Source organism: Helianthus annuus, chromosome 17 (assembly GCF_002127325.2).
Source record: "Helianthus annuus cultivar XRQ/B chromosome 17, HanXRQr2.0-SUNRISE, whole genome shotgun sequence".
NCBI lineage: Eukaryota > Viridiplantae > Streptophyta > Magnoliopsida > Asterales > Asteraceae > Helianthus > Helianthus annuus.
The window spans coordinates 17,332,973-17,405,061 of record NC_035449.2 but is presented as its reverse complement, the minus strand read 5'-3'; the positions used below and the strand labels follow the sequence as shown (position 1 = coordinate 17,405,061).

General features: G+C 35.4%; 3 protein-coding genes and 1 pseudogene across 4 annotated transcripts; 1 reads left to right on the top strand and 3 right to left on the bottom strand.

Annotated features, from left to right (window-relative positions):
* Window positions 1–11,553: 11,553 nt before the first annotated feature.
* LOC110939520 lies at window positions 11,554–38,804 on the bottom strand (annotated as a pseudogene).
* A 320-nt stretch (window positions 38,805–39,124) lies between these two features.
* On the bottom strand, window positions 39,125–43,535 carry LOC110938386. The gene is made up of 7 exons (XM_035986151.1): window positions 43,368–43,535; window positions 43,209–43,266; window positions 41,178–41,383; window positions 40,986–41,085; window positions 40,358–40,534; window positions 40,148–40,236; window positions 39,125–39,381 (listed from the first exon to the last, which is right to left on the bottom strand). The coding sequence occupies exons 1-6, from the start codon at window positions 43,533–43,535 to the stop codon at window positions 40,223–40,225; spliced, it is 723 nt and encodes a 240-aa protein (XP_035842044.1). The 3' UTR covers window positions 39,125–39,381; window positions 40,148–40,222.
* A 4,544-nt stretch (window positions 43,536–48,079) lies between these two features.
* Window positions 48,080–49,745, top strand: LOC110939567 (11-beta-hydroxysteroid dehydrogenase-like 4A). Its single transcript, XM_022181123.2, has 6 exons — window positions 48,080–48,330; window positions 48,409–48,607; window positions 48,706–48,785; window positions 48,863–48,994; window positions 49,163–49,315; window positions 49,393–49,745. The coding sequence occupies exons 1-6, from the start codon at window positions 48,136–48,138 to the stop codon at window positions 49,591–49,593; spliced, it is 960 nt and encodes a 319-aa protein (XP_022036815.1). The 5' UTR covers window positions 48,080–48,135; the 3' UTR covers window positions 49,594–49,745.
* A 6,567-nt stretch (window positions 49,746–56,312) lies between these two features.
* Window positions 56,313–64,222, bottom strand: LOC110939566 (subtilisin-like protease). 2 transcript variants are annotated; one of them, XM_035986732.1, is made up of 2 exons: window positions 62,863–64,222; window positions 56,313–57,216 (listed from the first exon to the last, which is right to left on the bottom strand). In XM_035986732.1, the coding sequence occupies exons 1-2, from the start codon at window positions 64,204–64,206 to the stop codon at window positions 56,530–56,532; spliced, it is 2,031 nt and encodes a 676-aa protein (XP_035842625.1). In that variant the 5' UTR covers window positions 64,207–64,222; the 3' UTR covers window positions 56,313–56,529. The 2 variants fall into 2 exon arrangements, with proteins under 2 accessions (XP_035842625.1, XP_022036814.1); XM_022181122.2 differs by lacking the exon at window positions 56,313–57,216 and having other exon boundaries at window positions 61,958–64,222.
* Window positions 64,223–72,089: the final 7,867 nt, after the last annotated feature.

Genomic DNA, 72,089 nt, shown 5'->3' with positions numbered 1-72,089 from the left:
TTCAACACTCTATCTCGATTGGTGCCATACCTGGTAACCCCAGAGCCGAGAAGGATCGCCCGTTTTATTGGGGGTTTGGCACCAGAGATCAAGGCGAGCGTTAAGGCATCGAGGCCTACGACGTTCAGATCAGTAGCTGATCTATCTCTCTCACTCACCCAGGATGTAGTCCGGTTGAGAGCTCTTAAGAGCTCGGAGGAAAACAAGAGGAAACGTGAGGACGACACCTCACGGAGATCGGAGAAAAGACACCGAGGGAACAACGACCACAGGAAAGGGTCGGGATTCAAGAAGGGAGATCATCAGTCGGGGGAGAAACCCAGGTGCAAGGTTTGTAGGAAGCATCATTTTGGGAGATGCAGGCAGGAGTCTAGATCTCAATCTCAGCAGAAATTATGTGGGATTTGTAAGTCCCCGGATCATAAGGCATTAGATTGTAAGAAACTTAAGGATGCAACTTGTTATGGTTGCAATGAGAAAGGGCACATCCGACCTAATTGCCCAAAGAATGTTAAGAAGGCCGATGATGGAAAGAAGATCAATGCGAGAGTCTTCAAGATGGACGCTAAGGAAGCAGTTCAGGATGACAACGTCATTACAGGTACTTTTCTTGTAAATGATGTTTTTGCTAGAGTTCTATTTGATTCAGGAGCAGATAAGTCATTTGTAGATGATAAGTTCTGTAAGTTGTTAAACCTACCTGTTAAAACCTTAAGTGTGAAGTATGAGGTGGAATTAGCCGATGGAACCATAGAAACCGCCTCGACTGTCCTAGATGGGTGTGTTATATCCATTAGGAATCATTCTTTCCCGTTATCCTTGCTTCCCTTTAAGCTAGCCGGTTTTGATGTAGTGATAGGTATGGATTGGTTGTCACACAACCAAGCCCAGATTCTGTGCAACAGAAAGCAAGTGGTAGTTAGACTTTCGTCTGGTGAGTCACTCACTATCCAAGGAGATACCCAGCATGGATTGCCTGAGCAAGTGTCCATGCTCAAAGCATCCAGATGCCTGCAGAAGGGTTGTGTCATTTATATGGCACAAGTTACTATTGATGAGTCAAAGCCAAAGATCGAAGACATCCCTGTCATCTCAGAATACCCTGAAGTATTTCCTGAAGAACTCTCCGGTTTGCCACCGGATAGGCAAGTGGAATTTCGAATAGACATCATTCCGGGTGCAGCGCCAGTAGCAAGAGCACCATATAGGTTGGCACCAACGGAAATGAAGGAGTTAAGAACGCAGTTAGATGATCTGTTAGCTAAGGGTTTTATTAGACCTAGCTCGTCTCCTTGGGGAGCGCCAATCTTGTTCGTTAAAAAGAAGGATGGATCGATGCGTCTGTGCATCGATTACCGAGAGCTTAATAAAGTCACTATCAAGAATAGGTATCCTTTACCTAGGATCGACGATTTGTTCGATCAGTTGCAAGGAGCAAGCTACTTTTCAAAGATCTATTTGAGGTCAGGCTATCATCAGTTGAAGGTCAAGGATGAAGATGTACACAAGACAGCGTTTAGGACTCGTTATGGACATTACGAGTTCCTAGTGATGCCTTTTGGGCTCACTAACGCACCAGCCGCATTCTTGGATCTCATGAATCGTGTCTGCAAGCCTTATCTGGATAAATTCGTCATCGTTTTTATTGACGACATCCTTATCTACTCGAAGAACCAAGCTGACCATGAGAAACACCTTCGTTGTATTCTCAAACTTCTACACCGTGAGAAACTTTATGCCAAATTTTCGAAGTGTGAATTTTGGCTTCGAGAAGTCCAGTTCCTTGGACATGTGGTAAGTGAGCGTGGTATCCAAGTAGATCCCGCTAAGGTAGAAGCAGTTATGAACTGGCAGGAGCCGAAGACTCCTACTGAGATTCGCAGTTTCCTAGGACTAGCAGGATACTATAGGCGATTCATCGAGAACTTTTCAAGGATTGCTGCGCCCCTAACTTCGTTGACTCGTAAGAAGATTAAGTTTGATTGGGGCCGTAAGCAGCAGGAATCCTTTGACATTTTGAAGAAGAAGTTGAGCAATGCACCAGTGTTAACATTGCCTGATGGTATAGAAGAATTCGTGGTGTATTGCGATGCGTCACACACTGGTATGGGTTGTGTACTCATGCAGAGAGGCAAGGTCATTGCCTACGCTTCACGACAGTTAAAGGTGCACGAGAAGAACTACACCACCCACGACTTGGAACTGGGTGCCGTTGTATTTGCATTGAAGCTATGGAGACATTACTTGTATGGAACCAAGTGTATAATTTATTCGGATCACAAGAGTCTTCAACATTTGTTCAATCAGAAGGAATTGAACATGCGACAAAGGCGATGGATGGAAACTTTAAATGATTACGACTGTGAGATAAGATACCATCCAGGCAAAGCAAATGTGGTTGCCGACGCCTTAAGCAGAAAAGAAAGGGTGAAACCAATCAGAATCAATGCCAAGCGCATTGAAATAAGGAATAATTTGAATGAAAGGGTGTTAGCTGCACAGAAGGAAGCTGTGTTGGAAGCTAACTATCCTGAAGAGAAGTTAGGAGTAACTGAGGAGTAGTTATCCTACGACAAAGATGGAATGCTAAGACTATACGGACGAATATGGGTTCCAGTTTATGGAGGACTTCGGGATGTTATCCTCCAGGAAGCCCACAGCTCTAAATATTCCGTTCATCCTGGAGCTGATAAGATGTACCAGGATTTAAAGGCAAACTACTGGTGGATTGGTTTGAAGAAGTCCGTAGCAGAGCATGTAGCTAAATGTTTGACTTGTGCGCAAGTCAAAGCTGAGCATCAGAAGCCGTCAGGTTTGCTTCAACAACCTGAAATTCCCAAGTGGAAATGGGAAATGGTGACAATGGATTTCATCACCAAGTTACCAAAGACGAGAAAAGGAAATGATACCATATGGGTCATAGTAGATAGACTGACGAAGTCAGCTCATTTTCTACCCATCAAGGAGACGTATAGCTCCGATATGTTAGCTCAATTATACGTTGATAAGATTGTAGCGCTACATGGTATACCTATATCTATTATCTCCGATAGAGATACTAGATATACGTCGCATTTTTGGAAAAGTTTCCAACAATCATTGGGCACTCGTTTGAATTTTAGTACGGTTTATCATCCCCAGACTGATGGTCAGAGCGAGCGTACTATTCAAACCTTGGAAGACATGCTTCGTGCATGTGCGATCGACTTGGGTGGTAGTTGGGATAAGAACCTACCACTAATTGAATTCTCTTACAACAATAGCTACCACTCCAGCATAAAAGCTGCGCCTTTTGAGGCCTTATATGGTAGGAAGTGTAGATCGCCCATCTGTTGGGCAGAAGTTGGAGATGTCCAACTATCAGGACCAGAAATTGTTTTTGAGATGACGGACAAGATCGTTCAGATTCGCGATCGTTTGAAAGCTGCCAGGGATAGGCAGAAGAGTTATGCGGATCCTAAGCGCAAAGATTTTCACTTCGATGTAGGTGATAAGGTGTTGCTTAAAGTATCGCCCTGGAAGGGGGTGATGCGATTTGGTAAGAAAGGCAAGCTAAGCCCGAGATACATAGGACCTTTCGAGATTGTCGAACGTGTCGGGTCAGTTGCTTATAAGTTAAACTTGCCTGAAGAACTTAGCGCTATTCATAATGTGTTCCACATCTGTAATTTGAAGAAGTGTTTCGCTGATGAATCACTGGTTATACCACATACAGATATACTCATAGATGAGAGTTTGAAGTTCGTGGAAAAACCATTGTCGATCGAGGATCGACAGGTGAAGAAGCTTCGAAGGAAGTATATACCTATTGTCAAGGTCAAATGGGATGCCCGTAGAGGTCCCGAATATACGTGGGAAGTGGAAGCCACGATGAAGGAAAAATATCCTCATTTGTTCCAGTAAATCTCGAGGTCGAGATTTCTTTTAAGGGGGTGAGGATGTAACACCTCGAAAATTTCGTCCAATAATGCATTGACACGTGTCATGGGCATTGGATATGTGAAAACATACTTTAGAGGGACTAAAGTTGACAAACAATGAAAACTATGGAACGTAAGGGTCCAAAGTGTCAACAATGGATAAATAGACTCTATAATAACCCTACATGGTGTTTATAACCCTAAACGGATAGATCATGGATCATACGAAGCGGAAATTGCACGAAAGTGAGGAATTACAAACAATAGGGACTAAAAGTGTCAACATGTTGAAATTATACCTCTGAGTGAACTTTTGGCAGCCCCGAAGCTTTGTAATGCTAGAATATACTCACTAGAATATGTGGTAAAAATTTCATGAAATTTCGTTATCGTATGAGAAAGTTATGGCCAAAACCGTACTTGAGGGGTTAAAAGCGTCAACGTCGAATTTCATGGCTTTTCGGGTGAGCACAAAGTTAACCTAGGACTTTACCATGTTGGTAAATGTCCCAAGGTTCCTAAAAACCAATATTTAGGGTTTACGAGTCAAGATAAGCAGCAAAAACATCGTATACGAAGAACAGGGACCAAAACTGCAACTTTTAAGCAAAGTTTGGAAGCTGCAGACCCCAGGCGCCCGCCTGAGGCCTTACGCGGGCCGCGACCCAGCGCCCGGATGCAGAACTCGCGACCAGCTGCTGTTGGGTCCGAATTTTGAGTGCTTGACAGCTTTCAGCACCTCCCTTTTGCACCAATCGAATGCCATGCATGTTGGGACACCTGGGGGCTTCTTACAACACCTGAAACCTCCATAAATCAGATCAAATTCATCATTCTTGAGGCACTTGTGTAGTAACCAAGAACACCACAACTTGCAAAAATTCACAAGACATTTCCAGGAGCATTCTGATCGACAAGGCAGCCTCATAGTGATTCCTAAGCTTCATTAGGACTATTGTAAGCATCCATAACTTCCTCTAATTCGTTCTATCATAGATTATTAGCCAAAAGTCAATCCGTAGTAAATATAGTTTGACTTTTCGATTAAACGAATTTGGCTCTGTCATTTCTCAAATTGAAACCACTTATAAGTTGGTATTTATGTGGGAAACAAACCCTCAAAAGGGTATTCTCTGATTCCCACTCTAAGCATGCTATTTGTCGAGTCAAAGTTGTTCTTAAAAAGTCAACAGGAAGTGTTTTTGCAAAATATGGCATAAATGGTAATGTAGATGACATGCAATCAGTTTGATCATCAAAAATAACTTTATAATGAATATAAGAATATGTTTTATCATGATCAACTCGACAATCTTTAGTATAAACTCGGATCGGAACCGAAAGTCTTATAAAACGACTTTTTCGTTGACTCTCGATTCGGATCCATGCATGCATGTTTGAGATCTGTATTAGAGTTTATTTTTGACCATTTTTATGTATGTGTAACTCTCTGGAATTTTTACAACTTGAGTCTATGCTTAACCGATTCATATGCATGTTTCCGATTATGCTTAAAGTTGACTATTTTGCCCTTTTTGATATAAAACATGATTTTTGGAAAAGTGAAAGAGTAGAAATCTTTATTTCTAATTTATAAACTTGCACCGAAAATTTGAGATCAGTTGGAGGTCCAGATTTTGAGTTATGGCCGATATCGTAAAACTATAGCTTTATGTTAAATAAACGGCGCATTTAGCGTATAACCTATTTAAGGCCACTTTTTGATATAAAACTTTTTACCCACTGATGTTATATAATATTTTGGGATTTTTGAAGATTTTTATTTAATTTTTGGCTGATCGTATCATAGGTCGCTAAGTTGATTCGGTTAATACCGGTTTTGACCGTTTAAGCCATAAAATGAGTTTTATAAATCCTTTTGACCCCAAACCTTTTTCTACTGATTTTATTTGTTAAATAAATTATTTTGAGCATTCTGGGAATATAAAAATCTCAGCTTTCTTTTGAAAACCCGGAAACGGCTCTAAATCGCCTTTCTAAGCGTTTTTAACGCATAGTATGTACTATAACCATATTAAACATATAAGATTCATACCTACTGATGTATTTAGCATATTTTTATAAAATAACAGTAAGTGTAAGTTTTTGAACTCAGATTTCCAGTTTTGACATTTTTAGCCCTTGTGAAATTACCAAAATACCCCTAAGGTGCATAGTTTGATATTAAATGATAAGTTTTGTATATGGGTCATACCCTACTGTTATAACATGTCAAATTAAGTATATTTACTGTATAAAATAGACCTGTAACTCAGATTTCCAGTTTAACCCTTTTATAATCTTTTAAATGACCAAAATGCCCTTATAAGGCATAAATTGAGTTTAAATCTATTCGGGGCATAATAGAACATAACTTGCTGATATCATATCATATTTAAAGCATATTTTCTCAGGGAACTTGCATATGACTCTTTTGGCTACCCGTAACGCTCTTTTAGCGCTCGGTTCGGTTTATGTAACTAGTTTGCATAAATTGACCGAAACGGGTCAAACGTTATCATTTTTGTATCAAAATCCAGAATGTATTTAGTATACCCATATTATGCAAGTATTCAAACTTGTCGGGTCTAAATCACATTCTATCCGGTCTTCGCTTAATCGTGCGCTTGAACCGTATCGTCCTTAAAACTAACCGGTCAAGCTTAGGCTTAAATAAAAGACCCGTTAGGAATCTAATAGGTTATTATAAACCTTTGTTCCAGAATAGGAGGCCCAGTAAAAGCTACCCTCACTTGCCAATTGTGATTCATACTTACTCAGGTAAATACTTTTAACTTATTTTCCCTATACGGGCTTGGGTTACGGTATATAGAATACCGCTTGATCGAGCGTACAAAATCTTGCACCCTTGGGTGTTCAATTGAATAATTTTGATTGGCTCGTTTAAACAGTCTTGTTTTACTTAAAGCCTTTGGGGGGTTAATGACCATGTCCCGGATATCCTTGGCATTATCTTACGAGATGACCACGACCAGAGCACGGGGTGTAGGCGTACACCCGTCGTGTATAACTCTTTAATGTGGTGTGTCTATTAATCTTTAACCCGGACAAGATCCCGGGCTACTGAACGCACGAGTAATATGTAATTCGTTCACAAGATCATATTGCATAATTATCCCAAGTTATAAAAATATATTTATGCCATGTGCATTTAAATCAATTTTCAATCATTTTCAAAATGAGTCAGTTAATTTGTATTTACCAGTGTAAACTGACGTATTTTCCCAAAAGGTTAAGTGCAGGTACTACACGTACTAGGCTGGCTGTCTCCTAGAGCGTCCACAATAGTCTCGCAAGCTCGGACGACAATAAAACTGTTGAACAATTATCTTATTTTATTTGATCCGCCTGTGGATCCGTTTCAACTACTCGTGATATTTAATATTACATTTTATTTAAAGTTGAAATGAATCTATTTCTGCTTCCGCTGTGCATTATTATATTGTGTTGTTTGTCTATGATGATGCCAACTACGTCACCATACCCTCCACCGGGCCCACCGGTGACACGTGGAAATTGGGGGTGTGACAATATGCACATGTGCATACATTGTAATAATAAGTCAATATGCACATGTGCATAGTTTGCAATAACATATGAATAATGTATTTTAGTTTTATTTTGATGTAATGTATGGTTATGCACATGTGCATTTCATGTTAAATTATGTTAATAAGATGTTGTTGTGTGATATATACATATATGCACATGTGCATAGATTTACAAAATATGTTATTACGCACACGCGCATAATTTGTCATATTATGTTATTGATATATTTAACAGTTATTAAGGTATTTAACGTTTTTTGAACATGTTAATTGTAGACCAGTAACTGAAATAAAAAATCGGAAAAAAATTGAAGAAAGTCACATTTGTATTAAAATCAAGAGATGAAGGATCGTCAAAAATGCGAGACGCAGACACAGACGCAGGCGCAACGAAAGAGAATATGAATAATAAACAAAAAGGTTATATTTTGTTGATTATTTATAATTCTTATTTTGATTGATCAGTAATTAAATATGTTTTTATGCACATGTGCTTCATTGTATTAATGTTTTTTTGTTGATAGTATACTTTGTATAAACATGTTAGTTTATAAATGAAGATGTGAAAAATGCGAGGAAGGATGTGCACAAGGACATTAATAGGAGGATTAGCAAGCGGAAACAAGAGGAAACAACAAATGAAGGTTTTGTTGAAGTTCGCACAACAAAGAATAGAAGGTTATCAACATTAAAAGCCAATAGTGACAAGGATGTCAATAAGGCAGATAACAATGTTGTTGATGGTATGTGTTATTTAAATCTTTTTAAATAAACTTTAAGATGCACATGTGCATTAGTATGTAAGAACATCTCATAACATGTGTTATTGTGTTTGCATATGTGCATATAATGTGTGGATAAACAGGTTCAATGAAAGAAGGGATATCATCAAAAAGAGTTAAGAAACTAGCAAAAAAATCAACATCACAAATAGTTAAAACAATCGCAGAAAAGACAGAGAGTAAAGAAATTGTTAAAGAGACAGAATGTAAAAAAATTGTTAGAGCTGTCAACTGGAGATCTATACGGACACGTTTGTTGCCACATCAAATGTTGATGGGGTTGGACGAGGATGTAATTAGTGGGTTGTTGGGGTTAAAGAACAGTGGGGTTGTTTTGAACTGTCAACAGAAAGAGAAAACAAAAGGAAAAAAAGGACGAAACAAAGAAAGACGAAAATGTGCATAGTTATGTACATCTGCAAACTATGACAGAATGGGTTATTAAAGTAATTCATGCTGATGTACATGTGCATAATTATGCACTATGCACATGTGCATAATTTGCCAGAATATGTTAATAAGGTCGTTTATGTTGATGCACATGTGCATAATGTATATAGTGATAATAAAGTTAAAGTTAATGCACATATTCATTGATAAGTTATGTTTATTGATCCTACTTTTTATTTTATTTTATTTTGTTTATTATTGTAGATCAACAATGGAAAAAAATTGAAGAAAGCATCTTTTTTTGAAACCAAGGGATGAAAGGTCGATTAAAATGCCGGATGGAATGGAATATGATTACACGACGGTTAAACAAAAAGGTAAAAAAGGTTGATTAATGTTTGATGATCCAGATGGGAGTTAATGCACATGTGCATCCCTTTATTAAATTCATGTTAAATGATATCACTTATGTAAACATATTAAATATATCGTGCAGGTGCGCAAGAAGAAACAAACACAAAAAAGGCGGGCAATTAAGCGAACCCGTGATGAAACCTCAAAAAAAGGAGGTTACGTGATGAAACATAAAAAAAGGAGGTGACGGAGTGCGTGCGGTAAAGAACAAGAAGTTGACAAGATCAACGGTAACGGCGACGGTTGATACTGATGACCATATGGTTGTATTCAGATTCAACATAGGGTATCCAGTATAGCGTGCCATTAGGTGTAGAATGTACAATATTTGTAATTGTTCCTGTAGTGTAGAATGTACAACACTTGTAATTGTTCATGTATACATAAAAAGTAAAACATATAACATTCTAATTAATAAGGTATATGGCGTGTGTACGCACGTGTTCAACATTTATTCGGTGATGATTACGGGGCGTTGGTAATGTGATGCACATGTGCATAACATTATGTACTGATGGTTAACAGTTTATTTGTGATGATCATGGATTGTTATCAATATAATGCACATGTGCATGATTATGTAATATATGAAAATAAAAGTAATGAATGTAAGAAATAACAGTTATTTGTTTAATGTTTATTAGTGATGATTATTGGGTGTTAATAATGTGATGCACATGTGCATAATTATGTACTGTTGGTTAACAGTTTATTTTTTTGATGATTACACATGGTTGTCAACATAATGCACATGTGCAGGATTACATGATGTATGAAAAAATAAGTACCTTATGTAATAAACCAATTGTTTGTTTAATGTTTAATGATAAAAAAGATAAGGGTTGATAATTAAACATGGATTATGGTGTACTGGCAAAATAATGCACATGTGCATTATTAAGGTATGATTGTAAATAAATGTGATTTACTTGACGAGAGAATAATGAAGCATGTAAAAGTAAACTATGAAAAACACTTTAAGGAGATAATAATGGATCATGTGAGTGTAACCTTCGAAACACATATAAGTGTATAATGCCTTTAATCTCAAAACATATGAATTGCAACTCCTGTTGATCTAAATTTGTAGATGTTGTTGCGGTTGATGTTGAGGTGGTATCACAGGAGATTGAGTGTTCAGAAATGATGGCATTGTCTGCTTATACACAAGGGTCAACAACTCGAACCAACCACCGATGACTGAGACCACCCACAGGGTGAAAATGACCAGCATATCCGCAAGTTTTTTTTTGAACGGCCAATATAAAATTATTCATAACATTTAGCAAGGTGCTACACCACAATTACATCCACCAACAGAAGGAAAACTCATACAGCAAAAAACAAACAGAATACTATATTGGAAATACATCAAAATTGTTCCAAGCCCCCAAGTTAAACTCACCTCCTTTGATCTATTTTTTACCCAACTAACTCATGTTCTTGATCTCCTCGACTACCTTCTGCACCGACAATTGACTTTGATTAAAAATCATCTCATTCCTCATTCGCCAAACGCTCAAGAGGTAGATAAGGGACACCGCATAAATCGCCTTTTTTCCTTTTTGCAGACCCTTGGACAAGATTATGATATTCCAGCAAATCTTTGAGACTGAAAATAAATGCAGCCGGGCCTTTGCACCATTGAGTAATTACGGACCAAACTGTTTGAGCGAACTGACATGAAACGAAAATATGTTCACATGTTTCTGGGGAATCGCTGCAGAAAACATAGCAGTTTGACTGTGTTTGGATGCCTCTTGCGTTAAGTGCCACCTTCGTTGGGAGTCTCTCGACTAGGGCTATCCACCCAACCAAACCAACTTTTTTAGGTGTCCAATTATTCCACACAAATACCTGCTTGGGAACCTCCTTATTATATGTTTGTAGCCTAGACTTCAAACCCCGAACAGAAAAGTCTCCCGACGTGCTCAAACCCCAAACTCATAAATCTTTTCAAGTCTCTCTCAGTAGTCATTTCCATAAATTATAAGCAGGCCTAATTGATCTGGTCCATCACAAAGAGATCAATAGCATCACAAATTTATTGGGACAATGTAATGTCAAGAAACTTCGGAGGAGACCTATCAAAATTAAAGGTAAATCAAACAAGAATATTGAAATTTTAACTTGTCAGGAAACAACTGGTCAGTCTGGATATGGAGTTATAGATACCAAGGTAATCAACTCACCTGTTAACAAAATAAGACAAATTGGACCACAAGAACAATATGGCCAGAGTAAGTATTAGAAAGTGGCACAAAAATGGAAGAAGATGGTAGCTTATCCTCTAAAAACAGAAGCCATACGACAGTTGCAGAAACAAAAAATGGAAGAACATGCAATAGCTGTATCAACTGAGTATGTCGCCTATGGATTTACCGTCAAAGCTGATGGGTTCATCGTCGGAGGAGGAGGAGTATTCGATGTGGTTATCTTCGGATGAGAAGTTTTCGTTGTGGTCGTTGGGTGATGTTAATGTCGATTATGTAGGCGTGAATGCACCATGAACGCCGCCATGAATGCTGCCGGTGAACGCCACTGGTGAATGCCGCCGGTGAATGTCGTGAACGTCGCCGGTGAACGCCTGCGGTGAGTGCCGCCGGTGAATGTCTTCATGAACGTCGTGAATACCGGCACAACTGTGATATGTTGACGCTGATCGACGGCGGATGTGCCGGCAGCGGCGGTTGTGTCAGGTTGTGCCGGGCAGCGGCGGAGGTTATCATGGGGGTTGTAGGTTAACGATTGAGATGCAGAACCAGATCTAAGATATATATATCTGTTAGATGGAATTTCACTTTAATTACAAAAATGCCATGTGTTCACACTGGTTTTCGCGGTTTTCGCAATAAAGATAAATCATGAGAAAACTAGTTTAAATGAGAAAAAAAACTAACTAAAAAGCCTAAAAAACATACAATTTTTTTTTTACAATTTTATTATTTTTTCACAGGATTTTATATATAAAAAAAATTTCAATTTTTTTTTTGTATCGCACATATGTACTAATACGGAAAGCCTAAACCACTTAACCCATCCACCACCGACACCCCCCCCCTAAAAAAAACCTAAACCACTTAACCCACCCCCCACCGACACCCCCCAAAAACCTAAACCCCCTACCCCCACCCCCCAAAACCTAATCCCCCCCTCCCGAAAACCTAAAACTAAACTCTAAACATAAACCCGAAAAAAACCTAAACCCCCACCCCCCAAAAACCTAAACCCCCTTCCCCACACCTAAAAACCTAATCCTAATCCTAAACCTCCAAAAAACCTAAACTGAAAAGCTAAACTAAACTCAAAAGCTAATTTTAAGCATGTAATGTATATGTGTAGTATACATATAATGCACATGCAGTACAAGTTTTTTTTTTTTTGAATTTTTTTTATATATATAAAATCACGATTTTTTTATAAAAAATTATAAAAAATTGGTATGTTTTTTTAGGGTTTTTTAGTTAGTTTTCTAGTTTTCTCATTTATATATAGTTTTCTCATAATTCTCTCTCTTGGGTGGGTTTTGGCTATAAAGTCCATTTTTTCTATAAAGTGTACAAAGTCACAAAACATCACAATTTCAGCTATAAAACACACTCAAAACCCACAAATAACATAGTGAAGATCACTAAAACACAATATTGAAACCCTAACAGTCCTTAAAAACTTCAAGCACGTCATCGTATAGCTATGAATATAAAACACAACATGATAATCAACATAAAACAAACTAATGTTACCCATTCGATAATTAAAACCTTATCATACAAAACACAATACAAAACCCACAAATATGGTGTTTTAGTAATCTTCACTATTTTATTTGTGGGTTTTGAGTGTGACAACCGATACTTTTCCATATATTCTGTACACTGTTAAATAGTAATTTGCGCATTAATGACTGTGCCTGATTTAATTAATGGCATGAATGATTTTCTGAATGCTGTCATATGCATACAAGTGCATTACATGTTGCAAGATTATTTATCATTATTGTATGCAACACAATATGGTTCAATTAGTGCACGAAACAAAGTTAGCACAGTTATAAGACAAATTAGAAGTACTGACGGGAGTTCAGTACTCAGGCAGACATGATGTTAAGACACAGAATGAGCCTGAAACCAAGAGTTACACTAGAATAGTGTGTAGGGAAGTAAGGATCATAAAACTGCCTTCCTAGTGATAGTTTAAGTGCCGGAAAGTGCCTAAAACTCACAAAAACTGCAGAATTCTGCATATTTCAGCAAAATTTCAGTTTTTTAATAACAAAATATAATGCAGAATTTTGGTTTAATAGTCCAGAATGCTTTCCTAAGTGTCGGGATCAAAACTGTCATAAAAGACTACATAAAGCACACTAAACTGCGTAATTTAGCACCTTAACTGTCACGACCCCCGACCCACCCTGGACGAAATCGGGAGCCGCGAACAGCCAAGTGGTACCGGTGATTATTTTGAAAAATATTGCAGCGGAAATTTCATCAGGACCGTGAGTTAGGAAAAATATCAGAGTTTAGAAAACACCGGATTTTATTTATTAAATAGATGGGATAAATCCATGTTTTACAAAGGTAGCTTTAATAAGGGATAACCCAATTACATAAAACAATATTTCTTAATTTGATTTAATTAATAAAATAAGCCACTTCTTGAAGCCTTTCAGTGCCGTATCCAACTCTTACTCCAATCTACTGTAATTACCTGAAACGCGTTTTAAAAAGGATTTGTCAGCAGGAAATACTGAGTGAATCATTCTTTTTATCTAAAACGATGCATTGTTATAATTTACAGTATTAAGAGCGATTACAGTGTTTCTGTTTATCAACCATATACCCACGGTATTTGTCACTCGACCACCTATTGGCTATCTCGTTGTCCAATTGGTGTCTGTGACTATGGTCATATCACCCCTTGGCTAACCCGTTGTCCAATGGTGACGGTTATCAAGTAATGTATAACCCCACATACCGGCTGTAACTTGGTGATTACAAAGATTTAATCCCTGTAATTATAACTTTGAAATAAATAGAGTTTTGGAAATAATTTGATAAAAAGAGAATGACTCACATTATAAGCATGCAGATTTTTACGGGCAGAGCTTAGCCTACTAATTAGCCTTGTACCCTAATTAAATAATAATGCATACGAACTAGGTCAGTAACTAATACAGCATTTACGATAACTCACGAGATTAATACCCTCATAACGAATGACAAAGTGCAATACTTAAACATCCATCGGACTCGCAGCGAATGACAGAGTACACCCCGAGTTCGGGTGGCACTCAAACATCCTGTCGGAATCACGATTAATGACAAAGTATAGCATTTAAACATCCTGTCGGATAGTTTCAATCGATCGGATATTGAATCGTAGCAGCGATTGAGTTAATACCCGGTATCGTAGCAGCACCCCACTAATGAAAATTATGATTTTATGCAGTAATTCTTCATTTTGAGAGAATTGGTCGAACACAGACGAACTGCTCATGTCCAAACTATTTATAGCTGATTTCTGAGGTTGTCGCGGCCCGCATGAGCCACAGGACAAACCTTATGCGGCCCGCGTGGAAGTGTGGATCAAATCGGAGGTTGCTGAGTTACCGGTGGTCGCGACACGTGTCATGCCACGCGTCCCTTAGGCTTATCCGGTAATTGCCTTGCTGTCGCGGCCCGCGTGGACTCCCAATTTCTTGATTTCTTGTTTTTTCAGGGTTTTAGGGGTCCGGGTTTCCACTTATGGAGCGTTTTTAAGACATTTTTGTGTGAGTCGTTACATCCTCCCCACCTTGTTTTAAATCTCGTCCTCGAGATTTGGACTACGATATCTCTTTTAGAGTTATGGCACGTTCTAGTCAATGAGAACAATTTTAAGATAAAGACGTGTTTTACAATAAATAGGGCCCAATGGTTCAACTGAATTAGTTCAAGAAATCAATGTCAAATGAGTGGGTGAAATGATATAATTTCCAAGGTGACTAGGTTCAAGTCAAAAGAGATATATGCTCAATGGATGTGAATATTTACAAGTTGTAAATGACTTTAGAAACAATAGAAGTCATTGTCAAAGGAAACTTACTTTGATTGTCAACTGAGGGCGACTCGGAATCAACAAGCTCGAATAAAATAGAAATACGAAAATAATTTGTCAACTATCGAATTATGATATAAGAAAAATCAATGGGTTGACATTTATTGGATTATAAGGATACACCGATATACAATAGAGTTTAGTGTATCATTGTCTTAACACATAGTTGTATTAAGACCACTTTCAAGGATGAGTCAAGCGAAAGATATATATATATATATATATATATATATATATATATATATATAGATTAGCTCAAGCTACAAGTCTATACCGATACCGCAAGGTGTCGTAATGATTGAAATAGTTCAATAATTATGGTGATCGAACAAATTCACCGTGTAATCAACTGAAAGCTTTAATGAAGTAAAATTTTAGATATTCATTTTGAATAGGATTTTCAATTGATGATGATAAGATCAAATGAATATCATAGAATTTTTTTGATCGATGATGAAAGAAACTTTAGAGGTACACCGGAATATATTATGAATTTGTGTACTCTTATCTTAACATGTATTAAGATTGTTTAAGATAATGAACCAACAGGAAATAAATAATTAAATCCGTACATCAGGTGTGAAAATGAGATTAACTCAAGCCACAAATTTATTGCGACGCCACAAGGTGTCGTAGTAATCGAAATAATAGTAGTGGTGACTGAATGAGTTCACCATGCTTGAAACCAATTGAAAGTTCAACGAAGTAAGTTCGAATGTTTGTTTCAAACAATCTAGTAAGATTTCCGATTGAAAATGAAACAATTGAAAAAAAATGTTTTTCGATCGAAAAAGATCAAGAAATACTCGATCGATGTTGTAGGAACTGTTAAGAGATACACTGAGATATGACATGAATTTGTGTATCATTATCTTAGCACACGATTGTGTTAAGATTGCTTTTATAGGATAAACCTATAAAGCGGATTCAATATAAATAAATAAATAATTAAATCCGTATATGATGTGTGCAAACGAGATTAGCGCAAGCTTCAAATTTGGGAAAACGTCATCACAAGGTGATCGTGATCAAAGAAACAAATTTGTAATGAAGTCGAAGACTAAACAAGCCTGTTATGGTTCAAAACAAATGAAGTGCTTGTTGGGACTATTTTGAATATGATAGCTGCAATCCATCATATGTGACCTTGAATTGAATACGTAACGCGAGCAAGTTCAAACAATTGAACTTGGTGTAAACAAAACGAGTTCATGTATCAATAAGAAAGTTCTGACATGGTCACAACAAAACCATGTATACCATTCAAAAGAAAATCGAGTTTTTCAAGAAATTCATCGATTCGATATCAAAGAGTCATCGTCTTGAGAAAATGCGGTTTACAAATGCAAAGATCAAGTATAGCAGAACGATATGTGAGTTTTAATAAAACAACAAATTGAAATGAAGCCCTCCAATGGTCTTCATAACTCAAACGAACTACATGCGTAACAAACAGTGCATGTGTAACATGTGGATTTACCAAGAAATGAAATAGATCAATATTTGCTACTATGAAAGAAATCCTCATGGTATGATGACCATTAGGGGAAGTAGAAACGCGAAGGTAAACTCATTATATGCAGAAGTCAGGATTTCAACGAAAGAAATATAAGAACTTTATCTAGAATTTCGTGTGATAACCATTGTTAAGTGACGTTATCATGGAATGTCGAATAAAATGAAATAGAGGGAGTTGCAAAGGTATGTGACTCCTTTTTCAGTGATAATAATTATGACTCTGATTAGACTGTGCCCCGATGGGTGTAAAAATCTTGTTCCAACGTACCTCAGCGAGATTCATGTCGTTTGTAGGGTCACGTAGCTAAGTGCTGCTTTTTGATTAGTAGTTTTTCCACTGACGAGATTCACATTGGTGTCGTCATGCCCAATTATATTATCCAAAGGTCTTGCCTTAAAAGTCGTGTGTGATATACTTCAATGTCTGTGGACGTATAATTTAAGTTTCATGTGCACTAGCACAACTTTACATGCTTCTTACTTGCGTTAATAGTATATGGTAATGCTTTGAAAATTCTTATACTTTTGATGGTGTCTCAACTTAAAGGGTTCCCGTCGTTTATTTTGTCGCATGAGTTACGAGACAAATGATCAAACGAAATAATGTTTGATATCGGAATTAAAGATATATGCAAGAGATTCCTGATAAAGAAATCTAGATTTATTATTGACACATATGCTTGTGCTTTATTCTTAATTGACTTTTGGAATTCCTTATAGATATACATATCTATATAATCATATATTTCACATGCTGTAATATACATACCCTTCATAAGGTTAATGTATTTAACAGATTCGTATTTCTAAAAACAAGTCAGATATCAAATCATGATACTATTTAGGGAAATTTTGTCACTTTGTTTGACATATTATAAACCCCGTCTTATCCGGTTCTCGTCGGAGAGGTAACCTTATTATATCCGGACAAACTAGAGAGTCTGCTACACCATACCCAGTCTTGCCAGAGAAAATTTTGTATTTCCCATAAATAGTATTTTTCTTAAATCATGATTTGGAAAGTCCATTATGACTTTCAGCAAAGAAACAAGAAATTAGTATTTACTTGACGGATCATATTCTAGAACAAAGTAGTATCAATAAATAAGAAATAACAGTGGTCAAGTGTTATTGCTTATTATACTTGCAACGTTCTAGTTATCATTCTCATGGCATACAAAGAAACCTTCACACTTTATTTACACAAGTATTTAGCTTATCTCAAAGCTTATACTAAGGCATCTTTTCTTAAGTTCAAGTCTAAACGCTATCCTAGTGTTACTAGTAAAATTAATATTCGAACCCTTTTGTTTAAGCATAGATGTTATTATGGTTATGATTTTCTTTTGTTTGAAAATGAAGTTTTAACAACAATGTTATTGTCTCTATTGACTCTATCTAATGAGTATATTTTATTCATGTTTAATTAAGGGATATTTTATTGAGATAGATAGTATATTTGTAAAACATAATATGATTTATATGACTTCATGGTTTCATATGTATATCATACTTTTATATGAATTTCATAAATAGGTCAAATATTTTTATTATAGGATATTTTAATGTGACCTTAAAAGTTATAAAATATGTCAAACTTTGTAACATACTTACGTAATTATAAGAATGTTGTAAATATTATTTATATTATTAAGGTATAAATACAGGTGGTTATAAATATTAGTTCAAACATACTAATTACCAAAATCAAACCTGTATATTTTATAAAATTTCTTAAAAAGTAATTTTAGGAAACTATTGTATAATTGAAAAAAAATCAATTAATTTAAACGTATACACAATTAGTTATCATTTTATTAAAATAGTATCGGTTATACATTTAGGTTTATGTCACATGTAAAATATGTAATCATTATAAAGATAACTATTGTTCGTGATTTACTATACAGTTATATTATTAAACCAATTATTTCAATAGGCGTCTCAACTTGCTCAATTTATTTAGTAATACATATTCATTGGTTTAAGAGGTGGTATAATTATAAAATAAAATATTAAATGTTTGACCCTATGTAATTTATGAAATAAATATAGGGCTATGTTTTATAATATATAACTTACGTTAATATAAATCTACGCTATAAGACTATAGACCATAAAGTGTAATTCTAAAATAGAGAAGTGTCTGCCTAGTTCAATATAATACATCCGCCTAGGTAGCCTATGAGTAAATTTAATTATATTGGTCATTCATACTATGAACTTAAAACATAAAATATAAATATTAAAATTTATCTACACAGAACGACACATACATTATTACATTAATTTCCAAACATAAAGTTTAAGTTTAGGTATTTAAAAGAACACCTAAATGGCTTAAACAAGTGGCTCTGATACCACCTTCTGTCACAACCCCCGACCCACCCTGGACGGAATCGGGAGCCGCGAACAGCCAAGTGGTACCGGTGATTATTTTGAAAAATATTGCAGCGGAAATTTCATCAGGACCGTGAGTTAGGAAAAATATCAGAGTTTAGAAAACACCGGATTTTATTTATTAAATAGATGGGATAAATCCATGTTTTACAAAGGTAGCTTTAATAAGGGATAACCCAATTATATAAAACAATAGTTCTTAATTTTATTTAATTAATAAAATAAGCCACTTCTTGAAGCCTTTCAGTGCCGTATCCAACTCTTACTCCAATATACTGTAATTACCTGAAACGCGTTTTAAAAAGGATTTGTCAGCAGGAAATACTGAGTGAATCATTCTTTTTGTCTAAAACGATGCATTGTTATAATTTACAGTATTAAGAGCGATTAGAATGTTTCTGTTTATCAACCATATACCCACGGTATTTGTCACTCGACCACCTATTGGCTATCTCGTTGTCCAATTGGTGTCTGTGACTATGGTCATATCACCCCTTCGCTAACTCGTTGTCCAATGGTGACGGTTATCAAGTATTGTATACAAAACCCCACATACCGGCTGTAACTTGGTGATTACAAAGACTTAATCCCTGTTATTATAACTTTGAAATAAATAGAGTTTTGGAAATAATTTGATAAAAAGAGAATGACTCACATTATAAGCATGCAGATTTTTACGGGCAGAGCTTAGCCTACTGATTAGCCTTGTACCCTAATTAAATAATAATGCATACGAACTAGGTCAGTAACTAATACAGCATTTACGATAACTCACGAGATTAATACCCTCACAACGAATGACAGAGTGCAATATTTAAACATCCACCGGACTCGCAACGAATGACAGAGTACACCCCGAGTTCGGGTGGCACTCAAACATCCTGTCGGAATCACGATTAATGACAAAGTATAGCATTTAAACATCCCGTCGGATAGTTTCAATAGATCGGATATTGAATCGTAGCAGCGATTGAGTTAATACCCGGTATCATAGCAGCACCCCACTAATGAAAATTATGATTTTATGCAGTAATTCTTCATTTTGAGAGAATTGGTCGAACACAGACGAACTGCTCATGTCCAAACTATTTATAGCTGATTTCTGAGGTTGTCGCGGCCCGCGTGAGCCACAGGAAAAACCTTACGCGGCCCGCGTGGAAGTGTCGATCAAATCGGAGGTTGCTGAGTCACCGGTGGTCGCGACACGTGTCATGCCACGCGTCCCTTAGGCTTATCCGGTAATTGCCTTGCTGTCGCAGCCCGCGTAGACTAACCTTAAGTCTTACGCGGCCCGCGTGGACTCCCAATTTCTTGATTTCTTGGTTTTTCAGGGTTTCAGGGGTCCGGGTTTCCACTTATGGAGCGTTTTTAAGACATTTTTGTGTGAGTCGTTACATTAACGAACCGGTAACCAACTGAACAATCGGACACTACCTGTAACACCAAATTTTCACTAGAAGCATTGGTTTAGTGTTACAAAGCTAGTTATGGTCACCAAACATCATAACATACCCTAAAACATTATAACACCTAAAACACTAAACCTTACACTTAAAACCTAACTAGATTAACTAACTTATCATTACATCCCAACAATACCCCCCCCCCCCCGATTTACGGTTAGGAACATGGGTCCCACACCCATGATTTTATTTGAGTATTTTATTTGATTTGTTTGTATGATAATAGACATAAGGACCATTAGACATTTTCATGTTGGGAAGACATTATTTAAATCCACAAGGTTATCATACTTATTCATTCCAGCAAATGAACAACTTGATCACCCTTCATTCTCCTCTTCTTGCTTATGGCCCAAACACAACATCCACACTCCTCCATTTTTCAAACCATTCAATGCATTCTAAGGTGAACATGAGGTGTAAGAAGCATAGTTAGGAAGCTTGGAAGCTTTAGATGTTGAAGGACCTCATCAAGGAGCTATTAACCACTTAAACCATCATCATCTTCATCTTGTTTCTTCCCTAGCCATTAGAGCTAGTAGTAAGCTCCTCATAACTTGATTTTACTTCTCATTTTGGTGGTTAAAAGATTATGTAAGTTACTAATCATAAGAATCATGAGGAAACAAGAAGATGAACCTTCACATGAAGCTTAAAAACATAAGAATCTATGTTGATTTAGTGTATGTATGATACTTGATTGTTGATTTCTTGTGATCATGATGTTGATCTTCATAAGAAGCTTGCTAGATTGTGATTAAATACATGATCTAGCAAGTAAGAGGATGAATCTTGTAAAAATCAAAATGATCATCCTTTATGTTCAACATGAACTTGAAAGTAAAGTTGTTTTTGAGTATGATGATGATAGATACATGTTATAAGTCTTGTAAATGGAAGATTTTAAAACTAATTTTCTCAAGAAACCAAAGTTATTTACAAGATTTACATAATCATGATTTTTAAAGAAACCAATCATGTTTCTAGTGTTAAATCAAGGCTAGAAACATGTTGTTAACAAGAAAAATACAAGAAGAAATATTTTTAGAAAACCTTCATACAGGTTGTAAAGGATTAAATTTCACAAGAAAACATGTTAAGTTACTACAAACTTTTACAAAATTTCAAGTTCATGATGTAGTGTAAATTGCATGATTTTGGCTCATGGTAAGTCTTGAATGACTTGTTGATGATTTTAAAAGAAAATGATATGCTTTTAAAGCATGGAAATGTAACGCCCCAAAAACTCGGGTCTAAATATTTTATTTGGACATTTTATTAGGTTGGCATAAGTAAGTAGGATTTATTGGTTAAGTGGGATATTTCACTAATAACCAAGCTATCTAACTTGGTTAGGTGGTGTTGGCTATCAATTGAGAGTGGAAAACAATGGGGGTTAAATAAATAAGAAAGAACATGAGGGACCAAGATTGCCAAATTGGAACATGAATTTAATTAAAACAAAATCTCACACACACTAGGTGGTGTGTGCGTGAGATCGATCAGGAGGAAGAAGGGAAGGGTGAAAACCCTAGTTCCCAAGAAAGCCTCAAATTGACAAGGAAATTAGGCTCAAATCCGATGCATGAACTCGTTTTCTTGATGATCTAGCCCTAGCAAACATATGGTAAGCTGAAATTTATGATTTGGTGATCTTATGTGAAGTGGGTTTTGATTAATCCGTGAAGTTGTGTTAAATTAAGCATGAGAATATGATAGAATCACTATATGAAACACAAATTATGCGAGTTCTAGATGTCATTTGATGATTTAGAACGAAACCCATGTGTAGGAGTATAAGAATGATTATGATGAACATGCAATTGTTGATATTATGATTATGTTGTTGCACAAGATGCTATATGGTAGGTTTTGATAGTAAACATGATGTAGATTTGATGATAAAGTGATCTTGCTTGAAGATGGAAAGGATATGCTTGAATTACTTGTACATTATGCATAAATGTTAGTACGCACGATGAAATGTCTAGGTGAAGCTAGCGAGTAAAATTATTGCAAGAATTTGGTAATTTGGTGCAGAATGTGATAATGTTATGTTTGATAGTTAAGTTAGCATGAGATACGTGTTTTGGATGAAATACATGTGAGTAGTTAGTTGATGAGATGGTTCCGTGAAAGTATGCATTAGGAATTAGTACCCGATGCTTGAATGGTAGTGCACACCATGAGTCGGATTAGTGACTTAATGGTAATTTAGAAATGAGTATGTACTAAGTGTATAGGTTGAAGACAACTAGTAAAGCTTGATGTTACGATTACATTAAATTGGCTAACTTGGCATGTAGTTGTCGAATGTAGGATCATGAAAGTGTTACTATGTGTAAATTGATTTGGTGAATATCGAGTAAGAAATCAAGTGATCATGTAGTCGTATGTACTACATGACATGATTAGGAAATGTGTATGGCGTTACTAAAATAGTTTATCATATCAAGATAAAGGTGTGTGTTCATAAGTGGGGAATAAGTAGGTATGGTCGTTGACTTTCTGAAAAGTCAATGAATATGCGAGTGACATGATTAGACTTATGAATATGTCTATGAGAATTTAAAGAATCATGATTAAGTGTTAGGACGATTAAGTGTACGTACGTATGATAATAAATTGACTAAATGAATGTTGAACAATGTGGATTGTCGGTTCATGTCATATGCATGATAAGTTTGACTAATGAAAGTCTATGTAGCTAAGAGTTTGAAATGGATGTGATATGAATGAACATGCATACTAACTTTGATGTGGACATAATGATTTGAAAGGATAGGAACCCCAATTGACATAGACTCAAGTATGGAAAGCTAACGGATCATGAGGAAAGGGGAAGCTTTGCACAAACTTGGACGCACGAGGTAAGTGAATCCCAAACTTACCCTTTTGACTTAATATGTTTTGTTGTTTGGTAATTTATTTAGAGTTATGTAAGAAAGTATGAATTAAAGGTAGTGATAAGGCAAGTTTAATGGAAAATAATCGAATGTGGTTAGGTAAGTTGGGAAGTGTATGATAAAGATCGAACGGGTCGAACATGTATGCATGAATCATGTAATGGTAATGTAATTTATAAATTTTAAGGACCTCAAGGTATGAAATTTTAGTTAATTAGGTAGGGAAATGTTTCATGAACAATTAGAAACAAGTTTCAAGTGAAACGGATGCAAAACGAGCAAGTTATGCGAATTTTAGTGTAAAAATGGAATGCTGATCTGGGTACCACCGTAGCTTACGGTGCCACCGTAAGTTACGGTGGGAGCTGGGTTTCCTTTTTCTGCCGTAAGGCAGTCTAGAGCTACCGTAAAGCTTTGGGGGCCACCGTAAGCTACGGTAGCCACCGTAGCTTACGGTGGAGGTCTGATGTAATTGTAAAGTTTGAGGATTTCTTTGTTTTTCCTTCGAATTCGGACCCCGTGGACACATTCTAAGCCTCGCTAAGTCCTTATAAGGTTCCTCAACCCTATTGAAAGGCTTGGTAAGTTACGGGTGAGTTCGGAACTCATTCTTAAGATCCGAAAGATATTTTAAAAGCGTTTATGACATGTGATTAAGTTCGGGTTGTGTTAGCGAATACGCGGGGTAATGAATTAAGTATGTGAGTAGGTATATTTGTATCTATTAATGTATTAATGTATGTAAGCATGTAAGTAGGTATGTTTGTACGCCGTAACCTATGCATGTATGTAAGTATGTGAGCAGGTATGTTTGTATGTGGTAGTGTATGTATGTATGTTAGTAAGCATGTAAGTAGGTATGTTTGTACGCCGTAATGTATGTATGTATATAAGTATGTGAGTAGGTATGTTTGTAAGTAGTAATGCATGTATGAACGTGTGTAGGCTTGTATGTACTTAGTTATGTATGTAATGCATACGTGGTTTCAATACACTTAAGTATTGACGTTATTAATAGTGTGCCTCGAGAATGAAATGTAGTGCAGGTACTCCATCGAGGTTTCGCTAAGGATTAGACACCCGGATGGAATGATTAAATCTAGGAAGATAACGGGATTGAAAGAATATGTGGATAGAACATATCGAGATTACACGATTAAGAATCTTGTTTGTGTATAATGTATGCTAATGTTTCGATTGTATGTGGTGGGTGCAGGTTGTATGAATGAAAGATTATCATCATGAGGTGTAGCGATCAAAGACCGAGTCATAAGATAGATTGTACGGGGATCCTGGAGTATATAAATTGATAGACATAAGTTAGACTTTCATTTTGTAAATGAGTACGAAGGATGCGTATATTGTAAAAAAGGTTATTTTATAATGAACTTTCAAGTAGGATAAAACGTTTTAATGAAAGAAATTTTATGGTACGTAATTCCGCTGCGTCTTTTCAGTTAAAGCGTGTTAGGGTGTTACAGGAAACCTCCATTTTTAAGGGGAAACTATGGCAAAATTTTTGTGGAATCTAAACACTTAGAAATATATTTTTAAACAAGTGTTTACAAGTAAATTTTAATCATGGTTTTTCATATAAAATTTGCCATAATTTTTGTTACAAAAATTACAAATATTGGAGGTTGGTTTTTGATAAATAAAAATGACTAAGTATATATTTAGGAAAATATATTTAGATATCACAATTTGTGTATTACTTGTATATTATGTGTATTAGTTATATTATTTTAGGATTTGAAAATAATATAACTTACCAAAATACCCAAAATATTAATATAAAATATTACCAAAATTCCAAGAAAACAAATATATAATTTATACCCGAATATTTGACAAACCGAACGAGGACTATGAACTATAGATATATATATATATATATATATATATTCCAGAATTAAATTCATATATTTTGTCAAGCGAGTTAAACGGCATTTTGGAAACCCAAAAGAATGGAAAGTATAATTTTTACAAGTATTACAAAAATATATCTTGTTTTTATCAAGTAGAAAATATATTATTTTGAGTGGAGAAAAATATATATATATTTTCTTGAACAATTAGAAGATATATTATTTTTGAAGAAGATATATATTTTCTTAAACAAAGTAAAAATATATCATTTCGGGTGAAAAATGGGATTATAAATATTTTCTAAGTTAATCTTGAGAATATATTATTTTTGGGGATTTATATGGAAGTATAATTATTTTTGCCAATAAGGATTTATAGATATTTTTCTATAAAAGTTTTCTTAAAATACATATATTTTAAGAATACAAATTGGTGATTTTTAGTTGATTAAGGGCATGTTTGGCTAAGCTTATTATAGTTAAAAAGGACTTTTGGAAAAGGACTTTTGGGAAAAGGACTTTTTGAAAAGGAGTTTTTAAAAAAAGTGTTTGGATAGCTTATTGATGTAAAATGACTAAAATGGACATCCTTTTAGATATAAGGGGGTAAAGAAGGGGTATATTGGTAATTTGTAGTTTGAAAAGTTAAAAGCTGGCCAAAAAGTCACAATATTGTGACTTCTTGAAACCTCCTTTTTCTTCTTTGCAAAAAGCCATTTCTAAAAGGACTTTTGGCTTAGCCAAACACAAAAACAACTTATTGGCTTTTTAATAAGTCAATAAGCCAATAAGTTGTTTTGAAAAGCTTAGCCAAACATGCCCTAAAAATAATATTCCGGAAAGTTAATACAAAATTAAGTATAAAAATACTTAATAAACACAATGAAAATACGTATTTTCGTACGTACAAATACACACAAGAATACGCCACCAATACTTGGCAAAATGCACAAATACCCAAGTATAAGAATACACAAGTGCAAGTACACCCATACTTGGGAGAATACACATGTAGAAATACATAATATACCAAGTTAAAATATATTATTTTAACAAAATTCCAAATGATTGACAAATATAATTTAAGTTAAAATATTATTATTTTAACCAATCATTATATACCTTGGAATTATATAATGAACATCAAAGATGTAACTAAAGTATAACAAGAATTCCGAAATAAGTCTTACTAAGCAACTAAGACTAAGAGTCGTTACACGACCTTAACGTCTAATAAAACTCAGCACGTGTGTAGGTTGTAGTACGGCGTAAGAATACATACTTTGGGTATACAGGAGACAGGACGTAAATCTGTGAGTTCATGTCCCCTTTTTCTTTTAACTGTTTTCAGTTTTATAACTTCGGGGGTGAAATACATGTTACAAATATTTCAATGATTTCAAATGGTATGGTTAGCTAAGGAATGAACTGTTAGATCATGTGAATGAGTAGGCGCACACTTAAGACCATTAATCCTCGTATAAGGACCGAGAGACATGAGTAATAGATCTATTTGGGTGTTGCGAGCCGCACCCCTGGGCCGGAAGTGGCCGAAGGTGGTGACTATGTCTTACAGTCGGAGGCCCGGTACAAAATCCGAAATGTTTGAGCCTTCCTATACCATTGCACACATGTTAATGTATTAGCTACACATTAATTGATCTGTTCATAGACGCTTTCATACCGGATTACAAAGGCATACATACAAATGTTTACAAGATTATTCGAACTCATATAGAAACACATGAACTCGCTCAACTTTTTGTTGATGTTTTCAAAATTACATGTATTTCAGGAAACACGATGGATCTGGGGCGCTGGTGTTGCTTTCAAGACAAATGTTTTCAAGTTTTGATGTCATCCACTTTTAATTTGTAACATAACTTGAGGATATGTTGGTCGAAACTTAATGACTCGTGTTTGTAACATTTTAAACTGATGAATGGATGAACATCATGTTTTAATCATATAGTTGTTTATTATAATTGAATGCAATGATATTGAACAAGTCACCATCATACGCTTCCGCAAAAGTCAAGGTGTGACATTGAGTGTGTTTTATGGTTGACATTATAGTGTTTTATGACTTTTTACACTTTGTAGGAAAAATAGACTTTGTAGCCAATTCCCACCCTCTCTCCATATATATATAGGTAGAGGATCTTGTACATTAATCCAGAAGTGTGAAAAGTGTGAGAAGTGCATTATAACACTATATAACACCATATAAACACCGTATAACACTATGTAACACCATATAACACCATATAACACTATGTAACACTATATAACAAATATAACACTATATTTTGTCTGATAGCATGTCTATGATAGATGTATAGTGTTATATATTGTTACATAGTGTTATATGGTGTTATATGGTGTTACATAGTGTTATACGGTGTTTATATGGTGTTATATAGTGTTATATATAGTGTTATAATGCACTTCTCACACTTCTGGATTAATGTACACTATCCCTACCCATATTATAGGGATAGTGTACATTAATTCAGAAGTGTGAGAAGTGTATTATAACACTATATATAACACTATATAACACCATATAAACACCGTATAACACTATGTAACACCATATAACACCATATAACACTATTTAACACTATACAACAATATATAACACTATACATCTATCATAGACATGCTATCAGACAAAATACAGTGTTATATTTGTTATATAATGTTATATAGTGTTACATAGTGTTATATGGTGTTACATAGTGTTATTCGGTGTTTATATGGTGTTATACAGTGTTATATATAGTGTTATAATACACTTCTCATACTTCTGGATTAATGTACATGATCCTCTACCTATATATATATATATATATATATATATATATAATAACACCATAAATTATTTGATACTGCTATTAACAAAATTAGAGTCCAAACAACAACGTAACAACCTACATAGCATATCTCATAAATACAATCTTATGGCCTCTTGAACTCTCTGGATACTCTTTCTTTTTCTTTTATTTGTTTTTGTCTGTTTATTGTATTTTTTTTTTTATTATTGACATGAATTCTCTTGTTAAGACCCTATGAATCGATTCAAATTTCAGATTCATACTATAACCAAAATTCCCTAAGTAAGAGCCATCGGATCATCACTTATTCCACGAATAAATAATCACAAAACATCCAAAGAAAGATTTGTCTTTGCCTCAAAATAAACATAAACAGACATTTGAAAGAAGAAACAATTTCGAATTATATTTCTAAATTCTAATTCTTGGAATTTTTTTTTGAAGGCTGGTTGCGAGGTTTGAATATTAAGTATGAATCATAGTTCAAATATTTCTTAATCTATGATAGCTGGGTTTGGATAGGATGAGATGTAGACAAATCTTATCTCTATCCATATGGATAAAGAGGTTATTTCTAAAAAGACCCCCGGCTCGAAACCAAACATCTTGCAAACAATACGAACTAAAGATATAACAATAGAAATCTACCATTCACAATATAAGTGGTGACAGAGTAACATAGTAGAATAGAAACAGATATAACATTCTAAAGCAACAAATGTGTGTGTGTATACACACACACACAAATATGATGATAATCACATGTAAAGTAAGAAATATTAACCCCTAACACAAAAAGCTCAAACACTTCAGTACTCTATCCTAAAATCCTTAACCTTAATCCTACGTCTCCACGAACTACTATCCTACTATCCTGGACCATGTCCTCAGAAAAGTGCAACTCTAACCAATCTCGTCTAGTCCGCTCAACCCAAGTCAGTTTGGGCATTCTTCTACTCTTCCTACCCTCACAGAAAGGGCGTCCACTACTCTAACTTGTGCCGTCGTCGGCCTCCATTTCACATGCCCAAATCATCTCAATCTCCCCCTCTTAATCTTACTTAATATACTAGCCACCCTAGCTGCCTTTCTCTAATAACTTCATTTCTCATATGATCTAACCTTGTGTGCCTACACATCCACCGCAACATCCACATCTTTGCTATCTCCATCTTGCGCGTCTGCGTCTTTTTGATAGCCTAACAATCTGTTCTATATAACATAGTCGGTCTATCTACAACCCTTAGAGTCCAAACGTAAATGATAAACATTGATGACACGTCTTCATAATGTACACAGTCACCTTATCAAGCTATAGTTACATAAGATATTTATATGTGTGTTAATTTAATTTTCTTAACCTAACTTTTTATTTATAATGTTTGTTTTAAACATGATATTTTTTCCGTTATACATGTCTTACTATATGACTTTTTACATGACGCTAAGTATAATTCATACGCCACTATATAATCTTTTAGGCTAAAAGAAGTTATGAACCACTTCCAAATTTTAGACCACTTAATGCCACGTAAGCAAGAAATACAAGTCTACAACAGTTGATTACATATAGACATCTTAATTTCTTGCAATCATTTTACATTAGAGAAATTTTAATCCGTTTTAGACCTTGAATATACCTATAATTATTAGAGATATTTTTAATCCCTTTTAGACCTTGGAATAAAACTCTTTGGCACCTCTATTATGTTATTCTTAATAATGTTAAAGTTAGGGTTAAAACTTAAGATCATATAAAGATGGTGAAGAAGCATGATAATTTCAAATGGGTGTGTATTTTTCCAAGTCTCGTATACCCGTTCCAAATAAACGCGTAAACATGTTTTCACCGTTTGTGGTTGTAGCTTCGAATTTTCAGCGATTCGATTTATCTTTACAATCTAACTTGTTTTGTATGACGAAAAACATGATCGGTGCATTTTAGACATCTTATATCGTATTTAATTATATGGTAAACGCATCGATAAGTTTACAACTATATTACTTTTATTTATTTACTAGGTTATACTCCCGTGTATACACGTGTTGAATAATAAAAATAATTTATTTGTAAATAAGACAAGTAGACGTACATGATAGTCATTCCACAAGTTTGTAATCTTTTACTCATAGTAATTAATACCCAACCCACTTGTAAAGTGCGTGTCGTGGTCATTAATTCTTTAGGAAAATTTTCAATTATTTTTACTCTGTTAGTCAAAGAGGCGATAAAAAATAATTTTCATTAAATACATTAGAGAATCTACGATATATTTGACTATACTTTATTATGTTTAATCGTATCTGTATTTTGTTATGTTTAATCGTTATCTCTATTGTTGAATAATTTTAATGGTAGTAAAATATATTTATTTGTTAATGATAGCAATGAACGAAAAATTACCATGTGGTAATTGTAGTTAAACATATTAATGATTAGACAAAATAGAATATTTTTAATTGTAGTAAAATATATTTATTTGTTAATTGTTAATGATAACAAAATTGAACAAAAAATTGTCATGTGACAATTGTAGTTAAACATAATAACGATTAGACAAAATAAAAGTTACTTGTAGTAAAATATATTAATTGTAGTTATCCATATAATATTTTTAATTAGTTATCCGTAAAGTATTTTAAATATAAAAATGGAATCTAATACTTTTTTTTTTGAACGGCAAATTTGGATCACTGACGGACCATTGGAGTATCATCGTGCCACCAACAGAACCACCCGATCATATCCATTTCCACTAGACAATAATGTCTATACACCAATTCAGGAGGAAACCCAATAAATCTGGGAAAAACCCCCTTTGTGAGAATCGAACCCATGACCTAATGGTCATAAGCCTTATCCCACCACCAAGATACCACTAGGCTATAATGCCATGGGTGGAATCTAATACTAATAAAGAAATCTTTTTAATGCCACATGTGATTCTTTTCATTTAATTAGTAAATCATAATGCCACATGGCATTTGTTTCTTCAATCTCACAATTTTTATATATATATTTTTAATTTAATATATAATGTAATATATAGTTCTACAATAATTCTAATGGGTATCTAATATTATAATTAATAACTGTAGTGCATTTTTTAAGATGTGTTATGAATTATTTTAGTTTATTAATAATATTATTTATATAATATTATATATAAATCTCTTTATGAACATTTATATTGTTGATTAGTTTTATATGTATACTTAAAATACTTTAGGTTTTCTTAATGAACGAATAACAAAATATTTTAAATTAGTATTATCGATAAAAACAGTTAATATAAATTATAATACTGCAATGGCAAATGTAACATATTTAAACATTATAAATATTAATTATATAGTTTCTTTCTTCAAATTTTTATGCGAATAGCATTCTCCTCTTTAATTTAATAATATTAGATAATATAATTAATACAATAATTAGTTCTATAATAATTCTACTGGGTATCTAATATTTAAATGCCATTTTAGTCCCTGTGGTTTGGGCCATTTTGCCAGTTTAGTCCAAAGGTTTCATTTTTAACCTGTGGGTCCAAAAAGGTTTCACAGTTGCCATTTTAGTCCACTGGGTTAACTTCATCCGTTTTTTTCTGTTAACGAGAAGGCCAATTCGGTCATTTTATATGGCTGAATTGCCCTTTTAGTTAACATAATTACATACAAAATGACCAAATTGGCCTCCTCGTTAACAGAAAAAATGGATGAAGTTAACCCAGTGGACTAAAATGGCAACTGTGAAACATTTTTGGACCCACAAGTAAAAATTGAAACCTTTGGACTAAACTCGCAAAATGACCCAAACCACAGGGACTAAAATGGCATTTAACTCTATAATTAATAACCAAAGTGCATTTTTTAAGATGTGTTATGGATTATATTAATTTATTAATACTATTATTAATATATTAATATCTAATATTATTATCATTAATATATTATATTTTATTGTAGCATTGTATAATAAACAACTTCAATATTTAAATAATGTAAAGATAATTAGGTTTTCATGTCCCTAATTTTGGTCATTCACGGGTTCGGTTAATCCAATCGGAGAACATTTCCACCTATGCATTTATGACTCTAATTTCCAGATCTATTATCAAAATGCATATCAGGATTTCAAAATTTAAAAAAATAGTTAATCTGAACTTATCCATGTACATCTAAATGGCAATCTATAAATCACCACTAATAACAATTTTAACTTTACCAAAGCATAGCGGTTTACCTTTATTATTAACATACCATAAAATACCATACCATAAAATACCATACCACCGCTATTATGCTTCAGTATTTCAAGAAATCTGAATATTTTCATAACAGAGCCATACTTGTTATGAATGAAGTTGTACATAAAGTAAATGGTCACCTACTTTCATTGCTTCCCGACAAAAAAAAAAAAAAAAAAGCTAAGTTATGTAAATTGGTGTATGTACAAAAATAACTCACTTGTGTAAATTTGTGTAGATGTGGTAAAGTTACATGATTTCAATATTTAGATCCGTGTAATACACAGGTTTATAATCTAGTATAAATTAATATTTTATTTAGGTAGCATAAGGAATTACCATGTGGCATTTATTGGAATGGTTTATTAGATTTTAGAAGATAGAAGATTAAAAGATTCAGATTAGATAATATTAAAATTAAAATTGAGAGAATTTATAATAAATAATAATAAGGATAAAAAATTATTTTTAAATAAAATAAAAGTAAAATTATTAGATTGAAGGAGAGATTGTCATGTTAAATTAATTAGAGTCTTTTATTAATATTTTAGATTAGATTTAGAAGATTAGATTAGATTTATTTTTTTAATCTTGGTTTCAAGATAAAACGAAAATATTGAAAATTGAAAGTTAGCTGCCGGGCTTCAAAATTATTCCAAATGGGCTAAAAGCCTAAAAGTAATAAAATGGGAAGTAAGTGGGCTGGTCTTGGGCTTGTTGAAACACAGAGAATAAAACAGTTCTCTCACAAAACCATTTTCAATATTTGAACAAATCACTTGAAGATGAATATTGAATAATGACAAGGCTGTGGCTTCTTGATCACAACGGAGACTTTGGTAGTTTGGTATGATTCCATCTTTTGTTATAAGATATTTGAACTTTGTATTTATGTTTCTTGTTTAACCGGTTAATGTATATATTATTGTGCTTTTCTATCAAAGGTGATTTGTGGTTAACTCACCGGGGTGATGCCGTGTACTTTCTTCAATGGCCATTTTTCTAATGTATATAACTGTTCTTAGGTGATTGAATTGTTAAAAATCGCTATAGATTGTCGAATGAATAACCGAAAAGCGAATTTATTATGGAGATACTCCATGGTTGTACTATGGGCAATGTGGCAATGTGTTTGATTGATTTTGATCTATTTGGTTAATATAAAAGGCGTAAAAGTTATGTCTAGGTAGTTTATCAAATGCTTAAGTGAAATTACAAGTTTATTTTTGATTGATTAAACCTGAATACGGAAGTAATTGCGTGTTTCTTCTCTTGTGCTCTTGTGTTTTATGCGTTCTTGTTTCCTGGTTTAATTGTAATTTAATTTAGCCATAGCTTAATTCAACTTCATTCCGCATCTTTGATTTTTTAAGTTTTTAGAATCATATAAACTGTATAATACTGTACTTACCCTAGCTATCTAGGTTAATTAAGTTTTTATATGGAAACATTCACATTGCATTTATATTTCTTCCAATCATATTAGTATATTACTTATATATAGAAGCATTGATGTTTAATGCTACACAAGACGAAGGAATAATATCTGGATCTTCATTCAAACTTGAATGAAAACGGGGTTCTCACGGTATACTTACCGGATTGAGATACCCACGTCATATGCCCTTGCCCATATGGACCTTTCTTTGTGTCCTTAATATCCCGAGTAAACGTAACCTCATATGTTTGCTTTTGCTGCACCGCTGTGAAGCTCATGACATCCTGTCGATTATGAATGTTAACCTCAACACTTACACCCTTTGGTACATAAATGTCTCTGATGCTGTAACTCGAGTTTGCTAAACCAACATTAGTCACTGTCCTTGAGTATATTTTGCGATCGCCTCTTGTTAGAGACACAACAAAAGAAGGATAATTCAGCTGGGCCTCCGGTATGGTCTTTAAGCAACTAGCTTTCTTTTTAACGATCATTTCAATTTGTTCGGGCGTATAGCCTAACCCACAAAGATAAGGAATGTAGTCGTCGGGTTGGATGTCAAAAACAAGCCCTGGCTCATGGGCTTTTTGTGGGTTTACGTGACCAGAGCCAAGGGCGAATACGTCAGCTGGAAGCCCTCTTTCGTCTACAATGGCGTCTCCATTTCGGTTTACTTGACTAGCCGTGGTCATCATTGCAGACTTTATAGCAGCAGGAGACCATTCTGGATGCACGCTTTTGAGCAACGCTGTTATACCTGCGAGATGAGGACAAGACATTGATGTGCCTTCATCGATATAAAATGTTGCTTTGGTTCCTATTTGGTTGCCGATCGACTGAGGCCATGCTGCAAGAATTTTTACACCGGGTCCGGTAATGTCTGGCTTTAGGATTCCAGGACTTGCAATGTTAGGCCCTCGCGACGAGAAAGAAGCCATCTCCGGATCTAATTTCAGGCCCACCACAGTTCCATGGCAAAGGATGGTTGCGGTCGGTGAAGAAGTTGAATTCAAATACTTCTTTATCTCAACCCCTTCTTTGTAACCACATGTGATGCGAGAAGAACATGAGGTTCTGCTTCTGTACGCTCTCCAGAAACAATGTCATTAGCGATAATCATGGCAGCTCCTCCTGCATTCTTAACTTCCATTCCCTTTGCAATATTATCAGTCCGCCCATCCACATCACACAACACCACCTTCCCCTTCACATCAACGTGTTCCAGTGATCCCTTATCACACAGTGTGGGGTAAACAAGAGGCCGAAGCTTATGGTCGAAATCCTTTGGTTGGTACAATGATTCACCATGAAGTAACTTGTTGTTTCCAAGACGAACTGTTGTCCGGAACCTTCTATCAATTGTACTAGCCCCAACTGTAAGGACCCATGGGGCCTCATTTAATAATGATGCACTGCTCGGCCCATAATTACCTCCTGAACAACTCACGGAGATCCCTTCCTGCATGGCATTGAAGGCGGCTACTGCTACATTATCTTTATAAAAGGGCATGGAACTTGCACCAAGCGCTATAGACATCACATTTATGCCGTCTTCAATAGCTGCATCCATTCCTGCTAAGATAGAACTACCCATACAAATATAGGTACATACTTTATAAATGGTTAAGTGTGCTAGTGGTGCCATCCCACTCGCAGTGCCATTCGCCAATCCAGATACATTTGCTGTTGGAAAATTAGAATAATGTGAATGGAAATTAATTTAGTGATAATTTATGGGACTCTTCATGGTGACAAACTCTTGAGTAGAGTTTTTATGTCACTTGATTAGCATTTATTAGAGTTTTTATTTCTCTAATTAAATACCTAATTAAGTGAAACTTTACTAGAGTTTTATGTCTCTAATAAATCACCATTTAAGAGAAACTTTTCATAACCCACATCTCTTGTAAAAATAGTAGGCTTTGTGGCTCATTTTGAGATAGAGAAAAATGCTAGAAAAATACAAGAGAAGGGATACAAGAAATATACATGAATATATGGAGAGTTCTTGGAAAGAAGAAATACTTGGAGACCCATGTGATGGGTACTTAGAGAAATATGTTTTCTCTATACGATTTCATCACCTTTGTATCATAATTCAACTCATTATTTTGTCTTAACAAGGGATGAATGTTGCAAAGTGATATTATGATATCCTTAGGGCTGTGAAGAATCAGAATGATGCATCTTCTGTTCACATGCTAAAGTATTGTAGTCTAAAGCATGCTAGACTAGTACTTGGTTAATTATGGGTCTTGACGGAGACTAATTAACTCTAAACATTCAAATGTGTATGAACACAAAAAGAATTTGTGTATGGACAAAGTTGAGAGAGAATTTTCATTCATTATAAGGAAATGACATGTAACTTTTAAAAGTTTGTTCGAAAAGCTAATGAGGAGAACTCATTGTCTAAGCTTATTCTAGATGTTAAATTAGAATTATTCTAAGTTGGTGACAAACTTATGACAATGGCATGTGTTGCTTTGGTCAGCTCGGAAGCTTGTGTAAGCTAATGCAATATGAGTTGAATTCACTGATACAATAAGGTTGGTCTTGTTCAATCATATGTGTATAAATGTCGCCATAAGTGGTGTTACGGAAATGTTTATCAAATGGCAAGAAATGTGGGGGAGGAACCATTTAAGAAACAACCCTATAAGGGTATGTAGAAATGGTTCTCATTAACACATCTAAATGTTATCCAATAACACTTAAATGTGGGGGGTGTCTTGCATTTGTTTTTAGCAATAAGGATTTTGTAATCCAATCTATCATTGCAAATAGACGACTAAGTGGAGGACACAAAGGTCGTAGTGTATAATGGAGATGTGTTTGCCTTAAATGATACACGTATCTTACGAAGACATATGTTATAACCAGATTCAGATGGCCACTGAGGTTATAGTCTTAGAAGTTGACAATAGGCAAAATTAACTTATGAGTTAAGAACACATCATGACAACTAATCTCAAATACGCAAAGTTATTTGCTAATGTTATGGATCCAACAACCTGAGGGTTTATTAGAGATCAAGTTGTGGAATGGGACTGAAGCCCTTAAAAAATGAAGTTCATATGATGGAAACCTAACTCAGTAGACTGGAGATCCCAAGAATTGAGTTCAATAGGAAAACCTAATTGTATGAATAAGCGAGGTCACTGTGGGGGAATAACCCTACGCATTTAATAAGGTAGTTTATTATAAAGATTAATAAACTTCCTAGTCCATTCCTAAAAGTGACAAGTGTGAGGCTAAGCATAATATGTGGTAAATGATTTGGATAGATCACGGTAACCACAATGCTTTTAATGATCTAAGGAGAATCACCTATGTTAGAGAGAAGTGGGGTCGCTTCGAATGGAATTGAGGGCACAATTCCTAGAGCTCTCGCAGAACCAGGAAAGTGTTCCACGACCATTATTGGACACGACTATGAGGAGATGACCCGGCTAGGGAGAGTCTTGTGTGAAATGTATTGTCGTCTACACAAACGGCAGACGAGTTCAAAGACATCAAGATCTACTCAAAGCTAGTGGGCTAAGTGCATTTCATGAGCGAAGGTTCAAAGGGTAACACCTACCTATCGTATGCAAAACTCAACTGTCGAGGTTCCATTGGATTTTTGTATGTTTTGATTAATCTCCATTCATGTGGGGGATTGTTGGAAAATTAGAATAATGTGAATGGAAATTAATTTAGTGATAATTTATGGGACTCTTCATGGTGACAAACTCTTGAGTAGAGTTTTTATGTCACTTGATTAGCTTTTATTAGAGTTTTTATTTCTCTAATTAAATACCTAATTAAGTGAAACTTTACTAGAGTTTTATGTCTCTAATAAATCACCATTTAAGAGAAATTTTTCATAACCCACATCTCTTGTAAAAATAGTAGGCTTTGTGCCTCATTTTGAGATAGAGAAAAATGCTAGAAAAATACAAGAGAAGGGATACAAGAAATATACATGAATATATGGAGAGTTCTTGGAAAGAAGAAATACTTGGAGACCCATGTGATGGGTACTTAGAGAAATATGTTTTCTCTATACGATTTCATCACCTTTGTATCATAATTTTCCACAAGTTCTAACACTACAATTACCGGATGTAACCTTGGGCCCGTGAGCCATCTCCGGCAGTACAGACTGCTTCGGCTGTTGTACCCTGGGAGACAGACGCGTCATCTTTAGTAGAGGCGCGCAATCTGTTTTAAGGGAAGCGTGTTGAACACGTGCCTCAACCAAATTCGTCAACGTTTTAGTGCGCTCTTTGTTGCAGTCAAGGAGTATTTTTCAAGACTCAAGATGATGAATACTCGAGTCTAGGATGCTATCAAGTGCGCCTGAAGGACCCACCAGAGATGCGGCTTGAATTAAGATTGGTATATATATTTATATTTATATTCTTTTATTTAGTTATTGCAACCAGTATTGTACCATGATATTTCCTAAGAATAACGAGAGTCTCGTTACGATATATTTTGTAATTATATTTTACAAAAGGTGAACCTATTTCCTACATTTGCGTTGTCTACCAAATTCCCCGCCGCAGTACTTGCAGTGTGTGTCCCATGGCCATCCTTATCTATCGGAGAAACGCCCTTAATAAAGCTTCTTATGCCGATCAGTTTGTTGTTACACCCTGCCACTTCACATTTACCTTTCCATGTTGATGGAGGAGCGGGGACGCCATCGTCATAAAACGAAGGATGTCCGGGAGTAATCCCGGAGTCTAAAACGCCAATTATGATTCCCTTCCCACGGTTTGAGTCTTTCCAGAAACCTGAATTTTGGCGCAAGCCCAGAAAGTAAGGTGAACGTGTTGTGTGTAACTGATACACACCTTCAGGCCTTAAGGATAATACTCCACTCAAATTCTCCATCTTCTTTGCTTGACCTGCTGACATTTTAGCTGCAAATCCTGTAATCACATGATGGTACGCGTGAACCATCACTACTAGAAATCTAGCATTTTCTAACAAGCTTTTCCGTTACAAATGCGTAGCAAACTCATATTTGCTACGCATTTGTAACAAGACCTTGATGTTGGAAAAAGCCCCGTCGGAAACTTTTTACTACACATTTACTACGCAACTTACAACACATTTGCAACAAAAATATGGTGTCGGAAAATTTGTGACGCATTTCCTACACCATTCTTAATTATTCAGTTTAAAGTTTTGCAACGCATTTGTGACGAAATATTATAAAAAAATTGCAACTAACATGTGACGGAATACTGAAAAAAGGTGAAAAAAAAAACTAAAAAAAAAACCCCGGAAATTCCAGCTTTTTTTGCTAAAAGCTTACAAGAAAAATCACCAAAAACAATTACAAAAATTGTTTTGAATTCAACATACTTCTAACATGGTTAAACCACAAACTAACAAACATCTAACAAAAGTCAAAAATCATCAATCTTCGTCTGAATCGTCATCATCATTTGCTCCAGCAGCATCATTCAAAGCATTCAACCTCTCGATAAGCTTTTGTTTCCTCTCTTCGTAAGTTATCTTGTTAAGGTTGCACCTAAATCAATAAACAAAATATAAATCGATATAAAGACAATAGCATAGAGGACACGCCATATAAGAAAATAAGATACCAGCAGCATCATTCAAGACAATAGCGTTGGAGATTAAAAAAAAGTCAACACATTTATTTTGGTAATTTAGTCAAAACCGTGACCTCTTAGTTTATGTGTAAAACACGTACTTGGGTCTAAATCGGTTTATGCTGACTGGCTCTTTCCAATGAAGGCTGCAGGACTTAAAAGAGGCTCATAGATCAAGCATACAAAACAATAACACATTTCAAAGAGTCTAAAAGGGTTCAGCATTCAGATAATGTGCCATTCAGATGGGCAGCACAACGGTCCACAATTCTTACATCAGAAAACACATACAACGCAATATAAATTTAATCAAAATTGTCAGTGCCCAAACATAAGCAAGTCAGCTGACTTAAGATCCAAATGGTTTGGGTCACTATTCGGTTTTTTGCAGTTTGGTGGTTTAATCGTTTGGTCATATTTGAAAGTTGAGACCGGCAGTGTAAACCCAACTGGTTATTATCATACCATGTTTATCATCTTAATTTTTTTAATACAAACTAATAATTGTAAAAAAAGATCGTGTCAAACCACCAAACTGCCAAAACCAAAGCCTTAACCACTAGACCAGTAAAATGCCAACCAAATAAACCCAGTCGGTTTTGTTTGTCGTTTTCCGTGATGGATTGATTCATAATTTTCATCAAAACCACAAACTAGACCGCGAACATCCATAGTGCTCACCTCGGAGATTAAAAGGTAGGGGATAGCATCTGGAAATTTCACATTGAATCCAGTAGCATAATGAGCGCCAGTGGGTCACGTCTCTGACTCTATACATAGAAAGCATACCAAATTAATCTGTTTTGTATTGTATGTATCATGGATGCATGACCATGGACAATATAGATATCAATGAAAAGCTATCTTACTGTAATATGTGTTGGATTGTACCTTCATTAAAGCGTACCAAGCGGCTAGGTTTCCCGAGGAAGTCAGTGAACCATTTAGCAGCCTCATCTCCCTCATCCAAGGCCGAGCCTGACCATTCCCAGACCGAGACTCCATCAGACCGTAAACCTGGTTTAGCTAGTGAGATCTTGAGCTCAGCCATCCCGGGAGAACGTACCACTGCAAGAACAACATCAAAGTGAACTCAGCAACAAATTTTTCTGCCAAAATTATTGCATGTTTTTATACATTTGGCAGCAACATTGCAAAACAAACCAGTTAAGTCATTTTTAATAATCATCTAGCTAAATTTTTTTTTTATCAAAAAGCACTCTATTTTTTTTATCGAACTGCCAGTGCAGAGGCTGGGCAATCATGGGGTCGGTATGGTTCGGTCTATGTTTCAATCTTTAGATTTTCATAGCCAGTTGTTTTTTGTTATGAATGGTTTAGTTAATTTCAACTAATAAAGCAAATTGTATCTTGGGTCATATAAAATATTAGCATTACCTCAAACTGAATGATTCGGTCTTTGCTTTCGCTGCTTCGAGAAACTGTCCGTCTATAATTTTATAATATTTAGTGTATGCTAGCAAATAAGAACCCAAAATATAAAAAAACATTTAATAACCTGGTAGCAGATTTTGCTTATGGTACTTTGGTGTCTGTATCACCAACGATTGTTGCGAAAGACCCTCATGATCGCTAAACGTCTGGCATGTTTGTAATTTCTGGCTCTCTGCAACAATCTCCAACAAAATCACACACGTGCAACATACTCATGTGAAGAAAATAATCAAACAAATATTGATATGTAACAAACCTGTTTGATGCATACAACTCGAAGATTTGTTTCATAAGCTTCATCAATTCCGGAGCTCTTACATCGCCTGAATATCCACAATCCACCGGCGGCTTTCCTTTCACGTTCAACATCTGGTGAGGACTCGCACTCACTAACGGACAAATAATCAATTCCGTCATCCTCTTCTGTTCGCCGCCGCGGCGGACCTGAATCTTCATCGGCGTCTGTCACGGCCCCCGACCCGGTTTGACCCGTTTCAGGAGCCGCGGGACAGAAATCCTGCGGTATTTAAATTTTAGGCGACAACGGAAGTCTTTTTAAAACAGGATCTTTTAATATTTAAAACTGCCCGTTTTATATAATTTAGGGATAAAACCCAATAATTTACAATAAGATGATTTCACTGGGAAATCTTTATTTAACAAAACATGTTTCTTTATTTATTTACATTGAGCCACATTTCTAAGCTGGTAGTGCTTCCTGACACTTTTCTTTGCTCACAACAGATCACCTGAAACATGTTTGAAAAAGGTTTTGTCAGCGGGGAAATACTGAGTGAGTTCATTCAAGTTTTTAGGAAATGACCCATAGTTATAAATTACAGCATAAGAGCGATTACAATGGTTCATATCTTATTTTTATCTGGCTTTCTGTCACAATGGTGACAAGTCACAATGGTGATGATGGTCATACCACTATTAGGTCAATGAACTCTAATAGTGACGTTCCTCCCTAGTAGATCAATGAACCTAACTGGGAGAAATAGTAATGTGCACAATACCCCACTAACCAATAAATCAAGATATCCACGACTTAGTCCCTGTAATTATAACTTTTTGAAAATAAATTTGGAGTATTGTAAAACAGTTGATAAAAAGAGAATGACTCACATTGCAGATTTAACGAGCAGAATATAAGCCTACTGATTAGCCTTGTTAACCTAATTTAAATAACCATGCACACAAAACCGGGTTAATAATCAATACAGCATTTACGATAACTCACGAGATTAAATTCTCACAACGAACGACAAAGTGCGATACTTAAATATCCATCGAATTAACGACGAAAGACAAAGTATAACCCTAATGTGGGCGGCACTTAAACATCCATTGGATATATTGATCAATCGGAAAATGAATCGTAATAGCGATCGAGTTATTACCCTAATTGCGGCAGCACTTCATGAGTTAGTGTGTGTTGTGGACTAATTTAGCTATAACTCGACGTATCAAACGAATTTCTTCGTCGATTTTACAACAGAATGCAAGTGCCAAGGTCGGCTATTTATACACAAAATTGGACATGCTTACGGACCGTAAGCCTAACCCTTTACGGTCCGTAAGGGGACACCTAGGGTTATAGGGTTGCCACGCGTGGGACTAGCCTTGCTGAGTCAAAATTTGGTCCAATTAGACTTAAACAACGTTTTAAGTAGATAAACATCCAGCTAGGGTTTGCCCCCCTTGAGTTTTAGGGGCCCTGATCCTGATTCTGATTGTTCCGGAAATTTTAGGGTTAGTGCAGAATTACTTGGGTGTCTTAATTAGGGTTTTCTTATTGACTAATTATCATCCTAAGTATTGATTTTAGTGAGAGTTGTTACAACGTCTGTTTACATGACTCCGCCGACTCGTTAGCACTCGAACCGTCGCTGACGTCCTCATCGGTTCGCACCGGTGACATTCCTTGATCCGAAACACACCGTTGCTTCCGTACTCTGCTGTTAGAGGCAGTTACAGACGACTGACGACCACGCCACCACGCCGGCGACGGCGTCACCGACGACGGCCTACCGCCACCATCGGTCAGTCCGTTACAACTCGAAACCGAAACCCTAGGTCTCAAATCGGCATCTCCGTTACGGTTACAATTTTCGTTACGATCTCCGTTACGGTTTCCGCAAGCCTAGGTCTCAAACCGAAACCCTAGGTCTCAAACTGAAACCCTAAGGTCACTGAATTCCACTTAACTTCAATCATATATTCACCTTCATGCTACAATCTCAAATTCCACACTATATTCAACAAATTTCACGTGTTCACTTACAATCAATTGTGTTTTCAAATAACTCTAGAATATGGACCACGAATAGTAACAAATCAACCTAGAATTCGCAACAAATTCCACAACACACACTCACAACATAAATCCTTCACAAAATTAGGGTTCGCAACTTAGAAATGAAGTGAAAGAACAGAAACAGACCTGCAAAGAAGACAATTGAGCCTCGAGAGATTCGCGAATGTTCAAAAGGCTATCGGCTTCTTCTGCATCATCGTCTGGTGTTGATGAAGCATTCTGAATGCAATTGGTGATCTTCGAATGAAGCTCTGAGGCTCGAGCGAGTACCAAAGCAACACCGTCTTCATCCATGTTGGTGACTCGTGAGTTGTTGATAGGGTTTTGTATAAAAGCGCCAGTACTTATGTTTAGGGCTTTTCTGGTGAGATAGATACAGATACTCTTTTTGTTCACACAGTTCTTTACAACAATACACAAAATAAATTTTTATAGAAAAATAATATTTGAAGGATATAGTTTTTATTTATTAATGTCAGATATATTTTATTGATTAGTCTAATAGTCAACCACATACAACTGGAGTCAATCATAAAATAAGTTAATAGGTTTGTAGGAAATGCGTTGCAAGGTAGTAATATGTATCTAATAATTGTAAATTAACTAATTAGTCAATAATTTAAAAAAAATATCCGACAAATTTATGACGAAACTATGACAAAGTTAGATGTCTTTTTGTTTTTGTCACTATTGTGTAGCAAATTTGTTTCAAAAATTAGGATTTCTTTTTGTCGTCATAAATGCGTCACAGTTTTGTCAAAATTTGTGACGCATTTATTTCCGTAGCAAATCTCCGTAGTAAAATGACCACTTTTCTAGTAGTGCATCTCTGGTTTCTCGTTCGATCGCGAAGCTATTTTAAACAAAAAAGAGTTATACCTTCTTCAATATTGCTGGGCTGGCCTTCAGGTGAACTTAAGTGAACAATGTAAGTTTTGACATCAGTGGCTTTGGTAGGAAACACGGTACTGAAAAAGGTGGTGCAAGTGAGAAGTAACACAAAACCGAATTTCCGGAACATTTTGTATCTATTTGTGTTTATGATGATTGAAATATTTTGTGGATATATGTCAAGGGCTACTCCTAATGCCTATTTATATATCATTCAGAGAAGGGAGTTTAACCGGCTTTCCCGTTGAGTGGATCTGACATTACTCTTTGGCTTATCTTTAGGAATAATCTTCTAACAAACAGCAGCACTTTTATATATGGCTACTGATACACAGATGATATGGTATATTATTCTCACTCAATCGCCTATAATTAGGAAACTTGATTTCTACAAGCTTGGTTTTCTTGGTCTAAAAGAAGGTTTAAACTCCACGAAAGTTGGTTAGTGCTATATCTTGCTTTTAAGACAAGGAAGATTAACACACTAACTATAATTCTTCTCTAACAAATTTCTTATTGTTTTTAGGATTATCTACATGTTTGTTAAGAATAATACAAAATGACCTAATACAAAATTTGAAGCCCGCTACTATTATTTGTATTTTCATTTTTGCGTTACATAAATTATTCTTTTTCATCAATTTGTTTCTTAGTTCAACTTCAAAAGGTTTAAAATAATTATATAAGAAAGTGATCACCAATCATTTTAACTAGTCAATCCAAAACAATAGTTTCTCTCTCCTCCAAATCCCCCTGTTTTTTAAACATTAATAACTCTTTCATACGACATTATTTTTTTTTTTAAATTGCACCATAAAAACGAGCATCTTTTATCTTTAAAACGAGTATACTAGTTTTATACTTTTGAAAAAAAATCGAAAACCAAGATACATAAGAGGCAATGAAACCTAAAATAAAGATTTTGCAGCTGCAGGCTATAAAACGCAATGGGTTTTAACATGGTCATGTTTTTGTTCCAATATTTTGTACTCCATGTCTCTAAAACATACACTCCAGGTCTAAAACATAATAGATTTGACTTCTATTTAACATAGTCAGAGTTTTAACATGGTCATGTTTCTGTTCCAACATGATCATATTTGTATAGCATGATCATGTTCTTTAACAAAACTTGCCTCACCTCTTCCAGGTCTAAAACGCAATTGGGTTTCACATGGTCATGTTTCTATGTTAACATGATCATGTTACTACAGGTTTGGTTTAAAACGCAATGTTGGTTTCACAACATGATCATGTTTCTGTTTTAACATGATAATGTGAGTTACCTAACCAACAATGTTGGTTTCACAACATGATCATGTTTCTATTTTAACATGATCATGTTAGTTACCTCACCTTTCCATTCCAAGTCTAAAGTGCAATAGGTCTAAAACGCTTGGCTTTCACAACAACATGATCATGTCAATTTAGTGTACACCCAGTTTCATGTTTTAACATGATCATGTTTTTGTTAAACATGATCATGTTCTTTCAGTCTGAGGTATAATAAAACGCAGTGGGTTTCACAACATGATCATATTTCTGTTTTAACATGATCATGTCAATTTAATTCACTTCCAGGTTTAAAAACGCAATGGGATGGGTTGGCTTTCACAACAACATGATCATGCATTGTTTTGTTTTAACACGATCATGTCAGTTTACTGTACCTCAGGTCTAAAATGCAATGGGTTGGCTTTCACAACATAATCATGTTTTGTTTTAACATGATCATGTCAGTTTAGTGCACCTCACATTCCGAGTCTAAAACGCAATGAGGTTTCACATAGTCATGTTTCTATTTTAAAATGGTCATGTTTTTGTCCCAACACCACTCTAGTACACTACAGATCTAAAACGCAATGAACTAAAACACAAAAGATGTGTTTTTTTTAATTTTGTTATAAAACACAATGGATTAAAATCATAAAACAAATTTATTTTTTATTATGTTATAAAACGCAATGGACTAAAAACACAAAGAAATGTTTTGTTTCTAAAATACAATAAACTAACAACACAAAGAAATGTCTTTTTTCTAAAACGCTATAAGCTAAAAACACAAATAAATGTTTTTTTTTTTCTAAAACGCAATGGACTAAAAACAAAGAAATGAGTTGTTTCTAAAACGCAATGGACTAAAAACACAAAAAATATGTTTTTTCATTCTTTTGTGAAACGCAATGACTTAGTTCAAAAATCCAGATCGTAAAACGCAATTAAAAAATTTCTTACACAGATCGAAGCCGATTTCTTCAACGATTGACGAAATTTGAATGTTAAGAACACTTATCAACGACCGAATCGAGTGTTTCACTTCAAAATCACTAGAAAAAACGAGAAATTGTATGAAAATAAATTGAGTTTCTTCAAAAAAGTTGAAGAACACGTTGAATGAGTATTTTAATCACTGATTGATGATGAAAATAGCACCATAATGTAGTGATTATTGAATAGAAAGTGAAGAAAAAGTTGAAGATGGTGGGTTTTTGAAAATGATGGGTTTGAAGTTGCAGGGAAAGAGGAAGGGAGAAGATGAGATACGGTTGACTAAAATACCATTCTCCTTTATTTTTTAATTTTGCCACGTGTCATAACCTTATTACTTCCTATCCTTTCTATCCAAATTATACTTCCTATTTAATCCTCTCCATTCTATAATATTATTAGGGCAAGACTAAACAAGAACACTTAAATAATGATTAAACAAGAACACTTGACGCTTAAATAAGTATTAAACAAGTGGAGAGTTCAAATGAGAAGAATCACAAATTAAGAAAGAATAAAAGGGTACAAAGGTAATTTAAACCAATCATTTAATTAGTCTACCCTTTATTTTTGCTATTTAAATTAATAAACACTAATCATTTAATGAGTATATCCTATAAATTAGTTGTGCACCTAACACAATAAAAACATTCATGCACATGATCCTACATATTCAACATTTTCTACACCATAATAACAACGTTTCCTACACCAAGAAAACAATATTTTGGTGTAGGGTACAAAATGTGTAGGTTCCCAACACTTTTAAATAATTTAGTCGCTCCATATAAAATTGGTGTAGGACCCAACACATTAATAATAGTGAAGGAGAAAATTATGCTAGCATTAATGAGATTGGGGTAACCCTTTATAATATTTAATAGTGTTATATATCAATTTGTCTTTTCTGCCCTTATTAATTAAAAGATTAATTGAAAGTGGACAACAATAATATCTTGATTCACAACCATTGATAAGAAAAATATAGGGCCTAAATTAATTTAGTTTTCTTCTTGCAAGAATATTCTTCTCAAATGAATCTTTCCCTGTTAAACAAAAACACTTAAATAATTTAAAGTAACATTTAAATTCATTAGCTAAAGAGATATAATTGAATGGATATATAGTGGTGGAGTGGTTGGGGAAAGATTTTGTGTTCCTTGTGACCAAGATTCGACTTCTACTCTCCCTATTATTTTCTGCGGCATCTAGTTGAAGGGCGAATACGGGTGGTGGCGCCGGTTCGTCTTGAATGGAAGACGAGGTTTTACCGATTATTCCACTGTCGTGCCTTTGGGCGGGTGAAGGTGCCTTCGGACGGATGAAGGTCGGGTTTCCGCGTATCTGAGAGAGCAAAGAGGCTGGCGGCGGCCGAATAATCGACCTTGACCAGAGCGTCATGGTGATTCACATATTGTTTCTTGCCTTTCAGGAAAAAAGCTAAATGGGTTAGGTAAGAGTAACTTGTTAAAAACGATAATATTTAAATAGTTAGGATTTAAATAACTAATATATTTATTTCATAGAGGGAACCACATGTCACTTTATGGATCTCATCATCTTTAAATATGTTCTAACCATTAGAAATTGACTTTTTTTTTTCTTATTCTTTTTTATATATTATTCAAAGAAAGAAAACCTGACAAAAATATTATTGTTGGGCCAAATTCATACTCAACCCGGGTTATAAATTTACAGGAGATGAGAGGTGGTGATCTTATTTTTATAGCCAGCCATGTATGAAGCCTGCTTCAATAACAGCTTCACAAATGAACTTGTGTATTACGTCTTATTGTTACTCTTGCTTCTTATTTCACCTTTCTTATTCGTTTGGGAACTCATAGTCGCTGTCCGTTCAAGTTTCCGACGCAGCGAAAACATGTCCGGAAAGGTGGTCTTGATCACTGGCGCTTCATCTGGACTTGGAGAGGTACGTAAATGATCATAAACCTTAAACCTAAGTTAACTCGATCGCATGTTAAATTATTTAAATACACAAAATTTGCAGCTTATGGCATATGAATATGCCAAAAGAGGGGCGAATTTATCGATTATAGCGATAGAAGAACCAGAGAGTCGACTCGAGCAAGTAGCGCATACAGCTCGCGAACTTGGCTCTCCTGATGTTCTTTTCTTGTTTGCTGATGTGTCAAAGGTAGATGAGTGTAGGATGTTTGTGGAGGAGACCGTTAAACATTTTGGTCAACGTGGGTAATCTGTTATCTAACCTCCTAATTAATTAACTACTCTTCTAACCCTGACTTTGTGTGAACTAACATGCTGCTTTTAATTGCTCCGTTCGCAGTGGATCATCTTGTTTGTAACGCAGGAATCGGACCCCTTTATTCTATTGACATTGATGTCACTAAATTTGTACCTTCTATGGTATATTCATTATCCTTAACTTAAAATGCACTAATTATTAAACATGCATGTGCACGACTCTAATGTTCCAAGTGCAGGACATCAACTTTTGGGGATCGGTCTATCCAACTCATTTTGCAATCCCATACCTAAGGAAAACTAAAGGCAAGATCATCGTCAACGCCTCAGCTGCTGGTTTGTTGAACCCACCAAAATTAGGCATCTACAGTGTAACGAATCTTTCTTACTTAACCATAATAATCGCAATAAATTGAATCACTCAATCTTATAACTTCTAGTTCTTTAATTATATGGACAGCCCATTTAAAAGACCACACTTTGACACTTATAAGTTATATAGTTGTAGTAAGTAGTGAGATATACTTTGTGTTTCTCAGGCAAGTAAAGCAGCATTGATCAGCTTCTACGAGTCCCTTAGATATGAAGTGTCACCGACGGTAACAATAGCAATAGTGAAACTTGGGTTTATAAAAACAAACTTCATATCAGCTAAACATTCAAACAACACTACTGGCGTTCGCCTAAGAAGAGTAAGTAGTAATTACTGGCTTATTAATCCCCCTTACAAAAGGCTTGGTTATTAATTAAACCGAACTCCTTTTGGCAGGATATAGACACTGAGATCCCAGCGATGGGGGCTGATGCATGTGCGAAAGCCATTGTGTATGGAGTATGCAAAGGAGAAACGTCCATTACACAACCGAGGTTCATTAAGGCTATCTTCTTGATGAAGTTTTTATTCCCAGAGCTATACCGTTTGTACAACAAATATATTGACTCAACGTTTGATAAACTAAGAAAGGGTTGATAACCGGCCCCTTAAAATATCACTCGTTTTCTAGCGAAATGCCCATTTATTTAGTTTTCTTGTCTGTACCTCTTAATGTAATACACATCACTACGTTCTTTCAATCTTGTATCAAGTATAACATATATGGTATCAAAGATAGTTAAGCTCAATTCTTAAAAATCCACAAAACTAACATATGCAATTCAAAGTACTCAAAATAAAAAGAGTAAAGGACAATTTACTTCCCTGTGTTTTGGTGGCGGGAACCTTATTTACTTGTCAAACCTAATTTTCGTTGTCTTAGTCCTTGTTGTTCACAAAAGTTTTTTTTTTGTGTCTCTCTTGTCATCTCCCTGTTAACTCACCGTTAAAAATAAAGTAGAATTACATTTTTACCCCAAAGATGCAAATTTAAATTTACTCTCTTCTCTCAATCTCTATCAAACCACCAACCACCACACCATCATGATCACTTGCCACCACTACCACAACCATAACCACCGCCTCCGAACTCCCTTTCCCCAACTCCGCCACCCACCTTCACCACCATCGCCTACGCCACCACTGTACTTTTATAATCATAAAATTTATATATAACATAATATATAATAATGATGATGATAAAAGTATATATATTTGACATATTAAACAAAAGTTATATAAATAATAAGCTCGTTTAGGCTCGCAAGCTGGGTCGAGTTCGGGCTTGGGCTCGGGCTCGTTAATAAAAAAAAGTTTAGTTTTAGACTTGAGCTCGTTTAAGCTCAGTTCGAATTAAACTTCTAACGAGCCGTTCTCTAGTAGTTTGCGACTTGGCTCGTTTACAACAATTGTCATAAAGTAAATGAATATATAGTATAACACCAACGCAACTACTCTTTTGTTTGCTCCATAAAAGACTATAAATAGTACATACCAACTTTGGTTAATCTTAGACTCTTGTCGTTGAAAAAAAATAAAAAGATACCAACTTTATGGTAGCAGGTCGGGTAACGATGGAGAACGATTGCATCCCACAGCTCACTCACGAATTATAATATGATGATGTATCATCAAGACAATTAAAGTTGATGCTCTTTCTCTCCTGTTTATAGTTTTTAACTTCAACGTGTCGCATGTGTTAATATACAAACTTAGTCAATGCATCTTTCTCTTTCTTTGACTTTCTTTATGATATTTTTTTAACTTCCACGTGTCGCATGTGTTAATATACAAACTTATTCAATGCATCTTTCACTTTCGTTTGACTTTCTTTATGATATTTTCATGTCGATGCCTATATATTAATTCATAAATTACTATAAATATGTTAAATAAACACATGGTGATAGTTCTTTTCTCCCATTTTATAATTCAGTTTTTTTTATAGGGTTGGCAATTATCTAACATCATTTTTTTTTGAAAGGTTGGCAATTATGTAACACCATGTAGATATCACACAAAAACACAAACGACTACCCAACCCAATAATTGATTATTTATCTAAAACGTTAAATCTGGGAAATTACAAGAAGTTGTATGAATCCGTTCGTGTATAAAAATAAATAGAACACTTTTATTAGTAATCACAATACAGAAGGAAAGGAAAACAATAATTACAGAATTTTTACAATTAAAATAAAAGAAAAAAACAAGAACATAAACTAAAATAGAAAAGGTTCTTGGTTGAGGATCATGTTAGACACATGCCACTTAAAATAAATCTCGAGTCTCTTAAGAGAACTCGTTTGTTTTTAGGATACAACAGCCCAAGCAATTGCACTGTTCGGAAAAGACAAAAACCCCAAGGTGTACCTTGAAACAGAGGTTCCTCCTTGGTTTTATACTAAAATTTGAGACGAATAAGTCCAGGGAACAAAAGATGGAAAAATAATTGGCATTGAATGTCTTCAATGCTGTTTACTGCATTTTTATATTCTGATTCGAAACTGTTTAAATGGTTGTTTCAACAGACTTGAAGACTGAACTGCTGCTGCACATTGGAAGCTGTAGAGAACCCGCATGCATACGCGCGGGAGATGATTTGTCAGTCTGCGCACCACGCAGTGGTTGACCTGCTGGTTCGCGCCATCTGCCACACAGGCGCGCCACGTTATTCGCATGCCTCGAATATGCACGCGCCACATGGAGCCTTCTTCATACATCACACACGTGCCATCTGGAACCCGCCACACATGCCAAGACGCCACCTAGTCATTCGCCATCTCATCCGCTTGTCATGCCATGCCACATCATTCGCGTACACATGGACCTGCCACCTGATCCTCACCACCTCTGTGCCACGAACATGCGACCAAAAATACAAAGGCGGCTCTCAAGCAGCTCGCCTTGATGCGAGTGTGCAAATTTGCGCCATCAAAGTGACGCATTGTGCCCATGCCACACGCTTGCGCGTATATTGTACGAGTTAGGGTTTGCGAATCCACTAGTATGTGGTGTTAGGGAACAATTAGGAAAGGATGCTTCCATAGATAAGCCACATTCAATCACGTAGAGGATCCGTGTAGATTATTGACTAATGGCCAAAAAAATGAAGAGCCTATGAGTTTTTTGCAGAAATAATGCTATTTTTGAAAACAATTTCACAACTAATGCCATGTTGAAAAAACTTTAAAAGATAATGCTATCTCCATTTGAAATGGCGATTTGTTGCACATTATAGGTGTTGTAAGAAACTGTCAGGGAATGTAAGAATTATTATGATTGGAACAAGTACAATTTATGACAAATCGCCATTTGGAATGGAGATTTATGCAAAAAGCCATTTAGAATGGCGATTTACTGCAACAAAGCCATTTAAAATGGTGACAACTTCTGCATAAAGAAATTTTCTTTAAACTAAGTTTGAGTTGGATTAATAGAATAAAGTAAAATTATGGGTTAAACGGGTTGTGTTTGTATTAATTAGAGGTGGCAAACTTGAGCCAAAGACTAAATTGCGGGCTTGTTTGAGCTTTTAATTTTAGGCAATGGGAGAGAAGGGGGTGTGGCCACAACCGCCCTAGAATTGAACCGGGAAAGGGGAGGCGGCGTGGTGTTCTCTGCTCCCCCTCCCCCGACCCTCCACATCAGCCCCGCCGGGAGGCACGGACAACCATAACACCCGGCCTAAGGGGGCAAAAAAAGAAAAGGGCTCGCCCTCACAGTATTATTTCTTGCTTGTCTCAAACCCTTTGTTGTTTATGTTGGGCACCAGTACCGCCAGGTTGTTGTGGTTTTTTCTTTCTGGTCTTCATAAGTAGACAGGCCAAACGTGCGACATCTAATCAGGCTGTTGTGGTTGTTTCTTTTTGGCCTTCATAAGTAGACGGGTCAAACTTGTGACATCTAATGTTTGCTTATCATTGTTTGAATCTAACAAGAGGTTCCATTACAATCTACTAAACGAATGCCACCTATTAAATTCTCAGGAAGTATAAGAACTAAGAAGTCTAGATTTGTTATACACGTGGGTTGAGGTGTGGCTTTGTTCATCACATTGTTAATTTCTGTTGTTGCTTTTATATCAAATCCATCATAGATTTACGCTTTCATTTTTCGTTTCTTGTTTCCTAAATGATTTACCTCAAAGAATGATGGAGGGTAGCCAATATCTAATTTGTTGCCCAGAATCTTCTTAACGAACAATGAATATAACAATGAACGAATAAACATAAACTAACCTTTATTGAATGAATACAAATCTTGAATGTATGTACAAGTGAATGAATAAGAGAGTGTGTAAGTTACAAATGAATCTAACTATCCCTATTTATAGTTTCCTACGGGTACGAGTTAATAGACGCGTCTCTTCGTGAAAGGTCATGTCTCTTGGATGTGTGGTTGAGATTGGAACTTGAAAAGGTGTGTTGATTGTCGTCCACATGATCAACAGTTGCGTCTTTCTCCTTGTTGCCTTGCATCGATTGGAATGGGTGTGTGTGTAGAGACACACCTATTCGGTTATTGATGGAAGTTTCCAACTTCCACTTTGTCAACTTTGGTCCTTCAACTTCATAACCGCCATGTCTAATATTATTTCTAATTATATAACTAACTATCTACTAATTACATAATGAACCCTAATACTTATAGGATGTGAAGAGATTATGATTTCATTCACCCCCCTAATCTCGAACATCCTTAAGTTGCACCTTGATCTTTCTCCATGTCTTGCTTGCCATCCTGCACTTCTCCATTTTTATCATGAGCATGTTGTAGTAAATCGTTGCAGTCTTCTTTGATTGCCATTAGGAGAGTTGGTTCATCGTCTTCCTGCACCAGATTTGTTTCTTCTTCTCTTTGATTTGATTCAGGACAATCTGAGGCATAATGACCAAGCTTTTGGCAATTGTAGCATTTTATCTTGCTTAAATCCTTCCCGAATTTCCTTTGGTTGCTTCTATTCTTGTAAGCATCATGTGATGAATCTTCATCATCATCTTCTTGTTTGAACTTTCCATCACGCCATTTGTCTTGCGATGAGTTGAACCTTCCTTGTCCATTCTTCCCAAAACGTCTTCCACGACCATAGTTCTTGTCGCGTCGCGTATACATAAGTTTCTCTTGATTATATACCGGGTTTTCATCCACCAAACCGGTCCTTTCTTCATAGGCTTTCAACCTTCCAATTGTCTCGTCTAGCGTCGTTGTTTCTAAATCAGCGAATTGTTCAATGGTTGCAACAATTTGAACGAACCTTTTTGGTACAGAACTCAGAAGTTTCCGTACTAAAGTTGATTGATCAAAAGTTGATCCAAGACCACTTGCCCTCGTGACAATGCTATTTAGTCTTGCAGTGAACGAATCGATAGTGTCTTCCTCCTTCATTTTTAACATCTCAAACTCTGTTTTGAGCGTTTGAAGACGTGCCTTTTGCACTCGATCTGCACCGACGTGTCTAGTCTTTAATGCATCCCAAATTTCTTTTGCACTCTTGCAACTTGCAACTTGTATTATCATATCTTCCGGTAGTGCTTGAAATAAATAAGCGGTCGCCATCATATCCTTCTTTTCATCCGCTTGCGTATTTTCTTTTGGTTCTATCATTTCCCATAATCCGTTTGCCCTCAAAATGGTTTTTATACGGATTGCCCATACCGTATAATTTGTAGACTTTAAAATAGGACACTGAAACTGGGAGAACGAACCACCCTCTCTAATTACTACCGCGTTTGACGGAGAGGCTCCTCCTGAATCCGCCATAATTTCTTTTCCAACAATTTTCACTTTCTATACTTTGGTTTTCTTCTAAAACCGAAGTCTATGATTCCAAAAAAAAATTCACACTAACTTTCTAACGGAATCAAACCAATTTCTAAATATTATATAAATTCCAGAAAAATAGAACGTAGAACCTGGAATTTGCGAACCGACCGACTTCTCTTCGCACGGTTTTCTGACTTTTCTTAACAACCCTCTTGGCTGCGTTTTTTTTTCTTCCTTCTTGATTCGCGACTCTCTAAACACAAACCAAAAAACCCAAACCCGCTTGATTTGCGACTAACCTTCTCAACCGAACACCCTCTTGATACTTTGATATCACAAAACTTCTCAGATTTTGTGTCTTTTGCAAACTTAAAACAACCCAAACTTCTCAGATTTGCGATTGCTTCTTCAAACCTTAAACCGGAATACAAACTTCTCAGATTTGCTTCCGTCTTCTTAACCGAATCGTAGCCTCTTGCCGTGATTTGAATTAACAAAAAAAACTCAGAATCCAAACACCCTCAGTGATGATCGGATCAAAATCGAACACCCTCCTGATGACCGATTAACGAACGAACAACAATCGTACCCGCTTGATGCGATTGATGTTAAAACTTAACAAAAAAACAACCTAATCGACGCCTCCTGCGTGATCAGAATTGTTAGGGGAATTCAACCACCCGCCTGATGATTGTTTTCCGAAACGAATTTGAGCCCTAGGCTCTGATACCACTGTTGCCCAGAATCTTCTTAACGAACAATGAATATAACAATGAACGAATAAACATAAACTAACCTTTATTGAATGAATACAAATCTTGAATGTATGTACAAGTGAATGAATAAGAGAGTGTGTAAGTTACAAATGAATCTAACTATCCCTATTTATAGTTTCCTACGGGTACGAGTGAATAGACGCGTCTCTTCGTGAAAGGTCATGTCTCTTGGATGTGTGGTTGAGATTGGAACTTGAAAAGGTGTGTTGATTGTCGTCCACATGATCAACAGTTGCGTCTTTCTCCTTGTTTCCTTGCATCGATTGGAATGGGTGTGTGTGTAGAGACACACCTATTCGGTTATTGATGGAAGTTTCCAACTTCCACTTTGTCAACTTTGGTCCTTCAACTTCATAACCGCCATGTCTAATATTATTTCTAATTATATAACTAACTATCTACTAATTACATAATGAACCCTAATACTTATAGGATGTGAAGAGATTATGATTTCATAATTTTCCTCCACAAAAGAGTTGTTTAATAACACATTTTGACCCGTACCCAATTTTTCCAAAAACCCAATATGAACCGAGCCAAGATGATCATTTTTTAAAAAGTCTTGAACCCATTCTGACAAGTTACCTGGCCCATTTTGCCAGATAGAGTATCAATCTTCACAAACCTGTGTTGTGATTGAGTTCATATGTGATATATGATTTTGGGTTCATTATAGTGCCGCGTTCAACCAGTTAACACAACCATTTAATCTTATAATGAAAAACATATAAACAATCATATGAAAACAATGACTTTTATTTCAATTATATTACTTACATATAAAAGCATACATGTTTACTGTCATACAAGATGCAGGCACAATATCTGGATCTTCATTCAAACTTGAATACAAATGGGGTTCTAACGGTATACTTACCCGTTTCAGATACCCATGTCATATGCCCTTGTCCATATGGACCTTTCTTAGTATCCTTAATATCCCGAGTAAATATTACCTCGTATGTTCCCTTTTCCTGCACCGCGGTGAAACTCATGACATCCTGACCATCACGATGGCAACCTCAATACTTACACCCGGTGGTATAGAACTGTCCCTGACGCTGTAACCCGCCTCTGCCAAACCAACATTAGTCACCGTCCTTGAGTATGTTTTGCTCTCACCTGGTTTTAGAGATACCACAAAAGACGGATAGTTCAGCTCGGCCTCCGTTATAGTTTTTGAGCAACTAACTTTCTTTTTAACGATCGTTTCAATTTGATTGGGCGTATAGCCTAACCCACAAAGATAAGGAATGTAGTCGTCGGGTTGGATATCAAAAACAAGCCCTGGCTCATTGGCTTTTGGTGGGTTTACGTGACCAGAGCCGATGGCGAATACATTAGCAGGAAGATCTCTTTCGTCCACAATGGCTGATCCGTTTCGATTTACTTGACTAGCGGTGGTCATTATTGCGGACTTGATTGCGGCAGGAGACCATTCTGGATGCGCGCTTTTGAGCAACGCCATTATGCCTGCGAGGTGAGGACAGGACATTGATGTGCCACGTATGACGAAAAATGTAGCGTTGGATTGTGTTAGTTTGTCGACCTTCACATTCCATGCTGCTAGAATGTCCACGCCGGGTCCAGTAATGTCTGGCTTTAGGATTCCGGGACTTGCACGGTTAGGCCCTCGCGAAGAGAAAGAAGCCATCTCCGGATCTGATTTCAGGCCCACCACAGTTCCACGGCAAAGGATGGTTGCGGTCGGTGAAGAAGTTCCACAGTTCCACAGTTCCACGGCAAAGGATGATTTCAGGCCCACCACAGTTCCATGATCATGTTCTTTTAGTCTAAGCTCTAAAACGCAATGGGTTTCACAACAGGATAATATTTCTGTTTTAACATGATCATGTCAGTTTAGTTCACTTCCAGGTTTAAAACGCAATGGGATGGGTTGGCTTTCACACCAACATGATCATGCATTGTTTTGTTTTAAGATGATCATGTCAGTTTAATGTACCTCAGGTCTAAAACGCAATGGGTTGGCTTCACAACATGATCATGTTTTGTTTTAACATGATCATGTCAGTTTAGTGCACCTCACATTCCAAGTCTAAAACGCAATGAGGTTTCACATGGTCATGTTTCTGTTTTAAAATGGTCATGTTTTTGTTCCAACACCACTTCAGTACACTTCAGATCTAAAACGCAATGGACTAAAACACAAAAAGATGTGTTTTTTCATTTTGTTATAAAACACAATGGATTTAAAGCATAAAACAAATTTATTTTTTATTATGTTATAAAACGCAATGGACTAAAAACACAAAGAAATGTTTTGTTTCTAAAACACAATAGACTAAAAACACAAAGAAATGTTTTTTTTTCTAAAACGCAATAAGCTAAAAACACAAAGAAATGTATTTTTTCCCTAAAACGCAATGGACTAAAAACAAAGAAATGTGTTGTTTTTAAAACGCAATGGACTAAAAACACTAAAATGTGTTTTTTCATTCTTTATTCAAAAACCCAGATCGTAAAACGCAATTAAAATATTTCTTACACAGATTGGAGCCGATTTCTTCGGATTTCTTCAAGATTGACGAAATTTGAATGTTAGGAACACTTATCAACGATCGAATCGAACGAATCGAGTGATTCACTTCAAAATCACGGGGGAAAATGAGAAATTGTATGAAATTAAATTGGGTTTCTTCAAAAGAGTTGAAGAACAGGTTGATTGAGTGTTTGAATCACTGATTGATGACGAAAATCGCACTATAATGTAGTGATTATTGAATAGAAAGTGAAGAAAAGGTTGAAGATGGTGGATTTTTGAAAATGATAGGTTTTGAAGTTGCAGGGAAAGAGGATGGGAGAAGATGAGATACAATTGACTAAAATACCCTTCTCCTTTATTTTTCAATTTTGCCATGTGTCGCAACTCTATTATTTCCTATCCTTTTCTACCCAAACTATACTACCTATTTGATTCTCTCCCTTCTATAATATTATCAAGGGCAAGCCTAAACAAGAACACTTCAATAATTATTAAACAAGAACACTTCACACTTAAATAATTATTAAACAAGAACACTTAAATAATTTAAAGTAACATTTAAATTCATTAGCTAAAGAGATATAATTGAACGGATATATAATGGTGGAGTAGTTGAGGAAAGACTTGGTGTTCCTTGTGACTCAGATTCGACTCCTACGTACTCTCCCAATTATTTTTTTGCGGCATCCAGGTGAAGGGCGAATTCGGCTGGCGCTGGTTCGTCTTGGATAGAAGGCGATGTTTTACTGATTATTCCACCGTCATGCCTTCGGGCGGGTGGAGGTCGGGTTTCTGCGTATCTGGTAGAGCCAAGGGACTGGCGGCGGTCGAGTAGTCCACCTTGGCCACAACGTCTGAAGTCACGGTGGTTAACACGTCGTTCCTTGCTTTCCAGAAAAAAGCAAAATAGGTTAGGTAAGAGTGAGTTGTTAAAAACGATAATATTTAAATAGTTAGGATTTAAATAACTAACTACGATTTAACCCTGTGCGCGTTGTGCGCAAGCCTTCTCACGGTAGTTAGCATGAGAAATAACCCTACGTTTATCTGTGTGACGTGGCCGGGGTATGAACACATGACTATTCAAAAACAAAAGAAGCATATGATAAGTTGAGCAGATCTGTTCGACAGTATGAACACAAAATCAAAGATAACTATAATTTTTATAAATTAATTATATCATTTATGGAAAAAAATTATTATTATTATATTTTTTAGATAGAATCAGCCTTAGTGGGATTCGAACTCGTTATTTATGGAAAAAAAATTATTATTTTTATTATTATATTTTTTTAGAGTCTTTAAAAAAACTAGTCTACTAACAGGATATATCGACTAAAAGAAACTAATACACGGGTTATTAGATATCTATCGACTAAAAGAGACTATTACTCCGGGTATTACTAATCACCCAAAGTATTGTGATATATGAGAGAGTGGAGTTGGGTGGGTTTAAAAAACTCGATTCGAACTCATTTATCCTCCGACTCGAAGCTGATATATTATGAAGACCTGAATATATATATACATTTTTGGCTATCTAAATTAATTTATAATTTTTATAAATTAATTATATCATTTATGGAAAAAAAATTATTATTATTATATTTTTTAGATAGAATCAGCCTTAGTGGGATTCGAACTCGTTATTTATGGAAAAAAAATTATTATTTTTATTATTATATTTTTTTAGAGTCTTTAAAAAAACTAGTCTACTAACAGGATATATCGACTAAAAGCGACTAATACACGGGTTATTAGATATCTATCGACTAAAAGAGACTATTACTCCGGGTATTACTAATCACCCAAAGTATTGTGATATATGAGAGAGTGGAGTTGGGTGGGTTTAAAAAACTCGATTCGAACTCGTTTATCCTCCGACTCGGAGCTGATATATTATGAAGACCTGAATATATATATACATTTTTGGCTATCTAAATTTATTTATAATTTTTATAAATTAATTATATCATTTATGGAAAAAAAAATTATTATTATTATATTTTTTAGATAGAATCAGCCTTAGTGGGATTCGAACTCGTTATTTATGGAAAAAAATTATTATTTTTATTATTATATTTTTTTAGAGTCTTTAAAAAAACTAGTCTACTAACAGGATATATCGACTAAAAGAAACTAATACACGGGTTATTAGATATCTATCGACTAAAAGAGACTATTACACCGGGTATTAGTAATAACCCAAAGTATTGTGATATAAGAGAGAGTGGAGTTGGGTGGGTTTAAAAAAACTCGATTCGAACTCGTTTATCCTCCGACTCGGAGCTGATATATTATGAAGACTTGAATATATATATATATATATATATATATATATACATTTTTGGCTATCTAAATTAATTTATAATTTTTATAAATTAATTATATCATTTATGGTAAAAAAAATTATTATTATTATATTTTTTAGATAGAATCAGCCTTAGTGGGATTCGAACTCGTTATTTATGGAAAAAAAAATTATTATTTTTATTATTATATTTTTTTAGAGTCTTTAAAAAAACTAGTCTACTAACAGGATATATCAACTAAAAGAGACTAATATACGGGTTATTAAATATCTATGGACTAAAAGAGACTATTACACCGGGTATTAGTAATCACCCAAAGTATTGTGATATAAGAGAGAGTGGAGTTGGGTGGGTTTAAAAAACTCGATTCGAACTCATTTATCCTTCGACTCGGAGCTGATATATTATGAAGACCTGAATATATATATACATTTTTGGCTATCTAAATTAATTTATAATTTTTATAAATTAATTATATCATTTATGGTAAAAAAAATTATTATTATTATATTTTTTAGATAGAATCAGCCTTAGTGGGATTCGAACTCGTTATTTATGGAAAAAAAATTATTATTTTTATTATTATATTTTTTTAGAGTCTTTAAAAAAACTAGTCTACTAACAGGATATATCGACTAAAAGAAACTAATACACGGGTTATTAGATATCTATCGACTAAAAGAGACTATTACTCCGGGTATTACTAATCACCCAAAGAACTAAGAAGTGTAGATTTGTTATACACGTGGGTTGAGGTATGGCTTTGTTCATCACATTGTTAATTTCTGTGTTGCTTTTATGTCAAATCCATCATGGATTTACGCTTTCACTTTTCGTTTCTTGTTTCCTAAATGATTTCCCTCAAAGAATGATAGAGGGTAGCCCAATATCTAATTTTCCTCCACAAAAGAGTTGTTTAAGGGGCTGTTTGGTAGCCTCTGAATGGTTATTAAGAGTAACCTCTTAATGGAACCATTAAGAATTTTACCAATGAGAAGGTAGAAGAATATGACATGTGATGATTTACCATTCAGAGGTTACGTCTTAACCATTCAGACTTGAGGTTACCTCTTATTCATTCAGAGGTTTTAAACCATTAAGAGGTAGCATCTGAATGGTCATTAAGAGGCTACCAAACAACCCCTAACTGTTGTAAAATAACACATTTTGACCCGTACCCAATTTTTCCAAAAACCCAATATGAACCGAGCCAAGATGATCATTTTTTAAAAAGACTTGAACCCATTCTGACAAGTTACCTGTCCCATTTTGCCAGATAGAGTATCAATCTTCACAAACCCGTGTTGTGATTGGGTTCATATGTCATATATGATTCTCGGTTCGTTATAGTGTCGCGTTCAACCAGTTAACACAACCATTTAACACCCTACGTATGTTGTGAAGAAACATGATAATTTCAGATGGGTGTCGTTTATCCAGTCCAAAGAAACAGGCATGTCAACGTGTTTCCATCGTTTGTGATTCTGATTCCGAATCTTCGACAACTTTATTTACTTTTACAATTTTGTTTAATCTTAAAATGAAAAACATATAAACTATATGTATCATATGAAAACAATGACTTTTATTTCAATTATATTACTTACATATAAAAGCATACATGTTTACTGTCATACAAGATGCAGGCACAATATCTGGATCTTCATTCAAACTTGAATACAAATGGGGTTCTAACGGTATACTTACCCGTTTCAGATACCCATGTCATATGCCCTTGTCCATATGGACTTTTCTTCGTATCCTTAATATCCCGAGTAAATTTTACCTCGTATGTTCCCTTTTGCTGCACCGCGGTGAAACTCATGACATCCTGACGATCACGAATGCCAACCTCAATACTTACACCCGGTGGTATAGAACTGTCCCTGACGCTGTAACCCGCCTCTGCCAAACCAACATTAGTCACCGTCCTTGAGTATGTTTTGCTCTCACCTGGTTTTAGAGATACCACGAAAGACGGATAGTTCAGCTCGGCCTCCGTTATAGTTTTTGAGCAACTAACTTTCTTTTTAACGATCGTTTCAATTTGATTGGGCGTATAGCCTAACCCACAAAGATAAGGAATGTAGTCGTCGGGTTGGATATCAAAAACAAGCCCTGGCTCATTGGCTTTTGGTGGGTTTACGTGACCAGAGCCGATGGCGAATACATTAGCAGGAAGATCTCTTTCGTCGACAATGGCTGATCCGTTTCGATTTACTTGACTAGCGGTGGTCATTATTGCGGACTTGATTGCGGCAGGAGACCATTCTGGATGCGCGCTTTTGAGCAACGCCATTATGCCTGCGAGGTGAGGACAGGACATTGATGTGCCACGTACCACGAAAAATGTAGCGTTGGTTTGTGTTAGTTTGTCGACCTTTACATTCCATGCTGCTAGAATGTCCACACCGGGTCCAGTAACGTCTGGCTTTAGGATTCCGGGACTTGCACGGTTAGGCCCTCGCGAAGAGAAAGAAGCCATCTCCGGATCTGATTTCAGGCCCACCACAGTTCCACGGCAAAGGATGGTTGCGGTCGGTGAAGAAGTTGAATTCAAATACTTCTTTATCTCAACCCCTTCTTTGTAACCAATATATGACGCGAGAATAACATGAACTTGTGCCGCTATACTTTCACCGGTAACAATGTCATTAGCAACAATCATGGCGGCTCCTCCAGCTTTCTTAACTTCCATTCCCTTTGCAATATTACCAGTCCGCCCATCCACATCACACAACACCACCTTCCCCTTCACATCAATGCGGTCCAGTGATTCCTTACTACACCCTTCGCCGTAAACAAGAGGCCGAAGCTTACGGCTGTAATTCTTCGGTTGGTACAGCGATTCACCGTGAAATAACTTGTTGTTTCCAAGACGAACTGTCGTCCTGAACCTTCGATCAATTGTACTAGCCCCGACCGTAAGGATCCATGTGGCCTCATTTGATAGTGTTGCATTGTAAGGTCCAGCATTACCTGCTGAACAACTGACGGAGATCCCTTTCTGCGTGGCAGTGAAGGCGGCAATAGCTAAAATATCTTTATAAAACGGCATGGAAAATGAACCAAGCGAGATTGACAACACGTTAACACCGTCTGTAATAGCTGCATCCATGCCCGCTAAGATGTCACTTCCAAAACAACCTGATATGTCACATGTTTTATACATGGCTATGTGTGCTAGTGGTGCCATCCCGCACGCAGTGCCATTCCCTAATTGGAATACACTTGCGTTGTCTACCCAATTCCCTGCAGCAGTACTCGAAGTGTGTGTCCCGTGGCCTGCATCATCTATCGGAGTTTGTCCCTTAACAAAGCTTCTCATTCCGATCAGTTTGTTGTTACACCCCGCCACTTCACATTTACCTTTCCATGTTAACGGTGGAGGAGGGACACCATCGTCCTTAAACGATGGATGCCCGGGAGTAATTCCAGAGTCTATAACCCCAATTATGGTTCCCTTTCCGTAGTTTGAGTCTTTCCACAAACCTGAGTTTCGGCGCAAGCCCAAAAAGTAAGATGAACGAGTTGTGTGTAACTGATACACACTTTCAGCGCTTACGGATAAAACTCCACTTAAACTCTCCATCACCTTTGCTTGATCCGCTGACATTTTAGCAGCAAATCCGGTAATCACTTGATGGTAGGGGTAAACCATCTCTGGTATCGTGTTTGATCGCGAAGCTACTTTCAATAAAAACGAGTTATACCATTCTTCAATGTTGCGGGGATGGTCTTCAGGTGAACTTAAGTGAACAATGTAGGTTTTGAGTTCAGTGGCTTTGGTAGGAAACACACTGAAAAGGGTGGTGCAAGTGAGAAGTAACACAAAACTGAATTTCCGGAACATTTTCTATCTCTCTATGCTTATGATGAGTGAAATATTTTGTGGATATATGTCAAGGACTACTCCTAATGCCTATTTATATACAATGGAGGGGTGAATAGAAGAGAGGTGAGTTTAGTTTGCAATCACTGGCTGTCACGTTGAGTGGACCCGCGATTGAATACGACATATTATTCTTTGGCTTATTTTTAGGAATAATCTTGTAACAAACTGCAGCACTATTATGGTTAGTGATACTATGATACACAGATAATATGGATATTATGCTCACTCAATCGCCTAGAACTAGAAAACTAGTTTTCTACAAGTTTTCCTTGGTCTAAAAGAAGGTTTAAACCCCATGAAAGTTGGTTTTCATAGTGCTATATCTTGCTTTTAAGACAAGGAAGATTAATTCATCACTAACTATAATTCCTCTCTAACACATTTCTTATTGGTTTTAGGATTATCCTTAATCAGCGAGTTGTCGTGATTCTCAATTTGGTTTCGCAGGGAACATACTTGAGTTTCACATATCGACCAAAAACTGCAGTGGTGTCCTGTAATCAATCACTTTCTCGGCCAGCTTCGAGTTTGTTTTGTGCAGGTAGTTAGACAAGCATTTCGTCTTTGCCATTATTAAAGGTTTTTATCGTCTACATGTTTGTTTATCATAAGACGAAATGGCCTAAAAACATGGTTTAAAAACAGAAGAGACTGTAGGAGAAAATTCCAATTAGTTTTGTTGGACATATATTCTTAATGTAGAATTTTGTTGAACTCTTATGGGCCCTAGAATAGAATCTTTTGCATGTGCATGACTTTCTTGCTTTAAGTCATGGAGAACGACCTACGTTATCCCTCTTTCAAGAATAACCAAATTATATCAACTGAATTTGGAAGGACTATATTTTCTACCTATCAAGTTAAAAATCAGTCACATGTAAAAATCAGTCACACATGTAGGTCCATGAAACAGACTCGAGTCAGTGAAAGAAACTAAATATGGTCACTAAGGGATCATTGCAAAAGAGTGAACAAAATTGGTCACTGTTTAGTGCTTACAACCTTCTTTGTCACTAATTAATATTGATAATATTTAGATGTGTATTGGAAAAAAAATCCAATGTAAATAAATGGATTTTTGGGTTGGTCTTTCTGGGTCGGTTTGTATCTTGTCTCATCTTATCTAGTTCTTACTAGCGGATTACAGGAATCGTAAATTTTGGGTATCAGCATTTTGCTCGAAACGAATTAAAATAACGAAAAAACCTTATATATATTTTTTGCTCGAAACGAATTAAAATAACGAAAAAACCTTATATTTGCAAGACATCTGAAGTCAGAATCTGGGGATGTTTTGTGATCTTCTTGAGTCTTGACTGCTTATTTTCAATAACAGATGGGCTTACTTTCTACAATGTTGGTTTCTTTATAAACTTTATTGGGCTAAAAAGAAAGAAAAGGAAAATTACTATTACTACTGGATTTTAATTTGCAACTATCTCATTCTCAATATACTTATATTATATTAGTAGCTTAGAAAGCCTTGTTGGGTTTCAAGCTTCTAAACACAAACAATAAACTCACGAATAGAGAATAATTTTACTGCTTGAATTCCCACACTTTCATTCATTGATAAAACCCTAAATATATACAGACTCTTTAGACGTACATGAATAACAACTTAACCCATTATCTCCTACAAAATAGTAAAACAAGCCCATGTTTTGACCTACTACTCTTAAACAAAACTAACCCTTGACTAATTAAAACACTAAAAACATGTGACTAATTAACTAAAATTATCCAACCCATTTGACCTACAAAGCTCCATTTCCGACCCATATGCATGGTCCCATAACAACGCAAAAACGCATATCCATGACCCGAACCGGAAACGTCAAGATTAATCCTACAAGCCTGTGTGTTTCACGGGTTAAATTTTCACGAGTTAAATATCGAAAAATTATAGACTATTATTTTAATTTATGGTGTTACAAACCCGTGTATTAAACGGGTTGAATATCGAAAAAAAATGTAAATCATACACTTCTATATAATCCTTATCACACGATTAAAAATTTGTAAAAATATTATAATCTTATACATTCATAATTCATGAATTTTGTTATATGCGTTAAGGAAATATAAACTAGAATTTTATAAAAATGTGTAATACGGTTAATAAACGTAATAAAAATTTAATCATTTTTTGTTTATAAGATTTGTACAGAGGTAGTATATCATATATTGTTTTATTGTATTATTATTTGTATTATTATATAACGTCTAACTTATAATAAAGTTTGACCAATTTTTAGTGTCAAATTAATATATATGTACATGAACTTTTTATTAATATCTCGTTCACATATTTTACCTAATAAATGTAATAATATTCATCAACACATGTAATTCCAAATCTAAAGTGGTTATGATTATAATATAAAGTTTAGTAAATACTTAAAATTTACTTTAGACATGTACTTGCAAATTCAAAGCGGTTAAAATTTACCACACTCATGACAGTGATATGTCATTTTGTGTGCTTTGTTTTTAAAGAAGGTTTGGATGAAAAGAAGAGGCCGATGACAGTGTAAATGCTATTTTGGACTCCGTTATTAATGATAAAGAGTGGGATGAATATGGAGATGACGACCAAAGATCAACCAAGCGAAAAAAACCCACTCACAATCACACCCAGAAAATAGCATCCGCACATATGGCATCGATCTATTGTCTCCAACCATCCACAAAACCACTTCAACAATCAACAACAATAGATCACACCAAAAACCAAAACGCCATAATTTACTGAATGATTAGCTTCGTCTAGAGCCGGGCGTTTCAGCTGTGAAGGAAATCGGCATCTATCTAAGGAATTCAAAGGTTTCGGGGACAAAAGACGTCAAGAAGAAGAGACATGATGACAGTGAAGATTTGGATGAGAAATTAGATTATGATTTTTAATTTTTTTTCTTTTCTATTTTTTTGGTGTCATTTTCTATGGTTTGTTATCTAATTTTCCGCTAATAAAATACATTATTTCTCTAATTACTTATAAAATGCCAAAATACCACAAACGCCAAACACCAAAACTATATTAATTTCCTTTAATCACGTATTATTAAAAAAAACTCCAAAAAATTACTGAAATGTATAAAACAAGGTGCAAGAGAACACAACAAAAAGGGCGTTTTACAAAAGTTGTATTTTGCCATCTTTTTTCTAAAACGCCATTAATATAAAACGTCAAACTTAATAATGGGACACGTTACAACCTTAACAGATAAAAGCTGAACAAACAGTAACTACAAACAGTAACTGAAACAACGGAAACTTTATTACTAACATTTATTATATTAAAAACCGCCCCATGGCAATTGTCGTTTTTTATATTTTCAAAACGTCATAATTACTTGTCACATTATAGGTCTGCATCCTACATTACACGTCAAAAAATAAAAATAAAAATACACATGGAAAAAAATATAATTACTATTATTTTTTAGCGCAAAAAACATATAGACCTAATCTACCTCGCGCCAAAAAAAAGGTTATTATATAAGTAGAACAGGTAAACAAACTTAACACGCCACAATTGTCTAAACATGCCACAAATTGTCTAAAACGCCATACAACCTAAGGAAAAATGGCTCAGGCTATTGCATGGAGTTTTGATAGGTCGGAGAGACGTTTCGTCCTAAAGTTCTCTGACAGAAGAAGGGTGAAGGTCAAGACCATCAAGGCCATACTTAGTATGGATGAGGCTGTTCAAAGGGATATTCTGGCCTTTGGGGTTCCAACGGCCAACGATTGTGAAAGGACTCAAACGGTAATAAGAAGATTGAAGAGAAGATTTCCAGCAGATGATGATGATGATGACGTTACTGATCTACCAACAGTTACCAGTTGGAGTTTGGATGAACAATCAAGATGGTGAAAGTGACTTATCAACACGGGGTGGATTATTCATTGACGATGGACAAAGTGCTGAACACAGATAGACTACACCTTCTTGAACAACTTTGTGATTTAGCACCTTCGAAGAATTCAACATCCAGGATTGTGATGATATTTAAATATAGGATGCAAGAAAGGTTAAATCAGATGATGGTCTTATACGCCAATGACTTAGATAATGATGATGAATCTGAAGAAAGTGATGAGCAAAGCGATAGGTACATCTCTGATGTAATACCATCCACAGAAGACTACTAGTTTAGTTTGATTTCGTCTTAGTTGTAATGTTTTGAATTATTAATGAATTATAATGAATTTGGGAACGCCATGAACGCCAAGATATTTACCATTATAAGATATAAGAGATTAATTCAACTGGACAGACCTATAAAAACACCAAAAAAATTGTAATATTTGAATTATTAAAAGTATATAATGAATTTGGGAACGTCATGGACGCCAAGATGTTTGAATTATTAATTGAATATAATGAATTTGGGAACGCCATAAACGCCAAGATGTTTGAATTATTAATCGAATATAATGAATTTGGGAAGCCATAACGCATCAGATCTAAAAAACAATAAAACGACAGGGAGTTTTTGTTTCTAACTACACGCCAAAAAAACATACACGCCACAAATGACAACGGTGTGTGAGAGATGCATTAGAAAAGAAAATAAAAAGACAAAATAGCCCCTCTGCCTTAATTATATCACACTCTACGTGTTCGGCCAGGATCCGTTCTCACTATTTTCACACTTCCAACCATTTTCTCCTAATCTCATTTCTATATATGTGTGTGTGTTTGAACTTATGATCACCGAATGATGGAACCAATAATCATAATTTTGGTGAAAGAATAGAGGGCATCTCACCATCTAGTAGCTAAATGGCCAAATGGGTTAGTCTAAATTTTTATATAAATTTCTAAGAGGGATTTATGTCAAAAACTTAAACTAGATGAGTATTTTATATGCTGTACTTTTATGTTTAATGGTGAAATGATGTTGAATCCATAGGTTTTACGTAATTCCTTAATAGAGTTGTTTTCTTTATAAATTTGTAATTTTAGAGGAATTATTTGCAAATAGAATAAAAGGGTTTTTTTTTCTAACTACACGCCAAAAAAAACATACACGCCACAATGACAACGGTGTGTGAGAGATGCATTGGAAAAGAAAATAAAAAGACAAAAAAGCCCCTCCGTCTTAATTATATCACACGCCACGTGTTCGGCCAGGATCCATTCTCACCATTTTCACACTTCCAATTAGGGATGAGCAAATACCGATCCCGTCCCGATACCGATAATCCTGATCCCGAAATTTCATCAATACTCGATACCGATACCGATACCGATACCAAAACATGTCGGTTCGGTACGGTATCGGTATTTTGAGGATAAAAGTCAGTATTTTACCGATACCGTACTGTACCGTTACCGAAAAAACCAAAATGTGGATACCGTTTCCGATACCGAAACATGTTGGGATTGGGATTATCGGGATCGGGATGAGATCAGTATTTTATACCATTTGCTTATGCCTACTTCCAACCATTTTCTCCTAATATCATTTCTATATATGTGTGTGTGTTTGAACTTATGATCACCGAATGATGGAACCAATAATCATAATTTTGGTGAAAGAATAGAGGGCATCTCACCATCTAGTAGCTAAATGGCGAAATGGGTTAGTCTAAATTTTTATATAAATTTCTAAGAGGGATTTATGTAAAAAAACTTAAACTAGATGAGTATTTTATATGTTGTACTTTTATGTTTAACTAGATGTAAGCACGCCGTGTTGCGGCTAGGGCTTACAAATTTAGGTGTAACGTATACCAAAAATACCAAGTTCGCCTTTGTTGTGACATGTGTTCCTTTGATGTCTACGTATTTCTTTTTTTCTTAAAAAATTATCTCAAAGCATATATAATAATAAAAAAGGTTTGGGATTAATCTATCTTCTTTTAAGTATAGATTTACATGTTTTAAATTACTATTTATTATACAGCGAGTAAAAACTGAAATAAGATTATAATTTACTTTATAGTGGTTGGTGGTGTTTTTGACGGTGGTTGTGATGGTGATAAACAAAAGGTTTTACCAAAGTTAATTTTTTATTCGATAAAAGAGTTGTTGTTTACCTATATGTATAAACATCCCTAGTTACCCGCTATATTTAACCTTCATCTATTTCTCACTCTCTGAAACTCAACTTTTCCTTCAATATTTGATTTCATAAATGTTGTATAACATATCCTCAAGTCTTCCAAGAATCTTTACATAAATCTCTTTTTATGAGGTTATACCTACATACATATATAATATGTATCTGTATTTGTAACCCCCTCAACTGTGTCCAAATTCTTGAAAGTTATTTCCAACCCCCACCATCTCAAAACCTCATCATCAGAGCACTTAAGCACCGGCACCGCCTCGCCAGAAAACTGGTTGAGGGTTGTTGTTGCCTCCTAGGACCACCCCCTCTCTCATTATGCACTCAACATCTCCTTATTTCTGATTCAACAGTTCGGTTTTTAGATTTTTAATAACCGAAAATTTTGGTTCTGTTTTTGGATAACCATTTTCAATAACCGAAAATAATCGAACCGAACCGATATGTTATAATAGTATGTCAAATCCATATATTTTTATGTTTACGTGTTTAATCCATGATACTAAGAATTATTATTAATTTTATTCTTGATTGTCAAATATTTATAATAAGAACGTAACATGTTTATGTATCATTAAAATTATTTATCCATTGTTTACAAGAAATAACTAAATTTAACATAAAAATTAAATGATTTTCAAAGTATTATAAAAGAAAACGTCTTAATAAAAACATTAAATGGATTAGAAGGTTATGTTTATATGAACACTATTAATAAAAAAGACTAATATATTAACTTAAATGTGAACATTTAAGAAACATTTTTAAACTTTGAATTATACTTTTAATTTTTGAATCTAACTTAATTTGTTTTATAAACCGAAAAATCGAACCGTTGTTAAAACCATAATAACCGAAATCGAAAATGTCACGGCCCCGGCGCCCGGTTTGACCCGGTCCAGGAGCCGTGGGACAGAAAACCTGTGGCACAGCGGAAGTCTTTAACAGGATCGTTTAAACTTGAAAATGCCCGAGTATTATTTATTTCATAATTCGAGATAACCCCGTAATTTACAGTAGAGGAATTTCATAGGAATTCCCTTATTTTACAAAACATGTTTATTTATTTATTTAGTCGAGCCACTATTTCAAGCTTGGGAGTGCTCCATAGCACTTGTACTTGATTCATAGTAGGTCACCTGAAACATGTTGTAAAAATATTTTGTCAGCGGGGAAATACTGAGTGAATCATTCAGTTTGAGAAAGGATAGTTATCAATTACAGCATAAGAGCGATTACAATGGCATTTATCTTATTTTTATCTGGCGCCGGTGTCACCTCCTGGTGACGATGGTCATGCCACTATTGGGTCCTTCCCCAAGTAGTGACGATTATCACTGTTAGGACTTATTTGCCTAACCTATGTTAGGGCTTATTAACCTAACCGTGAGAATTTAGTAATGTGCACAATACCCCACTAGCCAGTGATTAAGATAACCACGACTTAATCCCTGTAATTATAACATTTTGAAAATAATTTGAGGTATTGTAAAATAGTGATAAAAAGAGAATGACTCACATTGCAAGTTTATACGGGCAGGGTTTAGCCTACTGATAAGCCGAATAACCTAGTTTAAACAACAATTGTAACACCCCGAAAACGGGTTTGGTAATTAAACCCCGTAAGTACTAAAGACGGGGAAAATACCGTTAGTGGTAAAAGTAAACTAGCAAGTATTAGGAATTAATTGAATAATCCTAATATTTATTTAAAGTGAATAAGAGCTTTCAAGAAAATATGAAGATAAAAGGCCCGAT

What these genes read in the sequence shown, in the direction of transcription:
- LOC110938386 (XM_035986151.1), bottom strand. Translation starts at nt 43,535, where the DNA reads ATGGATGAAGACGGTGTTGCTTTGGTACTCGCTCGAGCCTCAGAGCTT. An exon ending in CTCAATTGTCTTCTTTGCAG is followed by an intron (nt 43,267 to 43,367) that starts GTCTGTTTCTGT and finishes TGCGAATTCTAG; the next exon opens with GTTGATTTGTTACTATTCGT. An exon ending in TAAGCAAAATCTGCTACCAG is followed by an intron (nt 40,535 to 40,985) that starts GTTATTAAATGT and finishes TTGTTCTTGCAG; the next exon opens with TGGTACGTTCTCCCGGGATG.
- LOC110939567 (XM_022181123.2), top strand. Translation starts at nt 48,136, where the DNA reads ATGTATGAAGCCTGCTTCAATAACAGCTTCACAAATGAACTTGTGTAT. An exon ending in CTTCATCTGGACTTGGAGAG is followed by an intron (nt 48,331 to 48,408) that starts GTACGTAAATGA and finishes CAAAATTTGCAG; the next exon opens with CTTATGGCATATGAATATGC. An exon ending in CTAAATTTGTACCTTCTATG is followed by an intron (nt 48,786 to 48,862) that starts GTATATTCATTA and finishes TTCCAAGTGCAG; the next exon opens with GACATCAACTTTTGGGGATC.
- LOC110939566 (XM_022181122.2), bottom strand. Translation starts at nt 64,206, where the DNA reads ATGTTCCGGAAATTCAGTTTTGTGTTACTTCTCACTTGCACCACCCTT.